The sequence below is a fragment of the Anoplopoma fimbria genome, chromosome 6 (genome assembly GCF_027596085.1).
Source record: "Anoplopoma fimbria isolate UVic2021 breed Golden Eagle Sablefish chromosome 6, Afim_UVic_2022, whole genome shotgun sequence".
In the NCBI taxonomy this organism is placed as follows: Eukaryota; Metazoa; Chordata; class Actinopteri; order Perciformes; family Anoplopomatidae; genus Anoplopoma; species Anoplopoma fimbria.
The window spans coordinates 21,565,321-21,637,409 of NC_072454.1; the positions used below are offsets into that span (position 1 = coordinate 21,565,321).

General features: G+C 40.7%; 1 protein-coding gene across 1 annotated transcript; it reads left to right on the forward strand.

Annotated features, from left to right (window-relative positions):
- The first annotated feature begins 3,934 nt into the window (after nucleotides 1–3,934).
- On the forward strand, nucleotides 3,935–33,837 carry slc2a15a (solute carrier family 2 member 15a). Its single transcript, XM_054600408.1, has 12 exons — nucleotides 3,935–3,979; nucleotides 6,631–6,729; nucleotides 14,546–14,706; nucleotides 18,157–18,281; nucleotides 19,522–19,667; nucleotides 19,990–20,122; nucleotides 20,959–21,146; nucleotides 26,123–26,233; nucleotides 27,233–27,334; nucleotides 28,556–28,631; nucleotides 31,951–32,078; nucleotides 33,536–33,837. Exons 1-12 carry the CDS (start codon nucleotides 3,935–3,937, stop codon nucleotides 33,788–33,790), a joined length of 1,569 nt encoding a protein of 522 aa, XP_054456383.1. The 3' UTR covers nucleotides 33,791–33,837.
- Nucleotides 33,838–72,089: the final 38,252 nt, after the last annotated feature.

Here is a 72,089-nt window from a genome sequence, read left to right on the forward strand (position 1 = left end):
TGATTTCCCTTCAGGCTAAAAAAAATTAAAACAAAGTCTCTTAAAACTTGTCTAAATTGTGTAATCCATCACAGTGAACATCAAGGCTGCTCTCACTTTATTCAAGGTGGCATTTAAGTGCAGGCGTTTAATCTTGAAATGAAAGCGCATCACCAGGTATTGATGATGTTACTTGACAAAAATGAATACCGACGTGATGTTTACTGTCAACTAAAGTATGATTAACAGTTTTCATAGTTCTGTATAGTTCTTTTGAGGCCCTCACAGCACATACAATCTCACACAATTGTTTCACTGACAACGCTTGCACAAAGTTATCGAGCAACCGACACAGGTTTGTGCATTTTAGCCTCAGATTCTGAGATCACAAACTCACGCTGCAAGTTACCAACACCTCGACTAGACAGTATCCAGGTCCATAGATCTTATATGATTGAGCATCGCACCGACAGTGGTGTTCAAAAACAGAGAGAGAGTGGGGGAGAGAGACCACCAGGAAGAGTTTTTTTTAGTTGCCTTACCAAAGATGCTTTTGAGTGATGGTAGTGAATGCCCTAAGGTTTTGTCAATGAAAGCTTAGTTTAGTTAAGTTTGAACAGCTCGCACTAGGCCTTGTCCAATGTGCTCCAGGCATTGTGGATTTTGGATGTGTTCCATGACTTTCTCTCCCCCCTGACCCGCCGGAATTCCCCCATCAAAAAACTATTATGCCTGCACACTTTTACTCTCACAAACACACTCAATTCAATTCAGTTTATTTTGTATAGCCCAGAATCACAAATTACAAATTTGCCTCAGAGGGCTTTACAATCTGTACACATGCGACATCCTCTGTCCCAGAGGATGTCAATAAAAATCAATTGAACTTAGAAATAAACCACACAAGACTTGGGGGTGCCAGGGGGTTACTATGGCTATCATAGGGACAGTGCCACAGTGGTGGTTAGGTTCAGACAACAAAAGCACAAAGCACCAAAAAAAATGTGGGTTTCACACAGGACACAAACACCGGTCCCCTGAGTAAGAGTCTTGTGTTTGTTTGTCCCATCCACCTCCACTCCCACCCATGAAGCTGCAAGTCTCTGAGGAGTAGCAGATATTTAGACCTTGTAGTAATCTGGCAAAATTCTGGAAAACAAGACACTGAATCATGGTCATGCTTCTCCACACTCAAGCATCTTTTTCTAGATTCTGCCCTCGTCTTTTAAAAAGAAAAAACCTGTTTGACAAATATTCCTAAAGTGTGGAGAGCAGACCGTGTACTGCCTCCTCAGAAAGGCGGTGAAACCAGCGACCGAAATAAATACTCCCCAATCTCCAAATTGCCACATTGAGCCAAAATATTATCAGCTCATCAATGTTCGAATGCTTCACTTTCGATCTGAGCAGTGCATTTTGAACTCCCATCAGCCTGGCTTCAGACCTGGACATAGCACTTTGACAGCAGCATGTAAGGTATTAAGTGATATCATTTCTGTATAAGAAGGAGTGTTGTATTGCCTTGTTCCTTGATTTGTCTAAGACATTTTACACAATAGATCTTACTTTTTTCTATACTTCTTTTGGATAGACTTAGATCAATTGGTTTAGACACAATGCATGCAACTGGTTTCACAGTTATCTTACTGACCAAACTCAAGCAATAGATGAAGTTGCAAAAGGGGTTCCTCAAGGCTCAATACTAGGTCCTATCCTGTTTACATAATACACAAATGACGTGGGATCATTGGTTAGTAATGGCTCTATTTATTATTATGCTGACGACACAGTTATTTACTCATCAGTGCCCTCTATTGACAAAGCTTTGTAGAATTTAAATTCAGATTTTGTGGCTCTGCAAAAAAAAACAAGAAACCTCAACTTAAGCTATAGCTAACTTACATAAGATTGATTACATGCTCTTCACCAGAGGTTTTACTATCAGTACAATAAATGCAGATCAATAGTAAAAGTCCGAAAATCTGATTTGATGAAAAGTTGTCTTTTAAATTAGATTGAAAAACTAACCAAGAAGTCTAAATTTAAATTAAGTGTCTTTTATAAAAATATACAGTGTCTTACTTCTAGCAGTAGGTTGCAGTTTGTATGGGCAGGAATTTTAACGAAGTTTGACTATGCAGATGTTATTCACATACATGCTACTGCCCATACCCTCAAGCCCCTTGATTGTGTATCGCAGTTCTCTTTTCTTTCCATTTGTAACAGGTGACCGTTTTAGAACCCATCATTGTATATTCTATGAGAAGGTAGGGCGGACATCACTTACCTCTTAAGGGAACAACAATGTCCTATTTTTATTTACAAAGCCATCCTAAATACGCTACGATTTTATTCATCCATGCTTTTTAAACTTAGAAATATAGGATACCAACTCGTTCACAGGAATGCTTTAACTTAGTTCCTCATGGTGGAATAAGCTTCAGGACTCCCTAAGGTAAGACACATTATTAACCCTAGAATATTAACCCTAAAAAAAAGTTAAAGCCTCTATTAAACAATGTTTTATTTAAGGTGTCTGTTTTGTCCCTGTGGAATGTAGTTGCTATACTGCTTTTTTGTCTTTGTTTGTATTGTTGATTGATCCATAGTGATTTCACATTTTTTGTTGTATAACTTCGCCAGGGCACCATTGTGAAAGAGAGTTTTGTTATATTTACAAATTCATAGTTCTGTAATAACTGAGCAAAGCGTGTAGAAGTTTAGGTAAATAGCGTGAATGTTAGAGCCAAAAGGCAGGATTTTAGGAACAAAACCAGCGTTTCATGCTGCAGCAGTGGAGGTTAAATCATAGGATTAAGAAATTTGTAATGCTGGGCAGGTGATTTGTTACCCGAGGATCAGAAAACACTGCCTTGCTTCAGCTGAAACCAGTAGTATCCTGATTCTTTGCATTGCTGAAAATAGGCCACGGCATGTTTTATCCTATGACACACAGAATATGCCATAAGTGGATGTATTTTTCCAAACATCAAGTAGTTTCTAATAATTTGTCTATTGCATAAGACTCTCACCTCCCCCCTCCCACTTCACCCTGCTCTAATCTTCTCCTACTTTTCTTTTCTTTTTATCCCCCCATTTCTTTCCTTCTTGCTCATTCGCCTCTCTACTCCTTGCTTGTAGTTTTCACCTCATCTCACCTCCTTTTTTGTTTGTTTTCCCTTTCCACACCTTACTTTTCTTCATCCTCTCCCCCCTCCCCTTTCTTCCACCATCCTACATCTCCTCTTTTTTAGCTCCGTTTTCCCTACTCTCATTACCTTTCACCCCTCCTTTCCTAGTTATTTTCCTCTCCTGTCCTCTGGTTCTCTCCTCTGGTTTCCTTTTACTCGTCTCCTCTGTTCCTCTCCTCCCCACCTTCCTCTTGTTGCTTCCTCTTCTGTCTTCTCCTCCTCTTGTTTCCTCTTCTCTCCTCAACTTGTTTCTTCCTCTTGTTTCCCCTCCCCTCCCATTCTCCCCTCCCCTACGCTTTCCTCTCCTTCTTCTCTCGTTTCCTCCTGTTGTTTTCTCATTTTAGTGGGTTTCTTCCTCTCCTCTCCTTTTCTTTTCCTCTCCTCTCCTCTCTTCTCCTTCTCTCCTCTTTTCTCCTTCTCTCTCCTCCCATCCCCTGCCCTCTCCTCTCCTCTCTCTCTCTCTCTCTCTCTTTGTAAATTCACTTAGAGTTAATTGCTTCCAGCAGGCTTTTCTCTCGCTCTGTCACGCTGCCCTCCGTCATGTGATGACACTGTGTGGTCTTGTTATCGGGGGCCTGTGGATTGCTGCCAGGCGGAGGAGAGGTCTGGCACACTGCACGTGAACTGGCATGACCACTTTGACGTGCACTCCGGTGGATCCGACGTGACCACGCTCTCCTTCTGCAGCCATGAGATCCTCTGCAGTGTAGAGAGAAACCCTTCTGCTGTTTCACCATTGGGGACTGGATGACAGATTTCCTAAAATGGCTGAGGAGGTTTTAGTTGCACCGTCTGGGAAAAGCACATCGGTAAGTTCAGACCGCCTGCATGAACGAGGTCAGATCCAGAGCCAGGGTCGTCAGCTGACTGATCCCCTATTGTTTTAGACACAGAGACCCAGCAGCTAATAGCATTTACTGCCTACTTACAAACTTTCAGTGCCTACTTGGAATGTAGACGATCAGTGGCTGCACTCAATAAGACCGTATGAGATATTCAAAGTAAACTGTTGAATTTTGTATCACACATAAAATTCTTCATAACTTTTTCAGTTGTTGGGTGAACACTTTTTTGATTGTGGGTCAGAAAAACAAAAGCAGTCAGGTTTCTAAATAAAAGTTATTGTGTAGTTTTCAACCAATGATATAGAAAATCTGTGTTTCTTGACCAGAAAACCTTAGAAATGTGCCATTACCTATATAATGTTAATGATTTAACTTTTTTACATTACATTCAAATATTGGTATGTCCACATATTAAAAAACTTATATATGCATCTGTAACTCTTAAATTAAAATTAATTTAATACTTATAAACTCTAATACAGTGCATTGCTTCTTTAAAACATTATGGTTTTATATATAAATCTGTAAACAACTAAAGTTAGAGGCAGAAATTGTCAAATATTGGTTTCTTTTCATGGCCTTAAAATATTACTGTAATAGTAAGATTAAGAAACAGAACAGGCAGCATGGTCAAATATTGGTTTCTGTGCCAAGAGGTTGAGAGACAGATAATTTCAGTAAATTTTGTAGAAATCTATTGTTTAAATAAGGACGTGCAATGTACAAAGAACGCAATTTTTAAAATATGCTCAAGCCATGTTCTGGTTTAATTAAAAAAAAAGTAGACCACTTTAAACTGATCAGCAGGACATAGTTTGTACTAACTGTAACGAACTCTACTTTTCTGTGTGTTGTGTCTTATCTACTGTGAATGATTAGTTAACATTAACACAATTTACTTTTAAACAAATAAGATGTAATGAAAAAAAACACAAGAGATTTTATGTCAAATAAACAAATACAGGGACTCATTCATGATCAAAGATGGACAGTATGCCTGTAAAAGAAGAAGATTGATGCTGGTTTTTTGTAGGAATACGCATGAAAAATTGAGGAGTAACTTTTTAGAAACATGTTGATAAACGCATAAATGTGTTTGTGTGTATGTAGTGACATAATGACAGAAGCAAGTGTGATTTTTCCAAAGATAATAAAGAACATGTAACCCATTTCCATTTTCTTCTTCAGATAAATCTCATCCTTCATATTGCTGTCCATATCACTATAGTCACTGTCATGTCATGTCCCACTTGGTTATTGCCAAGTGGGACATGACTAAATTTGTGCCAGTCTTTCTCTGCCTGACATCACATTTCCAGCCATTATTCACATATTTTTCCCAAATGCAGGCTTTTCACTCTTACTTTATACCTTGATATTTTAAAAGTTTAGCTGGATTTTTCTTTTCGTGACCAGATGCAGGTCACACTGTAAGCAAAAAAGGTTCTGGCTTTGCCTTTCAGCTCCCTCAGTATTGGCATTCAGCCATGCCCTTTGGTTTGGCTGCAGAGAGGAATGTGAACAATGCAAACAAGGGATTTTTAGACAAGCTTCTTTCCAAATTAAGACCTTCTCTGCTAAAGAACAACGGACATGTTCTCTTAAAGCACGTTTAGGAGAATGAACATGGTAGCTGAGAAGTTTCTCATCAGACAACTGGACATTACCTGACACACAGCTGTGAGTGAGCCAATCAATGTGAAACTCGTTGACAACAGCTAAAAGCTGAGCTAACTCTACGCTCAAGGATGCAGCGATATCAGTCACCATATCTGGGCTTTGGTTACCGGTCGATACATTATGAGCATGTCTCGTCATTGTTGCTCAGCCATTAGTAATGTAAACAAACATATAAATGAATGCCTTAATGTAGCATAATTCCCATAACTTGGAATTAATTACATTATTTAAAGAACTGTACAAGCAATTTAACTTTGAATTAATTCCTGCTGAAATTATTGTTATGCATATCACTGTTTCAGAGCACAGAAGGTACGTAGTTATCGTGACCTCACCCATTGGTTTATGGACAATTTTGTTTTTTTCGCAACCAATGAACAGAAGTTACCATATTTGGAATGTCGAGGGGTGACGTAGAGACGGCGTATACGGCTCTGGTAGCGGCAACGACCTGTCACTTAGTTTGCTGAACTACGTCTCTCTTCTCTGACTATGTACGTCACCAACCAATTGTTACCTTGGCTTTCTAGCTAGCTAGGTAACTATATCCATGCACAAAAGGAAAGTTTTCTTACCTGATGAAGTCACGCAACATTTGGGTGTGTGGTCTTTCGAATTACGTAACAGTTTTTACGACAAAATGCAACTTTATTGACGTGCAAAATGATCCTATAAATTGACAAACATCATATGTGTAATTCATTGCACAATTCAAACAATATCAAATTATTATTTGTGGTTGACAACAGTACATCATTTTTTCTTTTCAAATCCTGACTGGTTAGGACACATCTAGAGATCTAGATACGTGCCATTTCCTAATTTTGTAAAGTTGATTAAATGCTTTTACTCCTAGTCCTAAAAGTAGGACTCACTTCCCCTACATTCTTTGGATAAAGCTTCCCTAACACATCTCTGTCTCCTGCTATCTGCAGCAACTGACCGGCTCCTTGTTGGCGGTGGCATTCCTTACCTCCTTCGGGAGCTCCATGCTTTATGGCTACAACCTGGCAGTGGTCAACTCCCCTGCTGTGGTAAGACGCATGCATACACACCCACACATGCACACACACAAACACTATGACCTTAATTTATACGCAGATCTCCATTTAAAAAAAATATAAACAATAAGAAATTATTAGAAAAGAATGCTCTTATCGGTCATTATTACTATTTACTGGAAACAACCAATTCTGATTTCTGGCACTCTACATAAAAACACATTGTTCTGCCAAAGTTGCAACTGTTTTGAGTATTTCACATCTTTTCTGCACTGGTCGGAAGTGGGCGGACTCTGTTTGAAAAAAGGTTAAGTCTCATCAGATGTTAGGAACTACTGGGTCCAAATGAGATAAGCGTTGTTGGATTTAAGAGTAAATAAATAACATGTTATATACTGTTGCTTTTTTAGTCATGAATAGTCAACGTCACAGAGAAACAGATACGATTTGAAACTAGGGACTTAACAGGCAGAATAAAAGTAAATGGATTTACCCAAACCAGACAAACATAAGCAGATTCAATCCTGCTGCTGTGAAAATAAGGTAAAGATTTTTTACTCTAAAAGTGTGTTGTTGCGTTTTCAGTAAAGCCTCATACAACTGATTAAATTTATTTCAGTTTTTGAGCAGTATTTTTGATAAATTCTACAAATGCTATCTTTATTTGAGCATGTAGGCCCCTTTCACAGCAGTAATTTTGACATGTCATAGCATAGCAAATTGCTGCCCTTCAAAATATAAGCCCCAATGGAGTAAATGTTCAAAATAAAAGCCTCCAACTCTCACTGTTTGTGAACACGAATCTCAGGAAGACTCAAGACAAGGCTGGTTTTCTTTCAAAATAAAAGCCACAGATAGTTACTCTATCCTAACAGGAAGCTCGGGATATGGGATGCACACCAAGTACCAGGCACACTGTCAAAATTTCTTGACAAATGTTTTTAGCTTATATTGGGCCAAAAATGTTTTGGGAGACACCCATGAGTCAATGGAGAATGGAGAAAAAAACTCTTCTGCGTGCATGTGATTGCGGTGTGATAGTTGGGAGATTTGTATCAGTGTGTGCCAAGCCCCCAGGAAAAGCACCAGGCTTTAAAGCAAATTTTACATAGTGGCTGAAACCGTGAAATTACATCTCCCTGGTCCATCCCATGATGCCGTTTTCCCAAAAATACTTTATCCCATGGACTAAGATGGTAAAAGGGACGTCAAATTTCCAGTACAAACACATTTTTCTGTGGTTGTCTGTTACTGCCCAATGCTGGTGTGACAGTCTGAATGTCTTCAATTAATGCTTGTTGTCACGTTTACTTATTGTTCTGACTGTATGTAAGTAATTGGTGTGTTTGGATGTGTTTAACTTTTTGATTTGATTCATTAAGCCCCTTTATCCTGTTCCATCAAGAGGCTTTTGCCAGGCCTCCATTATAAATAAGACTTGCGCTAATGCACCAATAGCTGAATCCAGAGCTATTGTTCTGCCTCCCAACTTTTTTGCTTCATGCCCTACTGAGCATTTTTCATAGAAATGAATATGGACAGGCCTCCAACGCTGTATCCAGTTCTCTTTATACATCAATAGTCTATGCTTATTGTCTTTGTGTGTGTTTGTGTTTACTTTATGTTTGACAAAGTTTAGTTGTATATGTTTGCTAGACACCGTGTGCGTGTGGGATGGGATGCTTGTTGTGCTAAATGTGGACTGCATGACATACAGGACTTTAAGGAATGCGGTTCTTGGCCCGGTCAGTGAGGATAAGTGGTGGCTTCTCTATTCAAAACCATACTTACAGAGAAAACTGTTTTAATACTGACATTTTACCTAGGCTGACATTCAACTGTCTGTTCAAATCAACTCAAGCACCCATGAACTTTACTTTTAAAATATATTATAAGCTATTGAATTGATTTACAATATACAGATATTCCCTTTCCTGTTCAGAGAAAAAAAGACAGAATAGAATGATCAGTATTGCACACATTTACCTACACATAAAAGAGAACAGTGTTCCAGAGGGTTAACTTTCCTAAGACATATGAAATCTACTACACCACTTGCTTTTGGAATAGTTAATGATTAATTAATTACATCAAAGGAGGCAAGTGAATGAATTAAATAGAATTGTTATAACAGATAAGATGTGATTATTAAATCTTGACAAAAAATCATTGGCTCTCTGGTGGCTGATGTTTCTTCTGAGACTGGTAGGCTGATGAAGCTGATGAAGACTGGGCAGTGATGGGGAGGTAGAGGTGCGAGTATAACAGCTGCATGAATGTACTAAAGACAGAGAGAGAACCTTATTTAAAAAGAGGCAGCCGCAAGATATGTTGCTGTGGTGTTGGATGGATGTAAGCAGCTGATGAGAACAGCGGATAACTCGATTGACATGATCAGGAAATTATGGGTGAGCATGAGACGAGTGTATGGCTGGATGTATGAGAAATGCACTAAAAGTCTCAGCGTCTAAAAGTGAAGTATTCATGACTGAATTTACGCTGGAGCTTTAGTAGCATATGAACTAGAGCTACCATGAAGTTTTAGTAGTACACGTCATTGTAACCGCTGTTTTGCTTGCGTTTTGAGAATTATAACTACAAAACGCAAGCAAATTGTGAAAAAATGTTCACCCATTTGACATAGTTGCAAATACACTAAACACCTAATACAGAGATGCACTGCAAATAGCACCAGGGGTGATCCAGGGGACACTAAAAAGTGAACTCGGCTGAACTACCCTAAGCGTTCCAAATCTCATACTTTTTCTTTCTACTTAAAGTACATAGTGCAGGTCCCCTTACAAAGTAAGTACTGTTGCATGAATTATGCAACAGTAGGACATTGACCCTCTTGGTCAGGTATTTGTTGCGCAAAGGATTGTGGGTCAGAGTAGCCAGAAAAGCATGCAGGCTTACATAATGCAAGAAGCTTCCGGAACTTGACATACTATGTATTGGAAAATATTAAATATTTTTCTTTCATACTAAATAGAATGGTAGTAGTAATTTGCAGGGAAGGGAGCTGCGGGGGAGATAATAATATTAATGGACAAATGAAAAATACTAGAACCAATAAGGGATTTTAAGTTATTCTTTATTACATTTTAATCTAAAAAGGCCTTGCTAAAAACTGGAAAACTAGATCACAAGCTAATATTCTAAAATGTCCTATCCAAAAATAAAATAAAATAAATGGTGGGCGTTTAGTTGAGGCCACTGGTGGAGAGGCAGACTAAACTGATGCATGCCCAGGGGTGCTACCAGTAACTCACCTCAGGTGCAACACAGCAATACTCAACAGAATGGTGCAGTCTACACTCTTATTGTAACCACAAGGTTGGTGGTTCAAACCCCTCTACCGGCAACATGCCGAGGTGTCCTTGAGCAAGACACCCAACCCCAAGTTGCTCCCCGGGCGCTTCATTGCAGCCCACTGCTCCTCCGGGATGGTTAAATGCAGAGAAATAATTTCCCCATTGTGGGACTAATAAAGGCTTAATTATCCCAGTGTTTACACATGCATGCAGTGTAGGGACCTCACCCCGGGGGCCTAGACTCCCAACAATGGCACTCGACTTGACCTAAAGAAAAAGGGAACTAAGCAAAAAGAATCAAGACAAATAAACAAACAAACCCAATTGGTTGAACAATATAAATTAATCACAACACCCTGTTAAATAGGCAAAAGAAACCAATCAAAACCTAACCAAGCAAAACCAAACCATGCAAAACAGCAGCAGGTGAACCTACAAATGAAAAACAATGATTATGCTGCAAAATACTACAAATCAAGATGTTGACTACTTACCACCTCATATATGGGGTATTTACATGTGTAGAGCAGGACAAGGATTGCATTTTCTAAAACAAGTCAGCCAACAAGTCAGTCCAGTGTTAAAATAGGTGGCTGTATCTCAAACTTTGGCATGCTAACTGATCCCATGAAATACATACCTGTAACCTGAAAACCACTACGAGCCACAACTGATACAGGACAGGTGCCAAAAAGGACTGAGGCCATGCCAACAGGTGCGTTTTATTAGCTGGCCTTGTATAGGGAATTGGTTGGTGGAGGAGCAAGCCTGAGGGCTGCGTTCACAATGATACACTCCATGCTTCATAAGCTGGGGAGCATTCCCCACCACACAAGGATCTATCTCTTATTTTAGGTTATTTCTGGAAGGAGAATACCAATCTAATTCAGTTATGTAACTCTCAATGTCATCCTACTATTGGTGGTAGACCTTTTCTCTCACATCACTACAAATATCCAACAGTTTTCTTGAAAATAATATGTGCCTGGTAATTCTCTACCATGGAACAAAAGAAGCCTTCTGACCTCATCAAAATCAGGCTTTGAGCTGAGAGCAAGTCATATGCATAAGAACGTCTTGTTGAGTAACTGCAGTCTTCTTTCTGCAGTTGGGGAAATTGATGCTGGTCCACCAACTCGTGCCTTCACATGGTAAACTGATTAGAAAGCAAAGGTCAAAAAAAGACTTTGAGATTTGATTAGATCTGAAAATGTGCGTGAAAAAAAGAGAAAGAGAGTCTTGTGAAACAAGGATATGTTGGCCACATGATAAAACGTGGTTTCCTATCTTATCAGAAGGAATGCTCTCTGATTGGCTCCAGTAGGTTAAATTGACCAAATCCTCTCCAATAGAGCATCTATGAGGATTAAGTGCTTAGTTCCCTTTTCCAGTAGTAGGTGAGGAAATTAGCTAACCAATGAAACACACATTTTCCAATTGCATCTATGCAACCACCAGTCCATTAAGCTGTTTTCAACTATGTATCTGGTCAACGTATCCTCACACAACGGCTTGTATGATATCCTACGAAAAGTTACTCCTCATTTGTCGTACGTTCTGATCTGGTGATGTGTTTATGGAGACTGTTTCTATTCCATTCAAATGTTACGAGGGCACTAACAATGATGGGATGGATCTTTGAGTCTGAAATATTAGATATCATTTAGTTGCTGGTGAGGAATAAGTCAATGTGTGAATATGAGTGATGAACTGGTGAGAAGAATCAGTATCTTCCTGGGATGGGTGCTGCAATTTTTCAACTACTGCCTAAGACTTAAATCTCTCCCATACAGTTGTAATGTTTGTGTGGACTGCAAGCTATGCTTATGCTTGGGATGTTAGTTCTGTCTACTGATGGGTCCATAACTGTGTAAAAGTTGCCTCATATTATGACTGGGCAATTGGAAATGTATTAGATGGGGGGGGCATAGAGGGTAAGGTTTGGGCCATAAACATTACAGATTGTTACTGAGTTATTGTTGAATATGGTGTTTATGATGAAATTAGAGTTCATTCAAATACATAGGCCTGTTGGAGAGAGGAGAAAATCCACCTAGATTATTGCTTTTTTTCTTTGCAAAATGACGTTTTTGTAGTTCCTTCATTTCTGTCATTAGGGAAACTTGATTAGGTTGTATTGGGTTATTTTTGGACATAGGCCAAGCCATAAAAGTTGTTGTTTTGCAGTTTGGGAGGAATGGAGATGATAGGTTCGAGATCACCCTTTTGTGTGTCGTTAAGGGACTGAACATCGGAACCATCTGGATGAAAAAATAGGTGAATGATGAAAATGATTAATACACTTTTCCCAAGTTGTGCCTCTGTCTGACAAGCAGTGATAGCATTCCGCGGGCTAATAGATAGGATAGGAAACAAGAGTCGATCCTCTTGACTTGCTGGACTACCCAGTCAGTGTGTTACTGAAGAGCAGAGTAACATGGACACTGTTGTCCCTGCTGTATGTCAGGAGCACGTAGAGTAGAAGCATGACGTTGTCATATAGCCACAAAGAAGGGGGTGGGAGTCTACGTATGTCAACAAAACGTGCAACTTTGACACCAGAGACTGTTCATTACCAGACATTACGACACTTAGAATTACGACAACATTATGTACTGATGATTACATATGAGCATTTAGTACATTTAAGTTATTACAATATGGCTAAAACAACATGTGAGATTCTTTAGTATGTCCAAACCTTATTATTAAACCAATAGTTTATGAATTGCGTATTATTTCAAGTGAAATATTACAGTATGCAAACATTGGACATTACAACAGCATAAATATCCCACAATGCAACGCGGTAGTGAGGCCAACACCCATACTAGGAAATGCCAGACAGCTCTGTAACGTCAATAACGCTTCAATGTAAGTTTAAGTATAAAAATGTCATTTTGCTATGCTTAATAGGCACATGCTCTCTACTACTACCTGCTTTCTTTTAACCACGATCATTCACCATTTATTTTAGCCATAAGGAGTTTTTAACCCAAACAATGATCTTTCCCTCACCCCTGCAAAGTCATTTTTGTGCATAAACCTAACCAGAACTCAACCTTTGTAACAGTGATTCATAACATGTTCCGCTTCCGCAAAAAGACTTTGCCTCAGTTCATGCCAACCACAGTGAATTTGCATTCCCACAATTCCTTTATCTCTGTGAGAAGGGGCGAACCCCATGTCATTTATTTGCATTCAAAGCATCTAAAGAGGTTTTTGAATGAAGCTTTGAAATCTCCAAAAATAACCCTAAATAAAAGGGGGAATATAGATTGCAAGCTGCAAAAAAAGAAAGAAAAAAAGCTGCTCAGCTTTCAAATGTTTATTTAGGATTTCATTTTCAATGTCAACTTGACATAAATTAAGGATTCATTACAGCCTTCTTGCTGCCTTTTAGCTTTGCATTAAATCTGAACACACTCTGGCATAATTCACATTTGGGTTTGAGTTTTTTTTGTACATACAATATGTTTGACATACAATATCGTTCAAAAGTTTGAAATCCACTGTTATATTTGTAACTATATATCACAGAAATAAAAACAGTATTATTTACATTTGAAATAGTGTTGGAGTGTTGAAGAAGAAGATTTTAAATATTTAGACTTGCAAGGAATCAATGTCCCCACAGTGTTGCATGACAGGGGAGAATACTGTTGAACTTGGATGTTGAATTTTCCAGTTTAGAAAAGCATCAGTGACCACAACGATACAACTGGCTCTAAATATTATGTTAGTCGTTTTTTTTGTCTACTCAGAAGAGGTTTAAACTGTGCTGATATTCCAATGGTGCTAACCCTAGACTAACCTTCTTTTTCTATTGTGGAGTTTGAAGAAGAGTGTTTCTTTTATTCTTATTAAACTGTAGCTCAGAGTGATCATTATCTCTTTCAGTTATCAGTCTGGTTGAACAATTGTAAAGGAATAAAAGACCAAACGTATACAGTAGTCCTCTCTGACTGCACACAAATAAGCTTTTGTGGCAGAAGATTCCAAACTTTTAAACAGTACTGTATATCAGTCCCTGTCCCGATTATTAATCAAAAACGGTCATTATTTTCAATATGTACTGATTAATGATCAGTTTGTTGTAACAGGAGAGGAGATCAGATGTTTAGGGACGTTTTTTTGATTGCACTTTTAGTTTTACAGCTAATACAGAAACAATTTATTTAAAAAGCAACGAAGCGCTTTTATCTAAATAGGAAGTTGGACACATTCACTATAGGCAAGAACATTTTAGAGACTACAAACAGAAGTGTTGTTGAAAATGTTTTAACTTTTATTTAGTGTAAGAACCAAAATAGATATGTTCAGAATTACAATTATGCCCAGTAAAATGATTGGGAGAGAGCCAAAAACAAATGGGATGTATATATAAAACACAAGTAAGACAAAAAGTTTTGGTATATCTATAATTATTGAATAATCCTTTATTCATACATCATGAATGATCATAGTTTTTCATTATTTCTGCCACCTTTCACACCACCTCCTCTTCTTACCTCCCATACTATGTCACCTCTCAGTACATAAAGGAGTTCTACAACAAGACGGTGCTGAGTCGTAATGGAACGGGACTCAGTGGGGAGACCCTGACCCTCATGTACTCTCTCACCGTGTCCGTCTTCGCTATTGGCGGTCTGCTGGGCTCCGTCATTGTGGGCATGCTGGTCTCTCGCTTCGGCAGGTAAGGGGAGGATTACAGATTCTAGACCAGGTCTACAACAGTCAGGGGCCGGTTTCTTTTTACCATGACCATTACATTACATTACATTACATTACATTACATTACAGTCATTTAGCAGACGCTTTTATCCAAAGCGACTTACAGGAAGTGTATTCAACATAGGTATTCAAGAGAACTACTAGTCACCAGAAGTCATAAGTGCATCTCCTTTCTTAAACAAGCATCTTAAAGCATAAGCCAGAGCAAAAGTATAGTGCAGAGGCAGATTACTACGAAAACAATAATTGCAACAGACTAATACGAATATAATAAGTGCTACAAACTACTACGAATAGGATAAGTGCAGTAAACAAATACGAATTCAATAAGTGCAGCGAACTGATACGAATACAGTAAGTGCAACAACTAATACGAGTGCAATAAGTGCTACGAGGAAGGCTCAGGGTAGTACTTCTTGAAGAGGTGAGTTTTCAGCCTGCGCCTAAAGATGGGCAGCGACTCTGCTGTCCTGACGTCAGTGGGGAGTTCATTCCACCACTGAGGGGCCAGGACAGAAAAAAGCTGTGACCGGGTGGATCGGCCGCAGGGACCTCTGAGCGACGGGGCAACCAATCGCCCCGAGGCCGCAGAGCGAAGTGGTCGGGCGGGGGTGTAGGGCTTGACCAAGGCCTGGACACAATCTTTCCCTAAGATCCCTTTATACTGAGATACTGAACTGGGATAATGTAATAATTATAAAGTAATAAAAGCTCATAATGTAATATTCAGCACATTTCTACAAAATTATGACATTATAAACTAAGCAAAAAAGGTTGAATAATGTAAAAAAATTCAACGCATAGGTTAAAAATTATTTAAAAAGAGTACTCTCCTTATCTTACTTGAGCAATGGAACCCTTCTAGTTTTACATGACACAAGTGGAGTCCTTAATTCAAAGTAACTGGGCTTTGTCTATTTGCCCTGGAGCTATGGTTCGGAGTCCCGAGATCATTTCTGAGGGTAGCCAGATGGTTGTCAAGAAATATCTAAAATAACATATTTAAAACTTTACATGACATCGCCTGTACCAGTCATATGATTTGCCTCAGAGCAGATTTTATTAAGTAAGAGTTAGAGTCATCATGTGAATGCTCATGAGTTTCTGACGGCAGATTTCCGATCGGGTCAGTTGGAGAGAATAAGTCCTCTTAACCAAACTGTCATCACAAACAGAGCATTATTTATCTACAATTATTTATCAGAGCACTCACAATAATCACTCCCAATCAGCAGGGGGAGGCGCATGGAAAGAGCTGTGTACGCAGGTTAGCGGATCTCTTTCTCCCTTATTTCCCTGTTGTCTGTGGATTGCTGCAATGGCGGAGAAACTGCAGTTGGATCCAAAAGTTCTATTTACAACCACGAAAAAGCAAGCAGGGTAAGAAACTGTTACCGGTTCAGATTTTTGATCTCATCCGCTCCGTTTCAGCAGTATGGACAGCGCCTCACCTACACAAGCACCTCTTCAATTAAGCATCCTCATTTCACCAGTTCACAGCACAAACGCCCACTTGCTTAGCTGTCGAGCTTACAATGATCATATATATGCCCTTATATTTAGAAACCAAAAAGCAATACACCCCTTGCCAGCTATGTGGGGATTTTCATAAGACAAACTGATTAATCTTGTGAGGTTGGGACTTGATACAAATTGAGGGTCACTGGTCCAGAGAACATTTACATCAATCAATTCTGAGCAAATTTGAACAGATTAACGTCACTGTGACCAGATGTCCCGGTTTATCGGACACAGCCTCGGTATCGGGGTGTGTCCCGTTGTATTAAGCGTTGTCCGAATTATGAACCTATTCTTGGAGAACAGCAAAGTAGTAACGTTAATCTGCTCAAACTACAAAAATGTAGTTTCATGTTTTTGAACTCTCACCAGTCAGTCTGTTTAATAGCTTTGGCTTGAACTGCCAGTGTGAGTCACAGAGTTGGATTAAACCAAACAGCCAATCAAATGTCATGGTTCATATTCACAGTGACCGATCAAAAGAGAGACATCAGCCACCTCCACCTTCCATCCCCGCTCTTCCAAAGTCTCCAAAGTCAACTTGACAAGTGAATATTGAGCAGATTGGGTTTCCCCCCCTCGTGGTTAGTGCTCTGTGTCAATTAGGACTTCCACTTGTGTCATGTAAAACAACAAGAAAGCAACTAAAGTACTTGGTTCACATGGAACATTAACAACATTCACCTGGATGAAACGATTGTGGGTTTTTTTCCCTCTTCCATCACCCTGACCTACTCCCTGCGAAGACTTCCACATACTCATTTGCGATAGGTCAAAAGCAAACGTAATCCAGACCAAAACCATTTTTATGGAAACATAACTTTCAGGAGACAAAACTGAGCAAGTAGAGTACTACATCAACCAGGAGACATTTGTCCTCAGAATCCCTGAGAGCTGTATTTGGATCTCGGCTCTGCTCTTGTCCTGACACCTGAACCAATAACCCCCCTTGGAGCACCCAACCAGTGGGGGTGGATAGTGGCCAATTGGCAAAAGCCAGCCTGAGAGACACTCAGCAGCATCTGGTGCTGCCACCAACACCAACACCTGAACACTCACCGCTAATGCACGGTCACGGTGAGGAACATGCAAAACTCTTTTTGACATTTTGAAACTTACACTGACAAGCATGGTCCCCTAGTGAAGTATTGAAACAAATGAGATGACACAAATTTAGGAAGTAAGGCCCCCTGAGTCAAAGACACCAAAACGCTGGCACTAAAGGCACTGGATCAGGGCCTTCTATCGATCATGCCTCCGTCCTCTGTTTTCAGAGCTGTTGGTAACCCCTTCCCCCGGTGTCCCGTCGTCCTTCAGAGTGCACAGTGTCCCCTCATCCCCCTCTGCCCTTCTGAAGTGTCCTAGTCCTCAAAGGGCAGAGGAAAGTTCTCTTATATTTCAGAGCGGATAACCTGAAAGCTCCATCCGTCTCCACTGTTTCATGGAACTTCAGTGGACATTTACATGCAAATGAAAAGCAGGCAATTTATAATCCCATTTACAGCCCGATCAGTTTCCTTACCCAGCAGTGTTTTATGGTTAATCGCGGTTTATCTCCAACCTTGTGAGCTGTGTTAGCGTTTTATAGCTAATCGGGATTTATACGCATATGCATGTCTATCATTATGACTCTGTGTGGGTTTGTGTATATCAGGCTGGGGGGGGGGGGGGGGGGGGTTCTGCTATCGACCACCATATACTGCTGCTGTCCTCACTGTTTCATAAACCTCTGGGTCATATGCTTTTATGTATATTAATAATGTCTGGCTTCTGCTTGTGTGTGTGTGTGTGTGTGTGTGTGTGTGTGTGTGTGTGTGTGTGTGTGTGTGTGTGTGTGTGTGTGTGTGTGTGTGTGTGTGTGTGTGTGTGTGTGTGTGTGTGTGTGTACTCACAGGAAAGGCACAGTGGTAAAAACAACAGTGCTGGTGTTTATTGCCGGCACACTCATGGGCTTTAGCAGGATTTGTGGGTCACCTGAGATGGTCATCGTCGGCCGCTTCATCACAGGGATTCACTCAGGTACACATACACACACACACCTCTGTATCCACCGGGTCATGTACACTATATGGCTAAATTTATGCAGACAACCCAGGAGGCAATGTCAAAATCTCTCAATTTGCATTGTCCCTAATGGCCAACAGGGGGCGACTCCTCCGGTTGAAGAAAGAAGTCTGGTTGTATAGAAGTCTTTTAGAAAATGACTCTACTTCTCTCTTGATTTATTACCTCAGTAGACATTATAAACATGAGTTTATGGTCTCAATTGCTAGTTCAAAGTCTTCTTCAATACAGCATGATGTTCATTTAGAAAATCATGGTCCCATTTAGAGTAAAAGAGAGCGTGGCTACCTTGTGATTGACAGGTCACTACAAGGGATGTATACGGCGTCTCCTCGTCACTCCTCCGCCGTCCAAATATCGTCTTTTATGTTCAACTTCTTATATACAGTCCATGGGACACCCTTGTTCCAGTTTAGGGACATCCCTTTCCACAAAGCCAACTCCATAATGACAATGTGATGTCCCTCTGGACACATTTTCCGCTTGGGCAGGAGTCTGTTGTCATTATACTGTCACGCGTGGTCAACGTTGTGAAAAATTTGTGGTTAACGTTGTAACATGTCAGGTTAGGTTAGGTTTAAGCAACAAAAACACTTGGTAAGGGTTTGGAAAAACATAATGGTTTTTCTTCAAATAAGTACGTTATTTAGCAAAACTTAAGATACGGATGTAACATAGTGTGACTCAGTGGCGTAGCATAACTTCAGATCGTGAAGTAAAGTGATACTTGAGACTTCATTTTAAACTGCGACCTTCTAATAATGACAAATATGGGTTAACATTGGACTTAGGTGAAAGCCCAGTGCGTCCCATACAGACGCTAAAGGTTACCTTGTGTCGGTATCACGCCACAGAGGGCCACTGCCCAAGGGTCGGTATTTGAAACCTCAGGAGTGAGACCAGCATGAAAAATAAATCGTTTTTTTTAACATCACTGACTACGTTTACAGTCCCCATCTAACAATCCAATTTTGGAATTGTTCTTTGGTATCGGTCAGGCATCTACATGCTTTGTTGGAGTGCCCCATACTTTTGCCAATGTAGTGTCGGTATCTCTATTGGCTCTGTTTGCTCAGATACATGTTTGTTTACACTAAAGTTATACTAGAATTATACTATGAAGTCTTTATAGAACATTTGTTTTAAATCAGTGCATTGTTATGGTGATCTTCCATTTGCCTTTTTTTCCTTGCAGGTATCTCTCTAAGTGTTGTCCCAATGTACCTGGGTGAGATAGCGCCTAAGAACCTGCGAGGCTTCCTGGGTCTCGTGCCGAGTATCTTTATTGGCACCGGGGTCTTCGCTGCCCAAATCCTGGGCCTACATGAGCTTCTGGGAAAGGTAGTCAAACACGGTTTTACAACATTATTTTAACTGACAGAGCACGTTTTGGACGGTTTAAAGTTGACCTGAGATGTCCTGAAATGGAACCATTCAATAGAATGTATTCGGTGTTACTCATATACAACCAATGTGGTGTTTACCTATACAATAAATGCATAAAAAACACTATATAACTTTTGTATCCCTGACTAGCAGACATTGTTTAATAAAATATAAAAAATAGTTGTCATAACATTATCAGTGCCATCTTTTTACTGCTGAGACCAGATGAGAGTTTCAGCATGTGTATAAATATAACTGAGTTGTATAACTGTTACAGGAGGAACACTGGCCCCTCTTTCTTTCAGTGGTGGTGGTGCCCACCTTCATCCAGTTGATGCTGTTGCCATGGTTCCCGGAGAGCCCAAGGTACCTGCTGATCGAGAAGCACAACGTCCATGCCGCCATCACAGGTCAGTGTTGTGGCACCGCTGCACATTAACGACGGGGCGCCTTACAGAAAGAGAGAACGCTGAGTTTTGCCAACATTTTCGGCAACATTTTATTTGGCTTCTGTGCATAAGAAGCCAAATAAAATGTTCAGTAGAAATCCATTTTGAGACATTCATTCTTTTATTGCACTATGGCAGTTATGAATTGTGTCTACCTTCACATAGCTTTAATTATTAAAAAAAATACAACTGTGTTTGATCACTATAACAATTAGAAAAAGTGCACTCAGTAGAGAGCAGCTCTCCGCCAGCTGTGTCAGCAACCAACACTGCTCTATAGTGTGATTGAATGAATAAAACCCACAACTGGCCAACCAACTGTCTCGACACCAATGGGCTGTAAGGCGTCATTAAACACAAATCATTTAAACTCTAAAACAAGCTCCGATGTATGTAGGCAATCAGTTGGAAATTGACATTTAAAACACGTCATACAATCTTGCCAAAAAACAAAATCAAACTCGCCGAGCTGTCCACCCCCTTAGCAGCGGCCGAGTGGTGGCGATGTACTGAGCAATGTGTGTACTGGTAGTTACGTTAGCTCTTAGCTGTTAGCCATACACAATGTCATGTCCGTGGACAGACACAGAGGTGCACACCCACTCACGGACACACACACACACACGACCAGGAAAAAGTAAAGGTGCTGATGACCGGTGGACAGACTGTCCAACTGACACCAGCATACTGTAGCAACACTACACCACATCAGCTGATGTAGCTGCAAAGACTTATGTCTCATATGTATTCTGGTTTCTGTGCCGTGACCATGCTGCTTCCTGTCCCCTGTCTCTCAGCCCTGAAGTGGTACAGAGCCAAGGTAAACATCCAGGCTGAGATTGAGGAGATGCAGGAGGAGCAGCGCTCCTTGTCGTCAGTGGAGACCCTGTCGGTTTGGAAACTGCTCCTGGATGACACAGTCCGCTGGCAGGTGCTCAGCGTCATGGTCATCAACATCGGCATGCAGCTGTCTGGCATCGATGCTGTAAGGACTCTTTGAAAACTGAGTAATGTATACTTAGAAGAAGAGGGTTGATATTACTAAATAGCTAACTATCTTTAGTAAGTACACATTTTCACTACAGTTTAAGATGCTTGACCTCGGAGTAAATACTCTTTAGATGTTGCATACAAGTATAGGCATCTTTGGGTCATTGGTTTTTTGATTTTGTTATGCCAAGTTTAAAGTTTAAAATCAACAGAATTATGACTAAAGGCCTTTGCATACCGTGTCTGTTTTTTTTATTCAAAATTGGGCGCTATATATAGGACCGCAAGGTGTGCCAATCTCGTTTACACAACAACTCCAAAACTTTTGTTCGTCATTAAAGTTTTCCCAACAGGTTAGACTTTCTATGTAATTCTTTTTTACTATTTCTCAAAAGCTTAAGAGTTGTTTGACCACTCAGAGCCACTGTAACGTAATCACCCAATGCTAATTTCATTCATTCATTAAATCCTTTTGGGAATAGCTCAATCCATTTTTCACTCTTTTGCAAATTTTCTCAATGAATAGAATAATAAACCTCATCGGACTCATTGCGCAATAATTATTTGCTTAATGATTTTTATTTTCTGTGCAAAGACTTTAAGTCATGTGACTTAGTAGACAGTGATCACAGCTCTGCCAACACAACTATTAATGTTAAATATACATACATTGTGACCTTTTATTATACTGCGATTTGCCTAAAAAAAACGGGGCCCAAAAGTCTTTGATCGTATAACGTACGGTTACTGTCCGGAGGGTGTTCCAATGTTTAGCAGGTGTTTGCTGCAAAGCGGTATCAACAAACATGTTCTGTGTCTATATCCCCTCTATGAGCTCGTTTACCATCAACTGTTGGTTGCCAAATGGTGTCTGTTAAATTGAATCTTTAGGCTACAATGATGAGCAGCACAAACTCCTGCCGAAACAGCATCAGATGTTTTTTGTCAGTTCTGGCTCTTTTTTTTTTTTTTTTTACTTTGGACTTTATCTCCCTCACTTCCCAATGGTTCAGTTGGCTCTTTCCATCCCTTTGTCCACCTCGACCACTCCCCCATGTTTCCACTGCTCCCTCATCTGATTGATCTAGCTTATTAGACAAAGACACTGAGATGAAAGTAGGCCTAAACGATCCCTCATTGTTTTATAAGCCTCTCGTGGTCTGGTGAATGAAGCCAAAAGCTGGTGTCATCATTTTTCTGCCCATACGATTAGCCAAATTCCCCCTCTGAATTATGCCCCGGAGATTCATTAATTATTCAAATGATTACTGGGGCGCCCGGGCCAGAAAGTGCACACGGTAAGCACTGGAGCTGAACTCATTAGCACGCCCTTCTCCAGGCTGTATTTTTAGCTGCTAATTAGCTCTTGCCGAAACAAAGTGGAGCAGTGCTGAAGCACGCACATACTGAGAGTAGCGCTGAGGATGAGGAGGATTATGTTGGTGTTGGTGTTGGTGTTGCTGACGGAAACAGTAATACTAACATGGAAATTAATCAATCAATACAACCAATGAGGATGACAGTGATGCGGGTAAAGGTGACTTCGGTGACCATAGTAACGATGCTGACAGTACTGATGGAGATGATGAACTGAATAATGACGGCCGAGATGATTACAATCCATGACAACAATGATAGTAATTAGAATCGTGGTGACCATGATGATGATGATGATTATGAGGATGATGATGGTGATGATGATGAGGGTCAGAAAGTCCGCAAACCTGACGATACAACGTTGAGAATGAAATTGACTCTGGTGACCATGACGATCAAGATTGACAGTTATAACAGAGATGGTGATGGCGGTGATGAAGTTATCATCATCATCACACCAACCATCATCATCATCAAGTGTTCGCAGCTATACCTACAAAAAATGATTTGCTGTAGTTGTTAGATATCCCACGGAATTCAATTTGTATGTCATCCAGGTAATCAAGAAGCAGATAGCAAAAGCTTTCACAGGGTGGGGTTTGGTGGATGGGTCCAACAAAAAGTGTTGTTTCCCCCAGGAGACTTCTTTTTGCTCTTTGTGTGAAACATGAAATCAATGTTGATTTATTTATCACGTAACTTGTGTAATTCAGTTTTGGCACCGTGGTTATTTTAACTCATACAACCATCTTTCCTTAAACCTAACCTAAGTCTGTTTCATAAAAATAACTAGGTATCTCCCGACCTTTTCCTAAACCTAACTAAGTATCTCATGAACGTTTCCGAAGTATCTCACAATCTTTTCCTAAACCTAACAAAATATCTCAAGATCTTTTCTTAAACCTATCTAAGTACCTCACGATCTAACTAAGTCGTTTTTTTGCCTAAACCTTACTAAGTATCTCAAGGCACCTTTACAGAACCTAACCTAACTTAGTATTTTACAATCTTTTTCCTAAACCTAACTAAGTACTTTACAATCTTATCCTAAACCTACTAAGTATCTAATGACCGTTTCCGAAGTATCTCACAACCTTTTCCTAAACTTAACTTAGTATTTACGATCTTTTCTTAAACCTAACTAGTATTTTACGACTTTTTCCTAAACTTAACTAAGTCTTTACGACCTTTGCCTAAACCTAAGTATTTTACAATATTTTCGTTAACCTAAGTATCTCGCAACCATTTCCGAAGTATCTCACAATCTTTTCCTAAACCTAACAAAATATCTCAAGATCTTTTCTTAAACCTATCTAAGTACCTCACGATCTAACTAAGTCGTTTTTTTGCCTAAACCTTACTAAGTATCTCAAGGCACCTTTACAGAACCTAACCTAACTTAGTATCTCACAACCTTTTCCTAAACCTAACTAAGTATTTACGTTCTATTCCTAAACCTTACTAAGTATCCCAAGCCTGTTTCCTTAACTTAACTAAGTATCTCACAACTCTTTCCTAAACTTAACTTAGTATTTACGATCTTTTCTTAAACCTAACTAGTATTTTACGACCTTTGCCTAAACCTAAGTATTTTACAATATTTTCGTTAACCTAAGTATCTCGCAACCATTTCCTAAGTATCTCACAATCTTTTCCGAAACCTAATGAAATATCACCAGTCTTTTCTTAAACCTAACTAAGGAGTTTGTTGCCTAAACCTAACTAAGTTGCTTTCCATAAGATATCGTAAGAGCTGTTGTATGAGGATACGACGAAGTGATTGAGGTGTTGATGGTTATTTTTAATGATGATGCTGAAAAACGTGATCGCAAATCATTTCTGATGTTGAAAATTATAATGATTACGGTGAAGATGATAATAACGGTAACAGAGGTGACGATGACGAAGGCGATGAAGACAAACAATGATTGTGACTTTGATGATGATGATAGCAGTGGTGACTGGCAGATGCTCGCGGTGATCTTCAGTCCTAAGTGCATGTGACAGTTGGCAAGCCTTGGCACAGTTCCTGGCACACCACAAGATGTCTGTGTGTTAATGCCAGCCTTGTGTTTAGTGTACTTTCCTACCTGGTCCTCTTACCATCGCCGTCTGCTGTCTCCAGTTTATACCCCTCCGCATCCTGTCCTGCTGCCCCTGAAGCCTCAAATTGAGTTTAATTGAATGTGAGCAAATATCTGCCGTCTCTCTGTGGCAACACCGCGCCACCTGTGCAGCAGGTCCTAAAAGTCTGCCTCCTCGTTTGGATATTTACACTGTTGTTGTTTTTTCTTATCGAAGCATATGTCACATTTTGGAAAGAGATGTCTTTTACACCTTGCTTCTCAGCCAAACTGCTCACAGATGACTCGTAGCTTTCTAGCTACTTTGGGAAAATGTTCGCTCAAATCCAACTTGTCCAATACCGCCGCTTGGTCAATGGCCCTTCGCTTCAAACTATGAGGCTCTAGCTTCAGCTTTGGAACTGTCAGGGATGCTTTATTGTGAAACCCACTGCTCTTCTTGGCAAGACCCGCCCTGTGAAGCACTCAAGTGCTAGGATTGGCCAGGTGTCCGTGCCCGAAGTACTGGTAACCTGATTTGTTCCGGTCCTATGGCCTGACCAATGGGCCTGTCCTAGCCCTAACTACTTGAGGTCTAAGCCCGACCTTAACAAACAGTCTACACTTAAACCAGCTAAGCAGGGCGGGTCTTGCCAAGAGGATTAAAGTGGGATTTAGACTTACCGTCAGGGCGACAGTTTCCGCTCGTTGCGTGTATACCGTCTATTCAAAATAAAATTAACATGTTCGCAGGACCAGTACAGTTTATATTCATGTCCATATTCATTAATTATTTTATTTTGGACACATAGCAGCTGTAGAAGAAACTGTAAACACAGCAATGACGTATAATAACCGCAAGATGAGACAGGTCCGTGTTGCAGTAATCTCCATGTATATAGACTTTTCCCAGGCTGTCATTTAAACTTTGAACACGTACACGCCACCATTATACAGTCCTTTTTTTATGATGGATGGGTAAAAAAACGTAACTTTCACCCAGGAGAGCTGTGTTTGTGCCCCGTGTGAAAGTAAAAGTCAACATAGACCCATTTCAATTAACATACGTATATACACGAACATATTTTAAATTCAATCACACAGCATTATGTTATGTGGGTTGAAAAAAGTTACATATGTGAATTGACAAAGCCTAATTATGTTATATTTTAAGCCAAACCAACTTGTTTTTGTAAACCGAAGGAAGTTGTTTTATTGCCTAAACCTAACCAAGTTTCCTTGTGATTATGGAGTTGTTTTTTTTGAATGAACGAGTTGTAATTGACAAGTGCAAAACTGACACTGGAGGGGTACGCAGAGCGTCGTAGATTGAAGCTCAGGGCTGCTGACCAAACTGCCATATTTGGCTGAGAGTCTCACAAAAAATGTTATTGTACATTTCATTCTAAATTAAATTTTTTAACCAACAGACATGTGGTCACCGGGAAAATTATGCTTTTTTTTTCTGATTACAGCATAATTAAAATGGATTTCACCTAACTTATCTTTAAGTGCCATTTTTCCACCACAGATCTGGTTCTACACCAATGACATCTTTGAGAATGCGGGTATCCCAGAACCAGAGATCCCGTACACCACAGCAGGAACAGGAATTATAGAGATCATCGCTGGACTCATTGGGGTAATTTTACAAATTAATGAGGTGCAATTATTTTGATTTTGTGCTGTGAAATAATTTTTTTGAATATGATTTATTGATTTGAGATAAGATATGATAAGATAAGATAAATCAATATCAATTTCATGACTGTGTGGTACAGAGCTCTGTGATTAAAACAGACATGAGATTGGTGTCTATCTTAACATCTCACAAAGAAGTCGGTTTTCCAAATGTTGAATTATTCCTTCCAGCCCAGTATCATGGCAGTTCGTGAAATATAGTCACTAAAATAAATCTATTGGTTTCTGTACAGGGACACAAACTATCTGTTTCTTTTGTGTCGTTCAGGATGAAAATAATGCCAATTGAAAGTCAATTATGCATCCATATGACTAAGCAACAGTCAGAGCAAGTTAAGTACTTTATGATATAGGAAAAGACGACTTTTGGTTGGCGGGTCAAACAAACAAGACTTTTTAACTTTCAAGACCGATGTTCGAGACCGCCTTGTGGTTTTATGGTAGTGGTTGTGTTTCCTTAACCAAACTGTTTGTGACAGTTTTCCTGAACCTAATTACGTTGTTTTGTTCCCTAAACCTAACTGTTGGTTTTGTTCACTAAACCTTAATGTTGGATTTGTGCCCTGAAACCTAAATGTTTGTGGTTTTGTTCCCTAAACCTAACTGTTTGTGGTTTTGTTCCCTAAACTTAACTGTTGATTTGGTTTCCTAAACCTAACTGTTGGTTTTGTTCCCTAAACCTCAATGTTGGTTTTGTTGCCTAAACCTAACTGTTGTTTTCAACATATTGTCTTTAGGGGGAAAAAAACGTTCCTAGGGACACGCAAAAAAGGATAATTTGTTGTCCCGGTGCAAATAAACAATATATTGCATTTCTGGACTATTCCACAAACTGCCATGAGATTGTGTTGTTCCTTCAGATACATTTAAGCACACTGAGGTTCACTGTTTGTTCTTGCATCTATAGTGTGTATTCAATTACCAATGCCTCCTCCTGCAGTGTTTCTCCATCGAGAGGCTGGGCAGGAGGCCTCTGATGATCGGGGGTTTTACCATGATGGGCCTCTGCAGTGCTGGAATCACAGTGGCCCTCATATTACAGGTGTGTGTGTGTGTGTGTGTGTGTGTGTGTGTGTGTGTGTGTGTGTGTGTGTGTGTGTGTGTGTGTGTGTGTGTGTGTGTGTGTGTGTGTGTGTGTGTGTGTGTGTGTGTGTGTGTGTGTTTCCCTAAAAGACCCACACATTTCCACTACAGGGAGATGTGTGGGTGCAAGGCCAAAGAGACAGCAAGCAAACCCCCCATCTCAGCAGCTGCTAATGTGCCCTTTGAGCATCAGCTGAGCTGCTCAGTCAGCCACAGTAGGAGAGTAGCCTTTCTCCCTTTGTGTATTTAAAAGTCTGCATCTTATGACATATGGGTATTTCCAGCGATTACAATCCCAGTCGACCTGAGGTCCACAGATGCAAAAAATAACTCCAAGCAGTTATCTCTTCTCCTTCTTCACGCTAAATATCTTCCATCTGCTTGGTATATGTTTAAAGGAATACATCTCTGCCAAAATGACCATTTTTATATATTTACACACCCCGAGCTTGAATTCTTGAAGAAAACATTTCCTTGCATGTCTACACAGTGAAAAGAGAATCACAATTCTGAGAAAAGGCCACATTTATCAACAGCAGAACTATATCAAAAACATCCGTTAACAGACTCATGCAGTATAATCCAGTACAGTTTTATTTATCCAGTAGAATACCAACACCAATCTCCATTTTTCAGTCAGATGAAGCTTTGGGAGTTTACGGATACCCCATTTCTTTCCCTTCATTGTATTTTATCTTTCAGCGGGCTTAAATATAAAAACTCTCTGCATGGTGCCCCTTAATAGATCTATTTTATCCTCTCACTGCAGCGAAACACTCGCACCAACATGGACCTTTGAGTCTGTTTAACATAGTGCTGTTTTTGGTCTGAAAGACTAACTTTAGAGGGCCCAACGCTGGAAACCCCATGCTGACATGAAATCACAGAAAGGCCGCCAGCTGAATTAAAAAGTTATTATCACTCTTTTTTTCTGTCACCGTCCTTTCCTGCCTCACTTTCCCAAAGTTGCATCCTGATAGGAGACGAGTGGAAGTGAGGTCGGAGAGGAATCGAGCAGAAGGAGAGGACAAACACGTTCCAGGTGTTTAAGAGGGGGAATGAGTGTGGGGAGGGCTGTGCAGCAGCAGCGGGCGGAGGAGCTGTTGGGGGGAATGGGTGGAGTGGAGTTCCCCCATCAGAGAAAATAACTTAAATGTCCTGCTGCTCCTTCTCCCCGCAGGCTCACTTATCGTTCATGCGCTACGTCAGTGTCTGCTGCGTGGTCGGCATCATCGCCGGCTTCTGCATCGGCCCAGGCAAGTTGCTCTATAATGCATGTTAAAGGAACCAAACTCAAGCTGTGCACACACACACACACACACACACACACACACACACACACACACACACACACACACACACACACACACACACACACACACACGTGATAGTGGAACCTCCTGTATGGTTCTGCATTACTAATATCCTTCCATGCTGTGAATATGACACCATTAAACTGACCTGACCTGATGCAGCGTATAGTTCTGTTCTGGTTTTTCATTATATCATACAGGTGTCAGAGGAGCTATCAACAGATTCCAGACAAGTATGGTTGTGTACAAAAGTTTTGACATATTATGAAAAGCTATACCAACAGAAGAAAAGCCCAGAACACAGTTACTTACTATCTACTCCCTATATCATGACTGCAAATAATTTATTAATCTGAATTATTAGGTCCATAAAATGTTCAAACTATTAAAATGTTTTTTGACAGAAAGTGCAAAGTTTGCTACTTTGGCATGCTACAAAAAAGACCACACTTTTTTTTTTTAATTTGTTTCTTGAGAAAAGTTTCACAATAAGTATACATCGGATTTGTGATGTGTTCTTAAACCGCACAATTGTTACACACCTATGTTTTGATTATGAATCCTGTTGTCTTGGAGATTGAAGGCGTGTGCCAGTTGATCCTTATTAGTGTAAAAACACCTGGCCAATCCACATACAAAGGAAGCAGACTGCAGGGCCATGTGCTCAAACAGAAACTTAGAACGACCCAAACGAAAGTCTAAAGAGGCTGGAGCACAGGACGCTAAACGTTAAAAATAAAACTTATATGGAGGTTCTGGAGGAAGGTAACGTCAAATGGACGTTTTTATATAGTAACATCGGTAGTGGATATAAAAAAACACCAAAAACAATGCATGGGATGCTATAACTTGTAAAGTGTTGAAGTTATAAAATGTTTATTTAATTTAAAAAGACCATAATGATTTGTAAAATAATGAAAATAATTATATTTCAAAAATAATAAACAATAGAGATATTGTTGTAACTTAAATCCCATAATGTAGTACAACTTTAGAATTTAAGAAAATGCAATAACTAATAATTATTGCACAAACACATAAGCACTAAAATGTGCGTCAGTGTGCTCTTGAGTTAGGTAGATTATTTTCTTACCTAAGAACAAATCCCAAATAAGATATATGTGATATATCATTTAAATATTGTCGTGGGACAGGTCTTATCTTCTGAGTTTGGTAGTAACAGAGTACTTAAGTTGATTCACAAATCCAAAGATTTAAACAGAATTCCTTCACAGTTCTCCAACCATGTATTGGATGTGTATGTATAAAAACTAAACTAAACTAAAGTGAAACTGAAAAGTCAAAAGTCAAATAAAATGAAAACTAAATATGTTTTTAAAGCTATTACAACATGGATGCCACACAGCTGTGAATGAGCCAATAACCGTGAAGCATGTTGCCAACAGCTGATTCCAATTGGACATTACAAGCACAACTTCAGCGCTCTGCTTGAATAGCATGCTCCATTTGCTGGAGCGGGAACCTGTCACTTTTTTTTGCTTAAATCAATTGTCAAAATAGTTGAATTTTCTGACAATAAGTAATTGATTAATTGACGTTATCATTTTTAGCTCTAATGTAGACTGTCCTCAACATGTGTCTGTTGAAGATCCACAGTTAGCGCAGATTGTTTTAGATGTAAATTATCCCTACTATTTCCTCCATTGTATTGGTGTAGAGACGGACAACATGTACGGAGATATGCCACTAGAGGAAAGTGCAGAAATATCTATATATTTGTAATTTCCAGTTTGGATTAAAGCTGAGAAGGGATGACTGTATTTCTTTAGCACAACATCACTTAAACTCGTGCACTTCCTGTATGACTTCAGCCCTCTCCAGGTGATGAACAGCACCTCTGACATGGTTAGTCTGCAGAGGTCCAGGTTGCTTTGTGTTATTAAATGTCTCCCTCTGGAGGTTGTACCCCAATTTTCTTTTGTAGGGTTTTCTTATTCTAAGAAAGATAGGAGTCTGAGAGTCTCAAGCTATTAAACTTCATATTTACATGTTTTTTTTTTACAAATCTGTAATGATAACATTTATGAAAAGTGTTACTTTATGTATCTTACCTTCAGTGATAAATATGCATATTTATTCCCCCCAAGCAGTTTTTCATGATGACTAATCCATGGCCTCCTGTTAGAAAGACAAATAATGCCGTGTTAATGGTAGAATATGATAACAAAATATTAGCAATATGCATTTGTTTGCTATATGACTCTCCTGTACACACAGTGGCCCTCGCCTCATCAGCTGGTTCTGTTCTCTTATTAACCTTTCATAAACCTTATTGTGTAAGAGATGGTAAATGAACATGAATTATATTTTCTATACACAGCCACTCATCAGTATAAATGTTTGCTGACATACTCTATAAGGAGATTCATCTGCACTTCTTTATATATATATATATATATATTTATATATATATATATATATATATATATATATATATATATATATATAAAAGAAAAACAGGGTACTTGATTTGTAAAGAGAAATTGTGGCTTGAAGGCGAGACACTGCAGGCAAACTATTGTTTTGTTACACTGGTCCATTTAGAGATTTTAAACTATTTTGTTTCTTTCAGACTAGTGGATCAAAAACACATTTAGGGATTTTTTTGTGACTACTTTGTCTATTTGCACCTGTAGATTTCTACTAAATTCACCAAAAGTTTATGTTAGATAATTTTCATATTTAACATGACATTTACAAAAAACAAACAAAGAAATTAGCCTTAATTTAACTAATTAACTGGGATAATTTCATGGTGATATCTATTAGTTTTTGTTTTTTTTAACCCTAAAATGAAAACAATAATTCTGAACCTGGCTTTGTCCAATCTCCAGATTTCTGTTCTTGGAATGTATTCAAACTAGCACATATTTAATAATATAATGCCTTGTTGGCACATTTAATCATAACATCTCAGAAAACTTATTTTACATATTATATAGAAATAAATGAAAAAGAATTCTGGGATTGGAGATTACAAATGTATTCAGATTATTAAAGGAAGCCTGCACAATGTGTGTGTGGGCGTAATGAAAGACACAATCACGATGCATTGTGGGAAATGTAGGATCAAGAGTGTTTGGAGCTTCACCCATACAAAGGACTAAAAGTCCCTCTGCTGAACAGATTTTAACAGTTTGTTTTTTATTTAAATTTTATGAGCAGATCAACCCCTTTCAGTAAACTCAAGTGTGTGATTTTTATTTATTTTTTTATGTGTTTTGCTTTGATCCTGTTCCAGCGGGAGTTCCCTTCCTGATGACAGCAGAGCTGTTCAAACAGTCCCACCGGCCGGCGGCCTACATCGTAGGAGGATCACTGAACTGGCTGTCTAACTTCACCGTGGGCTTCGTCTTCCCCTTCTTACAGGTGAAAGCTATACAATGTGATTCCCTGCGGGAGCTTTGCTCTTTCCTAAATCTTAATTCCAATGCCTGGGCGTTTAATAAACACAAATTTAATGTGATCCGAACCAGTAAATCTTTACATTACAAACAGCGAGTTTGAATTCTCTCTCATGCTTCCCATTTGTTGACTTAAGCAAGGAATCTCGCGAAAGATTGTACTGCAGGAATCTGATTCTGATAAAATATTAGCTTACAAAGACAGTCAAAACTGGGAGACATTCAAATATGTTGAAAAGTTCTATTAGCTGCATTTGTTCCATTTGCTCCAATGAAAAAGGAAAGATGAACTTGAATTATATAATTGCAGTTATGACTGTGTGGTTTTCCCACTTTTTAAATCACAATTTGTTTTTCCCATCTTCCGCTGTGACATCCACCATTGGTTCCTGGCCATGAGCCAACCATGGACATTACATTTATAAAGTTATATAGCATGCGTCTTAATCACCAGGCCAACAGATGCCCCTCTTCCTTTTTCCCCCTAAATAACTGGTTGTCTTGTTTGATACAGCTACAGTAGTGATGAGTGGTTACTGATTTTATTGTCTCTGTAGTGATGTGGGGATCAGCAAATTAAGCTCCAGGAAGTTATTGGTAGATCACATACATTCTCAGTCCCAACTCGTCAAATACTGAAGCTCGGGCATTGGGCCTACGCTTCACACTACGACACTCTAGGTACCTAGCTAGTTTTTGGACACCTCAGGGAGGGTGTGTCAGTTTATACTCGTTACATGGGTGGCGTCTCACGTGAGTCATGTTACCAATGACACTAACGACAACGTGAATAAATGCCAACATTTACTTTAAGTTTTGAATTGGACACGAACAGCAGTATCCTGGATGACAAGTCCTGTGGTCGTTCGACCCCTCTTGTTTGCTGCCCTCAGTGGACTTTCTCTCTCTGACCATTTTTAAAATGACGCAGGTGGGAGTTGGGAGTGTGACTGGGTTGGTAGATCAGAACGCCATGATGGATCGGGCAGTATCCATAGTTCCAATGTGATCATGCGGCGTTCACTTCATATGGAAAGGAAGGTAGACAATACAAAACTATACTGTAGCTATTGACTGGGAGTTTAATCACCTTGAACAAAGGAGTACGGTGAATGTGATGAGGGGTATGTGCTGGATTCTTCTGGCCCTTCTATATACTGACTCTTCAAGCCAGATATATGGAGCTTTCAGAAATGCATCCCAGTCATAATTACAACTTAGACATTGATTGTTTCCAACCTTGAGCTGCATCATGCCTCTATTAACCGGAAAAAAAACGTTGCTCTCTTTGAGTCCCCTCTGCTTTTATCCGAAATAACTATTTTCCATTTGGCTCACTCACTTGTTTTGTCAAATTTTTCCATCCTCATCTCTCAATCCTTCCAACGATCCTCCATCCATCTGCCACATCTACCCAATCAGATGTCAGCGGGGTCTTACTGCTACTTAGTGTTTGGCAGCATTTGTCTGGCCGTGGCCTTCTACGTCTACATTGTGATCCCAGAGACTAAGAACAAGACCTTCATGGAGATCAGCCAGATGTTCTCTAAGAAGGAGGCAGTCCTAGAGACCCAGGGCCTAATCCACGTGGACCAGCTAAAACTGAAGAAGATGAACGGCTACGGTGGGTTGGAACATGCTTCACTGGAGTATGACAGCTCTTCGTCCGTACCTTAACCGAGCTTCAGGTTATCACTGTGACTACTGTACAAAACCATTTACAATTTTTCTTCACCATTGTACTGTTGTGATATGTAGACATGAACAAAACACCACCTCAAGTGGACACAGTGGGCTCTGGTCGGGTGTGCTGTATATTCAACAATTAATAGTATGAAGTTCTGGTATTTGCAACTTCTTCAATCAATTTATTGTTTCAGTCTGTTTGGGCCATTGGGTCTTATATTCATGTGTTTGGCCGTTCATCGTAAGCGAATGGCTGAGATTTGTGACCAAGGTAGTATAGAAAGTAGTCTGACAGGGAAAGAAACGCAAGCAGTCAGACCATCAGACATGCTGGAAACCAACCTCAAAATCTATTTTTTCCCTGTTCAATAAGGGACTCTTGGCAATGTGTCAGGTGCTGGAGACTGGGTTACAATGTCACCATGTTCCCATATCTCAGCAATTACTTTGACAAGTACAGTTTGATCACAACTGTTGGAATGATGGACAAACTGCAAAAATAAGAGCGAAGTTGAAAAACTAGAATTGTGCGTTCTAAACTATGTATCCTTTTAACTTGGCTCTTTTTTTGTAGTTCTGACCATCGGTTCAATCAGTTCCCACCAAAGCGAGAGGGTGCGGAGTGATGAGATCTCGGAACAGTAAGGCATCAATAAAAATAGATAAAACATAAAGAAACCGTTAAACCATTCAGAGCTTTTTAGGTGGGATTAAGAATGGGGACACCGGCCTTACTACATAGCTAGCTAGCTAGCTAGCAAGATCCGTGAAAAATAGATATAGAAAATTAAAGTGTGGATGAGATTGGCCCAGCTGTAAATATGGCTGAAAGCTGATTTACAGAAAAAATAATAACTAAAAACTGCTTCCATCTATCTGTAAACTGTAATTGATGTCTACAACAAATGGCTTTCCAGATGGTCAGATAACAATGGGTAATTGGGGGAGGGAATGTCTACTATGGCACTTTCATGAAAAATTTCATGTTAGTTTTAGTAGTGTTTATAATAAAATTGGCACCGCTAGCTTATAGCCACTATGTGCCTTTACCCATTGTTTAAATCCTAGCAGTGCTTAAGTTGTGCATCAGTGTTCCGCATGTCAACATGGTAATATAAAAACATACGACCAAATAAGTAAATGTCAGGATGTAAACTAAGGTTAAGCTTAACAAAGTTATCAGAGCTTGTGAATCTTTTAAAAACATTTTTTTATCTTATGTATATTGTGGTAAAAAATGTATTTGACGTGAAATCCCGAAATGTTTGCATGCTTTGACTACTAAAGTTCTATCGCTTGTTACTATTTTTTCCCTTGTCATTTTACGGACTGTATCGGAGTACTCTGTACTGTCTGTGCTGTACAGTAAAATGTGCTTAAATACTTTTGTACAAAAGGCAATTTCCTGTGGTTTTGAATATATGGAAATATATATAAGACTTTTTGAATTGTTAAAAGATAAAAACATAAATTGAATAATATTGTATTACTGTGTCTTTGTGTGTTTTAACAACTGGTGGTTTACCATCTCTCCAGTAGCAATCTACATCGGTGTTATATCTAACTCTGGGTTACGTGTACAGTTATGAGAAAACTATGAACTGCAAAGCTCCCATCCTGGTGTGGCTGGGTGTGAAATGTAAAATAATTCCAACGATGGACTTCATCATTGAATTGGTTTTACTCTTGCTCAATTCATAGTCAGAGCTACAAAAGCCTGATTGTCTACAAAGTTTAGGAGTGAAGAGTTTAAAGTTACTTCCTAAAGGGTATTTTATTAACACTGAAAAGATTGCACATCACCTCCAACAAGGACTTTGCCTGACCCTGTGACCCAATGTGCCGTAGTTCGTAGGTATCCCACAGAATTTTAATGGACGTTATCCACTTAATCTTGAGAGAGGAAGTATAAAGACTGTTAAATCACACACCAGGCTAACGTGAGTTGAGGTGGCTGGGTCCACAAACATCTATCAGCCAGGAGGCCGCAGTTTGTTCCTCATGTGAAACGTGAAGTCAATGTTGATGTCTATGTCACGCATCTTGCGTACTTCAGTAACGGCATTCCTTGGTGACTTTAACCCATCCAAGATATGTTTCCTTAATCTAACTAAGTGGTTTTGTCTTAATGGCATGCAGCTGTTTGTTAATATCATCAATTACACCCATGTAACACCTCGTCAAGTTCATTAAGTTATGTTTTCCTTGTCTTCAAATGAATGTCATTTTTGGGTTTCTGGTCTTATTTTGTCACTCATCTCTCCCTCTGGTTTCAGATAACTTCACTTCCTGCCCTTGTGTGTTTCCTGCCAGTGTGATTACTTTTCCCTGCCCTGATCAACTTCACCTGCTCCCAATTACTCCTCCTCCCTGGAGTATTTAGTCTGTGTGCTGCCCTTTGTCTGTGCCAGTTCTTCTTACTGCCTCCGTGTCCAGCATTGAACTGTTCTTTGAGTCCTTGCCTCAGTGCAGGCTTCGGCCTTCACAACGTGTGCTTTTCTTGCTATGACAAGGCAAAATGTTGGCTGTAAGAAAAGGTGTATTGCATGTTCATCTTGCTGTTTACCTGTGCACTTCCAAAACTGCAGTACCTGCTTTTTTTCTTTGTCATCTGCCAAAGACAGTGACGAACAATATTTTGTGTGAGGTCATGTCAGCCTTTGGAGAGGAGTGTTTTCAGTGCTTTGCACAGTTAGACACTGCGTATTAAAAGCAGCTAACCTGAGGCTTTATCTAACTCAGACAATTACACTTTCCCTTACACACACATACCGGTACATGTATACACACACACACACACGCACACACACAACCCATGTTGATCCTTGTTGCCCAACACCAAACCTAACCCACTCCTGCCCCTTAGTGGTCAGAAATGGAATTACCCTACTAGTCCAGTCTAACAAAGAGACACTTGTACAGCTTGTAGAAGAATAATGTTAGATAGCCACAGGGGAATTATGTCTACGGGATATCACAACTAGAGGCCTACTGACGGAGGAGTTGACTCCCTCTCCTCGACTCTCCGAACTGGACTTTCCCCAACTCCCAAAACCAGCTGATCCATCCTTTCAAACAGGTAACCCCCTCAATCTTCCTACCCTCCTCTTCTTCCCCTTTCCTCTCGCCCTCCCTCTACTTCCTTATCTCCTCCCTTTCCCCTCCTACTCCAACCACACAACCTACTCACCGAGACCTCTGTACTCCCAGGGAGGACGCGGGGTTGTCTGTCGTGGTGACTCTGCCCACAATGCAGCTACCAAAAAGGAACCCCAGACGCAGAGTTAAAGTAGAAATACATCCAATACCTCGCAAAGAACTGGACCATCTACTTGCTGCACGGGCGGAGTCCCCCGCCATCCGCCCTGCGTCCCACCCCCACCGCCTCCCCTACCTCCCTCTCTCCTCACAGATAAATGCAACACATATAGAACACCCACATTCACAATTTCAACATCTCCATCTCCAGATACACCACACCAACAGCGGGGGGAGCCAGAGCTGTTTGCCGTTGAGCCCTGTGACACAAAAGCAACCACAGAGGTGGACAATAAAACCATGATGATGAAGGGAAAATGAAAAGCGGCAAGCTGACTTCACCCCTAACATCTGAGTTGTCCACCTCACACCCAATCAGGGACTCGACAACACCACCTGGCTCCCCAGGGCGCCCTGAACCACATAGACACCCACGCACATTCAGGAAATTGCAGGACTGGTCGCTGGAGGTGCGGAAGACGACCCTCATCATTGGGGACTCGAACCTTTCCCAAATCCCAACATTTAGACACCCGCACATACAGATAGACAGCTACCCTGGTGCCACCTTTCATCACATCAATACAATTCTTAAGAAACTCCACCCCTGTCAAAACGCAAAACCCGGAGATTAACCAACTTCTATTTCAGGTCGACCCAAAGGATTTAATACACTGGATGCTTCCACAGGATCTGCACCTTCCCGGAGCACGGGGGGAAGCCTCCAGCACCCTCTTTGGTGCGTTGATGCTCAGGGTAATTCAAGGTTACTCGAAGCGCTTCCTTAGAAACATCAAGGCAGAGGTCGGCGGCACCTTCAATAGCACCAACGCTGTCACGCGTCCGTCCGGCCAGTCCCTTGTCCCCATTATAGTGACTTACGCAAATTGCTTAGAACCACTTTTAAGATCTGTTAAGACTAACTTTCTGGGGGCAGGGGAGGGCTGCGGGGGTGCCGCATGATCTTCACTTACCGGAATAATAAAAATCTTAAGGATCTTCTGGTCCACACAAATCTAAACAAAGAAAAAAATTACAAGGAAGCGCTTCGAAGTTCCGAGATTGGGTTTATTCTTCCCCCCCACGTTTTGAATCCTTATACAACCTGAACACTCATCTTAAACTCACAACAATGCTTTTATAAATAAAGTTTTAACCTCCTTGAATCGCCATGGTCCCACTGGAGTCTCCTCTATAGTGCAGTTAACCTTCTTTTTCTCCCTTTTAATTACATTTATTGTAACTTACTTTTATGCACCTCTCAACCGTCAGATCCGAAGAAATTGCCTTTATATTTTTGTTCTTAAACTTCCATTTTAGAAAAGTAGGTTTGGTCATGGACAGGACAGAAAAAAAACATAGAAATACACCCCTTTTATGAATTCTACTAACCCTTTTGTGCCCTATGTGTGGTTTTCCAGGTGGTTTAGCGGCTTCATTTTTTTTATATAGATATATTATATATTCTATGTGTGGAAGAAAAGCACTTATATATGTTTTGATAACCACCAGTGTATTGATATGTTGTTGTTTTTGTTCTGTCTACCATCAAATCCTATCAACCAAGACAATAACCACCATATTTATCCATTACAACATCCCCACAACAACTTTCTTTGGCTTGTTTTAGACAGTTTTTTTAAAACAAATATTGAAGTTTATAAAACTTCACCCAAGAGACGGACCATGGAGATCTTGAGGGATTTTTTATACACAATTGACACTCCCGCTGCCCTGTCTGCGGCTGATCCTATTTATGTTTTATTTATTTTTATTAACCAATTCTGAACTGAACCTTAAAACCCGGTTTGAACTCTCAAACAGGCCTTTGAAGAAGTGTGTCCTCACTTTCCCAAACAATGTCCTCTGAAACACTAAAACTCAAACTGGTCCCCACAATGATAGATGTACAGGTATGCGCTCACACACACACACACACACACACACACACACACACACACACACACACACACACACACACACACACACACACACACACACACACACACACACACACACACACACACACACACACACACACAAACACTGACACAACCCATGTTGATCCTTGTTGCCCAGAACCAAACCAAACCCACTCCTGACCCTTAGTGGTCAGAAAGGGAATTACCCTACTAGTCCAGTCTAACAAAGAGACACTAATGTTAGATAGACAGTAGGGAATTCTGGGATACCATGAGGGTTAAATGTACAACAATGTCTGTTTTAATGCTTTTGTATGCTGGACACGTCTGCCACCTGGTCACATGTGAACCCAGTATGCTTTTGATGTTTTCCTGGAACTATTTTGCCTAATGAATTTAAATTTGTGTGTAATTCCGAACAATGTGTTTCATCAATCTATTCTACCATGTCGCCGTGTCTGTCTCTCTCTCACACACACACACACACACACACTCGCCACCCCACACATCCCAGCATTGTAATTAATGGCAGTGCCTTTGTCACTAATAAGCATTCTGGTGATCCTTAATGTAGTGTGTTCCCCTCTGGTCATACAAGCCTCTCCCTGTGTGTGTGTGTGTGTGTGTGTGTGTGTGTGTGTGTGTGTGTGTGTGTGTGTGTGTGTGTGTGTGTGTGTGTGTGTGTGTGTGTGTGTGTGTGTGTGTGTGTGTGTGTGTGTGTGTGTGTGTCCCAGTGTCCCTTGCCAAGTGGCTGTCAGTGGTGCTGATGGCATCGCCGCAGGGAGGCACATGACATTGATAAATGTCTGTTATCAAGGAACAAGACCGGTGACAGAGTGGCGACAACGTCACTGAGTAATAAAGCTAGATGGATGATCCAGCAGCAACAGCTCCACCCCAGCCGCTCACAGCTGTTCTAATTAAAACCAGAGAGGAAGATAGGGCTATATTAATGTAAAGAGGACATAGCAACCAAATGAACCCACAAAAGATATAGAAAAAATATATATCACAGCTGACAATTGTACACTATAGAACTTGTTTAAGCATAAAGCTTTGTCTCAAAAGGTTGAAAGAGACTAACACACATGAGGGATATGGTGTCAGTGCTGCAGTAATGTTGCTTCATCCCGTGGAGTAATTGTTTTTGTGATTTGTTGCATCACAGGTCATGTCAGAGAAAGTTCCCGTCAGACACAGTCTTTAAATCTTTACAGATCAGTTTCCACAACAATGTGAGCTGGTTGTCCACTCTGAGGGCCATGGTGAAAAAGTTCTATGTTCATTAAGCCTCAGACGTACATTCTGCAAATACAGGCCTTTCAACCAGGAGACCAGAGTTCAAGTCACAAAGAGTTGACTTATTTTGAAGCCCACCTGTTTTCTAAACTTATGTTACAAGGTTTACCTACTTATTTTGATCACCTACTACGATGTTTTTCCTAGACCTTACTAAGTCGTTTTGAATCCTAAACCTTAGCTAGTATTTAGTTTGAATTCACAATGTAGCAACATGTTCGCTGCAACCTTAGTGTATCGCCACAGTTTTACTCCGTCGGCTACCCAGTGTGTTAGAAAGTGACGCCAAAAGTCCTGACCAAGCTACATTGACTACAGTTGAAGGGTTTGCTTTGGTCTGGTGTTCACAAGTGCCCACATTTCCCAATCAACACTTTATTCCAGTTGGAAGCGGTAATGCACCATAGCGGTTTTTTTGCCAGGAGTTAAACACCATTTGGCTGTTTTTGCATTCCTTTGAAGAAGAATTCAATTAATGTGGTGGATCTCCTCACACAACCTTTCTTCAAAACAAGCATCCACTTTGTCATCTTCTTTTTTGGCAAATCAGCTAAAGGTAAAGGTGCCACCAAATGGAATAGAGTGTGGAACGAAGTCTGGAGCTCTAAAAAATAAGGAAATCTCTTCTCCGTATTCCAGCCTCACTCTCTCATAAAACACTCCTCAAACTACAAAAAAAAAGTTTTATTGCAGTTCCCCGTCACCTGTCTCTTCTCCTCTGCCGTCCGTCTCGCTCTCTCCTCCCCTCTTACCTCTCTGTCCCTCAGAAGCTGTTGGTGGCGGTCGTGTAAATGCTCTGGCAGATAGCCGATGAATGTGGCACTTCTCTGCTACGGCTGGAAGTGTTTTGTCACAGAGCGCGTTACGACTGGGCCGGCCCATTCTTTATGCTTTAGCACCGCGCTGCCACACAGACAGCTCTGTGGGCTGAGCTGTCTCACCCCCCCCCCACCCCCCCGCACTCACGTAAAAAGAGCCAACGTACAGACTGATAGGGACTCATCACCATTCAGATCACTTTCACTTGATTGTTTCATGGCCCCAATTTTTTTTCCCAATGTTAATAAAAACCTTGTGTCATTGAATATGTGGATCCATTGAATGCTGCTGCCTTACTTTAGCACTTCCTTTTGCAGGTTTTGCTTTATATGACTGGACCTGCTTATAAAATACTCCAGTGATTAAAGTTAATATCATATTGGACCCACCAATGGGCCCCCAAAGGAGACATAAGATAAACCTGTAAACTGGTTTATCTTACGTCGCAAGAGAATTACAAAGATTGGAAATGCTTTTCCCAGACTTTTCTCAAAATTGTGTTGTTTATTTTTTTCTTAACTAGCCAAAACAGGATCCTTTGACTGAATGTACGACCATATTAGATCAACTATAAGGAGGTTTTAACTGGTTATGAACCAGTCTCAATGGAAACTGATGCCTCTAGACCTACTTAAGTTAGCGATACTCTCAGCAAGAAGACTGGCTATTTCTATATAGTCATTGACGGAAGAACAAGAAAAAGTTAAAAGGCCGCTCAAAAACAAATGATTTTGCTGCTTTATGTTGTTCAGGTGTTTTAATGTGGACAGAGGTCACTACAAAAAATATTTGGAAACACTACAGTGGGTGCAAAAAAAGTCAAACACACATGAAGAATATTATGTGAATGCTGCAGTAATGTTGCTTATCCTGTGGACAGATTGTTTCGTCTGGCAGCCGCAGACTCGTGTAGAGCAGCAGTCAATTCGAGTCAATTTTTATTGACATAGCCCAATATCACCAATCACAACTTTCCGAGGACACCGTCGCTTTCAGATGAGATAAAACTCCACCAAAAAACCTTTAACAGGGAAAACACCGGGACCCAAAACTCCATCAGGTGGTTTAGCGGCTTCATCAATAGTAAACGTCTACGACCTCTACGTCTACAGATTTTTAACAAAAATATTAAACACAGAATGAACAAAACTATCCCATTTCTATGTGTTTCATTAATCAACAAAAAGAGAAACAGTTACAGGATCACAGTTATAGTCTTTAATGATATTATATGACATAAACGGACATATTCAAACCCTTGACGACACCATTTAACAGTATAGTTGCGTTTCCCCAAAAATCCCACTGCCCTGTTTAGTGTCTTTTGAAAGCTTCTGGATGCCTACGGGAAGAAGTAGTTTTACAAATTTTGGCCTCTGTTTGGCTGCAAAACACTAGTTTGGGTATTGATGGAGTCGCCGGTGAGTGACAAAGAATTTAAATGTACTAAATCACAAAGAAGCTAATAAACGTCTACCCAAATGTCACTGGTCAGGTAAGAGCTGGACTGGCTGTGATCCCAGTATCAGTCTCCCAGAGCTGGGGTGGATGGTGGGGGTATTCTGGATGGGGGGGGCCTGTTTTAAATGTTAATCACCATTGCTTTGCCCCGGGGGCCACAGACACGGCCACAAATGCTGGTATGCTAACGCGGCCCGGCCAATAAGCATCCGAGGCTGCTCCCAGAGCTGAGGCTGGTTTCTGCCGACCGCTCCGCTACTCACATGTTTATTCTCCCACATCATTAAAGCCAGTCACATGTTGATTGCAGCCTTTCAGCCCTCAATGTGGATGTGTTAGGGCGTTTTTTCCACTTGTTGGCTTTGATGTGGATGAGCAGTTTGCGTGTGGTGTAAAGTGGAAATGTAAGGCCATTGGCCCAGGGTCAAAGGTAAATGATTAACCATTTAATAGTATCCTAACTAAACTGATGAGCATTCAAGGGCATTTTGAAAAAATAATTTTGCTGTAGCCTGAAGGATTTGTTATAGCAGCAAATGTTATTAATAATCCCGAATTGAAATGGACAATGAAGGGATTTTATAAATATGAACTTTGACAAGTTTTGTCGCCGCAAATGTTGTTTAATTAAATGACAGACAAGAGGATAAATATGTCATGCATGGTACATTCATTTGTCATTTACCAGATGTTTCTTTGCGTTACACAAAAAGATGGAATGATTCGAAGACACAGCCTTGATGTCTGCTGATGTTTTAAGTTTTAGTTTCTTGTCACCAAATCCCATGTGAGGATCCAAAGCAACAGTGGCTGTATCTACTAACAAGTACAGTGTGTGTGTGTGTGTGTGTGTGTGTGTGTGTGTGTGTGTGTGTGTGTGTGTGTGTGTGTGTGTGTGTGTGTGTGTGTGTGTGTGTGTGTGTGTGTGTGTCACAGCCTGGTGTATCTTCTTCCAGCTCCATTAGAAACATATCAATGAGCCACACTGCAGCACCAAATGTGGATTAATCCGCCGCTGAACAATTTCCTCTTGTTTCAGTAGCAGAAGCTACAAAATACAGTTAACAGCTGTTAAGAAAATAATTAGCTCTTTTTTTTTTTTTTTTTTAATGAAACTATGTATATTTGTGAGCCGTTTTTTTTTTTTTTTCTTTTTTGATTTGTATCGTCAGCATGAACCGATGGGCTTGGAGCTGAAAGCCACATAAATTGTAAAAAAAAGTCAGACCGAAACATGGTTGGTTTGGATCTTCTCATTAAAACTTTTCACCAAAAAAAAAGCCTTCTACGCTTGATTTGTCTATTTTAAAAAAACCTGTATTACATATGGGAAGAGCAACAACAAACAATACTCCGATTCAGTATTGTTTGTAGGCCATGAAATAGGCCCACCTTGAGTTGTGAGCTCTCCAGTGGGGATGTCACATTATGCCTTATATTGAATCTTTACTTTTATTAATTATTGGGCTTGTTTCTGGTCCTGTACTCTTATTTCCTTTGCCCATTGCTTACTTGTTGGTTCTCTTTTGTGGATCGCTTTAATTAGCTTCTGTTTGTTGCTGCACGTTATTTAAATGATTACTTAAAAAGTATACAGTACAATATTAAGTTGAGTAAGTTTACTGGACTGCACTTAACAGAAAGCGCCACTAGAGGACACTACTGGTGTATTGAAACCTTTCTCATGACACAGAAGAAAACAGCAGGTGGAAGTAGGACATAATGTGGGAACAGTTCACTGAGACTGTGGGCCCTGTCCAGACCCTCAGACCAGCCTGGGGGCTCCCGTGCAGCCTCCCTCTATTTGATTTGACAACACTGCTCCGCGGGGTCACAAAAACATCACCCCGGCCCTCCTCCAATTCACTGCCCTTTCACTGGCAAACGTGGCACAGACATGTCATTGCTCCGTTCCTTTACGACTCCATCAAAAACCCCGGAAAACAACAAATCACCAATACGCGGCTCAATACGCAAGGTGGCCCTCAGTGTCTGTGACCCTGATGGGCCCGGGCCCTTCCATTGTGCCGAGGGAGTTTACCTCGAAACTCTTATTTGAAGTCTTTGTAACTTGCAGCAGGTCATTGTTTAATAGGCCCTCATCTCGACAAGTAGCGACAGTTCGCAACTACCTGTAATGGCGGATCCCCCACAACAGTCCTCAAAAGGGAAAGACCTGAGTGTCTGCCTCTACGAATAACAATACAACTGTTTCCCGGTTGTGGGACCTCTGTGCTCGGGCCCTGGGATCCCACAGTGGGTCTATTGGGCCCTGTGAAGCCTCTTTACGGTCACTAATACACAAAACACAACAATAGCAGCCCCTTCCAGATGCCACCATGATTGGCTGAGCTGTGACTTGAGCCCGGCTGTAAAAATACCATCAGCTCTTTGGGGTTTTTGGAGAGCTGAATGGCAGTTTGATTGGGTGTTAATAGCGGTTAGGTTACTAGAAGTGCATGTTTGCAGCTAATTGTCCAGAATGGACTAAGCTGTGCTTTGTTGATTAGATGGCTTTGGGTTTTCTGAGTGGTCGGGATTAACATGTGTGTTTAATGTCGCACCACTAAACACCTTTGAAATCAGAGTTCACAGTTGTTGTTCTTTAATTTCTTTGGAAAACTGTCTGCATGGTGACGAGTGATAACAATCACAGTGCAGCTAAATCAGTGTTGGACAGTGCCAACTTTTTCAAGTCCAGCTCTCCCAATCAAAGAGCTTATTCCTATAGTGAGTCAAAGGGAAGCGGAAACTTCTGTTCTGTTCCAAATATTTTGACTTGTGAAGAGTTGGACCCTCCTCATACATGGCATCCAGATACAACCCTGTCTCTTGAAAAAATCCCATTCCCATATAATGAAATTGCCTTGAGAATTTTACTCAAAATAATGTAATCTCTAAAGAAGGCCTTTAGTGTTTCCCACAGTGATGTGGGTGCAGTTTCAGGAATGAGCGTTTGTCTCAAGAAATATATTAATATGTGTTTTCATATATCCACAAAACGCAGTCAGTAAGCCTCTTTGATTTAAACTTCCAACTTCTATGTTGCAGAGGTTTGTTGCACAAGTGGTGTTTGGTGCCATTTATGTTTGGAGTGTAGGTGTCAGCACAGACTTCAGTTGGTTACAATCTGCAACCTCACCACTAGATGTCATTTAATCTTACAAACTGCTCTTTCAAAGCTTGAAAGTTGGGAAGAGAACAGTTGGGTTATTTTGATACCAATTAATCATTTGTCGGGTTCAAATTCTATGAAGCGCTGCTGTTGATACTCAAGAATCCGCCTCTATACCCCTGAAGACACAGAGAAAAGATGTATCAATTTTCTCCACTTACAGCTGACTCAGCAAACAAGAATGTATCACAGACGTAAAGACATGTGGTGTTTTGACACAGGATGCAGGTCTTACTGAAAACTTGGAAACCACCTGGGGTGGAAGAAGTATTCAGATCCCTTACTGCAGTGAAAGTACCAATACCACACTGTAAAAAAAATACTCAGAGTAAAAGTCCTGCATTCAAATCCTTACTAGTAAAAGTATACAAGTATTACTAAAGTATGCTAAAGTGGAATTATTCATCTCTGTAGTAAATGTGTTACAAGAATTAAAGTTGGTACTCACATGTACTTCCTTACTGGAAACCATTATTGAAATAGATGTGGTCCAGTCAAGTTGAGGGGAAGTGGCTGCACCAACTTAATTTATCATGACAGCAATATGTTTACAAGGAAGATTTCATGTTTACAGGAGTCAAATATGAACTCTTGTGCATAAACAATGTTTTTACAGTAACATTTGTTCTGTACAGGAGCTCAGCCAAGGTGATAATGCGTAGGTGGGACACTGCTTGGTCACTGGGAGCTGTGGTCAGAGGTGTGTCCATCCTTGCTGGGTGGAGCTCGGTCCACGCGGAGAGCCCAGCACAAGCTGACCATCTGTAACCTGTGATTTAAGCAGCGGCCACATTCCGGACCTGGCCCCTGAAGACGCGTCTCTGATTCGTGAGGTTGACCTACGTGAACTTTTCACTCAACATTTGTGTTGCACTTCCATCCAACTACATTATGTAGCCTGCGAAGAAATGTGGAACTTCAGATATGGAACACAAACTCCAGGCCAAGCTTTAAGAGTACAGATAAGAGGCACATTTGAGACATGCTTTAGACAAGGATATAATATTCTTTGAAGGCTACAATATAGGAAGGACATTTTTATCAATCCATGAACTTATTTTGACATTGCTCTAAGGAGCGGTATGAGAGAGCACAAATCATTCTGACCAGATGTTAACCTGCAAATGATAACAGCATTGGAAAGTTCTCAATGAAGACACCAAAGAAAGTCCATTTAATTAAAGGCAAAGGGTATAGCCAAAAGACAAAACACACAAAGAGAGGCAATTTATTTTCCAAACTGATTTAACTAGCACACAATCTATCTTCAGTGGGATTGCTGAGTCAGCATGCACCTGCAGACATCTTGTGTATTCACAACTGATATGAAGTCTCAGTCAAAGACTTGCAAGTCTAGGTAGCAATTAACAAAACCATAGAGGTGTTGAGAGCAGACATGCAGGTCTTTCATCAATACACCTACGTTGGGCTTTTTTTTTCATGCTAATGCAGGAAGAAACTACACTCCTTCAAATCAATCTTAATCAATCTTCGGTTTCGTTGTAAGCTACCGGAGCGAATTGGATGGTAGGCCAACATATTTCTCAACAGCAGAGCTTTTTTTTGTGAATCCTAAATAATCAAAGATAATGAGATTATCTTAAATTAGATAGAGGAGAGTGAAAAAGGGCAAGTTGGGCGGGCAAATTCTATGAAAACTTCAAGTGACGAAAGCACCTTTTTTTTAACTACATCAACTGTTCTATTGCTGATATTGGATTTTATTTAGCTGTAACAACCATTTGACCATTTTTATTTGAAGAACAGGTGAAGCTGTGAAGCTGTGCTCACATACTTGCTACTAACGTTGGTCTGTATGGGAAAGACAGAAACTTGGACTAACATGGAATTAGCACAATTTAGTGACACTAGTTGTCAAGGTAATCTGACTAGCCTACTGAACGTCAAGAACCAATAATTAAAGGCCTTAATCATTTTTGACCAGACTACAATTTACAGTTCAGGGTTACAGCTATATAAATGTTGTGTTAAATTTGTGATTGTTTGGCAGAGGTTTAGCGTGTGGACCATGGAACGCATTCGCAGTGGGCGGGGTGCATATGCATTGCAACAGACAAAAGGCTTATATATCACAGAACACTTTTTTCCGACACAAAGGTCACACACCAGGATTAAGAGTGGGCGATTACAAAAATAATTTCATCAAATAAAATAAATTCATTTAACTATGCAATAGCCTCAGAGAGGCTAAATAACAGCATAAAGATCACATGAATATTTTAAAAATTATGAATGATTACATGTCATATCAGCATGGGGTTGCACATTCATGTAAAGTTGCATAGCAGCAGTCATTGGGAGCGGTTGATGGTGATCGACATGGTTTGGACAGACATGATTGACCCTTTGCTAAGCCACGCCCCCTCTAAAACAGACCAATCATAGCATAGCATCGGCCAGGGTCTGACAACTATAAGGCTCAGCTGCATAGACATATCATACAAAGATTTCAGATTTTCTTCATTTCCAGTGCAGTTAGTGACAGTGGGGGCTCCATTAGCAGCTCTGACTGCTTGCAGGAGTAGCAACAGAGGGCAGGGCTTAGAGAAGGGTCAATTCAGGTTATTATTCATAAAAATATCAGACTCCAAAAAGTAATCCCCCCCCCCTGCGGTTATTGACAGTACACGCAGATGCACATTTAAAAACATGTTTTAGCTCACATGAAATGGTGAATGCTTCTAAAAGTGCAGCGTTCTGTCAAACTCACCACATTTGCATGACTTAAAGCCTCCTCTACAACAACCACAGGAGCTTATGCTTAAAAAGACATCACATTCTCCATCTTTCACTGACAAAAGAGAATATTTCCTTTCCCCACTTTTCTTGTCCACGTTCTTTTTTCCTCATCCAGCTCCATGTGTCCCAACCAGTGTTTTTCACCGTCGAAGAGGCGAGGACATCTCATCACAATTTGTCCAAATCACAGCATAGCCCTCACGTAATGATCGGGCCACCACAGCAATGATGATTACAGCGTGGACTGTGGCTAGCAGGCCACAATAATAAGTGGTGGGAGCTGGCAGGGCGGGTAGGAAGAGAATGGGAGTAAGAGAGAGTATGAATGGAAGACACAGGATGGAGAAATGTTGCTGTGGGAGGGGATCTGCTTTTTAATGTATTTCTTTCTCATTTCTATTATACAAGTTTTAAAGTCCAACATGATCTGTGATTTTTTTTTTCTTTTTACCCTCAGAATTATCATGAAGATTATTGCTGAAAATGCAAGTAGTGTGAATACATACTGTGTAAATATATATCAGTAACCTTTATTTCTTTGTGAAACCAGCAACAGCTGATGCTAATTACAGCTGTGAAACTCTTGAGCAGGCAAAACAATCTCCTGTGAGCTTATCCATATTAATGATTTAAAGTCTACTGCAACGTTCAGTGCCAATGTAGTCAGGTATGATGGTCATACAGAGCAGTTTAATGTTAATGTGTGGAGGCAAACTAAGTGTTTGCAATTTGTCCTGTGTACATGTTAATTCTCATACCCGTCATCAGTGTTGATGTCTTTATTGCTCAATATATATATTCTGATACATGATACATTCAGGAAAAATGTGAATAAGACAGCATTAAATGTTTCTCCAAATACATGTTTGATACTAGTTGCAATTCAAAATACATAGAACCAAGGTTGATGTGGAGTTGTGAAAAAAAGAGCTTTGAAGCGCTCAGAAGACACTGGGGAGAATGAGGAAGAGGAGGTGAGAGGCAGGGAACAAGATGAGATAGAGTCAACACGGACACAGAGGAAGGAGAACTGACGGAGGCTGGTGCGGCTCCACAAACTGAGGACAAACAGCTGAGTGACTGTACCTCAACACAAACACATGACACACACACACACACACACACACACGCTACGAGTGTGTTTCTGGCTCTACACAAACAAGTCAACATCAGCTATTTTAGATATGTATGCTATGCTCAGTGTCTCTCCTCCCTCTCATTCACACTCTCTCTCTCTCTCTCTCTCTCTCTCTCTCTCTGTCTCTGGCTTCAGCTCCCACAGACATCCATTCACAACTCCACTGTGCTGACACACGGTATGCTCTGCAATTACAAAAGTAACACAGGAGGAGGAATGTTGTTCAAAGTCGGATAAGTGACGACTTACGGTCGGTTCTTCCTCCTCACTGAGAAGTTCAAATATTACTTTCTGTTCAGAAATTTCATCTGCGTGTCAAATTTTTTGGAATGAAACATTTGAAAAAAACTCAAGATCCAGTCACTTGATTTCTCATGGAGCTTTCAGCCACATCTCATGATCTTCCTCAGCAGATGGGAGTTTTATCAGTTGTAATAGAGATGATTCAGTTGCAGGAAACCAACACATTCTCACTCTCAACATGTCGCTTGGACGCTCACCAAGGTATCCAAGGGATCACTCTAGGTATCCCTCTAGCGTCAGCTTTGGACGTGTCAAGGACGGCCTGTCATTAATTGTCTTGTGTTTTCAAAATAAACTTCCGTGTTCGTTGTACAGATTACGCATATTACACGCCTAAAATCTCGCTCCTAAAATAAACTTCCATAGTTGGTTTACTTGGGTTTTAGATTTACCTACATGTTCAGGTTCAGGAAATAATCTGACAAACTATGTTTGTTAGTGAAATAAGTATTTCACTAGCCATGTAACAAAACTAATCCAAAATTGTCCTGGTTTACACAGGACACAAACAGCTGTTTCCTGGATAAAAGTCTCGGTACTTGTTTGACCCGTCCAGCCACACTTCCCTACCCATCTCGCTTGTAACACTCTTTCTCACACCATCAAACTTTCAATAACAGCCTCTCCATATACTAAGACACTTGCTCTGTGCTTTGCTCATTGTCATACGTCACTTGCTCTGACCAAATCCAAAAATGTCCACATTCACAAACAAAACAAAAAGAAAATCCACATTCGTGGTTTGCAGAATCGTACAATGCCAACATTATTCTCCTGGCAAGTAGGCTGAATAAGTTTCAGTATATTCGAGAGCTGTAACGGTAATGATGTGGTGATTACGATATCAAGTCGGCAGCAAGCTTGTCTTGGTAACATCATTTTTATGTTAATTTCTTTTTATGGTATGGTTTCTCAAAATTCTCTTAAATCAGCCATTCCTTCCACTTGAGATCAAATCTGTTCCGTGAAGCAAAAAGAAGATAACTGTATCAAATATAAAAATTATTCTGAAATCAAGACACGCGTTCATTGGCTCATTCGTCGATCAATCCAAAAAACCCACTTTTCTCACAGCAGCGGCTGAAGTGTGTGTGTTGGCAGTGATGCAGTGACTCCTCCTCATTAGCATACAGCTTCAGCGATGGATGGATTGTCCCTTCTGTTGGTCTCATCCTACAGGTGATTGATCTGTTAACAACTATTTCCCTTACAGACCTTTGATTGAGTGCTACTTGTCTTTTGCCTGAAAGGACCGGTGTGTGTGTGTGTCTGTGTGTGTGTGTGTGTGTGTGTGTGTGTGTGTGTGTGTGTGTGTGTGTGTGTGTGTGTGTGTGTGTGTGTGTGTGTGTGTGTGTGTGTTCGTGTGTGTGTGTCGGGCTGGAGGCTGGACCCAGAGCGGCCTCAGCTGGGTGTCTTTCAGCTCTCTATTTATGAGCTCTTCTTTACATATTCATTCCGCTACTGTTAAACAAAGGCCACACATTGCCTTTCTCCCTCTGTGACTGTAGTGCAGTGTGTGAGTGTTGGGCGACAGAGAAGAATGAGAAGGAAAGAGGGAAGACAAACTGACTTTTTGTTACTGCCCTTCCATCATTCATTTGTCAGTCAACAGTTACGGTCAGGGGTTCTGATCCAGGAGTCATGTTGTAGATGTTATTTGGACCATATATCAGTGCATTCTCACAAGCATCTGAACCAGCATGAAGTCAACAATAAGACTTTTTAAGTTGGGTTGTTAGCTTGTTAGGTGGGATTCACTGCAGGTGAATGAAGGGTTTTCTTTGACTAGGCCAATAAATACATATTGGTAAACCTTACTCATGAACGCATTGACGTTCCCCACATCCTCCATGGATGTAAAACACCTCGAGGGGACATTGCAGTCAGATTGGGCTGCCAGTGAAGATGCCAGTCAGAGTTGAAAAGAAGATAATTCAAAACCACACCAGTCAAGTTTCCATCCAAAAGTACGGTGCAAATTTTGAACCAAACTTCCAGAAAATCTGCAAAATAAAAACATGAATGAATGTTGTTTGAATGTGAGCTCAGTGCAGCTAATTCTCCAGACGGGTGCCATTAAACCACCACAGAAGAAGAAGAGGACTCAACAAGATAAGGCGAACACTTTTTCTACATTTTTATATTAGTCATAAATTGCATGCACAGTACTTTTCGTTGTGTGCGCTAATGAAAACTCAATAAACATTCAAATAAAAATAAATGAATCAATACAAAAGCTTCAGTCAAAACTCAAAAGTTGGAAACCATGTGGAAAACATGATGGAGATAAGACATTTCTGTTTTTCTCATGTATTAATGTCAGGAAGGTTGCTCATTTTGAATATCTATAGATTATATATAGAGTAGAGCTATAGCATGCTTATTGGACATCATCAGTGTAAATATGCTTTTTTTATATTTCTATTTTTTTTTCCATTTAGTTTTTTCCATAAACTGCAGCTCATGCTAACAAGTTTCAAGGTAACACTTTTTTGTACGCAACATTTGAAAACCATAACTGAAGGTCTACTTTATAGATTTTTTTTTTGCTTTCAGCCATCTCTCATGGTCTTTGTCAGTGAATGGAGTTTTTTCCATTATAAAGCCATTTCTTTTTTAAAAATGTTTTGAATCAATACCATCAGCTATGGTACAGTCTGTGTCTTTCCCCCTCTGATATGATGATGTTTTATAATGTACCTAATTTGGAATAAAAGCGGAACAATATATTGTTGGGATTCTCAAATAGAACATAGCAAACCCTGAGGGACTATGGGTCAATCAGCTTTGGTGATTAATTTCCTCATTGGTCATTCTTAATGCTTGGCATCTTGGGAGTCTCTTGTCTGATCTGAAGTGGTGAAATGGTAACACAGTTTCTCTCCACTTCACATTTAGCCGTCCCATCATGTTCTGCATTTTGTTTCTGAAGCTTTTCATCCCATATTACTGAATCATATTTGTTATTTGTATCGTTCTCCATGTTGATTGTGCCATTCCATCCAGGTCCAAACTCCTGGAGGGAGAGAGGGAGAGAGAGAGCTGACAGCTGTGAAGATAACAGGGCCCTGGTTGCCATGGTGAGGGGATTTGATTGGCGGCTGGAGGGGGGGTTGATGGATAAGGACCCCCCTGCTATTCCAGTGACAGCTCCTGTCAGAGGGCCAGCTCGTCTCACATCAGATGTATCAACTGGTACGGCCCGCTCCCACCCCCAACAATCACACACACACACACACACACACACACACACACACACACACACACACACACACACACACACACACACACACACACACACACACACACACACTGTGAGAGCAGCCAAAACATTTAGCTTACCCACCCCTGACCAACCCATTTACATCTGCCACTTAATATAATTGATTGAGAAGAATTGTTACTTTACTGCCTTTAACATGTGTTTCACTTTAAAGTACACTTTTATACAAGTAATGTGTGTACACTGGACATTCACTGAACTCTTGATCTTTAAAATGTGTTTAAAGTATTCAGTGTTTTTCCCCCACTAATCAGAGTACAAAGACAGCATTTAGAGCGTCATGGGAAACTAAAACTTTCCATTAAAACAAAGACGTATGGTGACTGCATTAGAGCTGTCTGCTACTTAAGAGCAGGTGACCCATCATACTGAGGAGAACTCTGTTACACATTTATGCATTTTTAATCGATTTAACAATTCAGTGTTGAACAATGAATTTGCGATGTCAAAAGTTTGCCATATTTCCAAGATGACTTAAGGTCAGGCTTGGGTTAGCTCAGTCATCGGAGGCTGATGGCACTCAATGAAAGAGAGAAAAAAAAAAGAGATCCAATTTTCTCAAAACATCCAGCGCACAGTGGACTATAGCTTTGAGGATCAGATAGGCCAGGTGTCAGACTGAGCTCGCTGGTGTCTATTTCAGTCTGCTGATAGGCACAAACGCAGGCGGAGGGTCCGACAATGTGTTCTGGAGAGGTGAAGAAAGTTCACTGTCCAAATTAGAACAAAAAGACCGGTGTGAAAACAGACTCAGTCCCACTTGAGCTTAGGTTATACTCGCCGTAGAGAAGACGTGCGAGGCGTACGTGCCAGAAAATTACGTAAACGCAGCCGGAGCGTGGTGCACGTCGGTAAGTGGTCACTGTGCATGGTCGTGCTCCTCTGAAGTTTTGTAACTTGGCACGCAAACATGTGACTGTCACAAATAGTTCACTGATAAAAGCACTATTTACATGTCAAGGGATTATACAAAGAAGGCCAAATTATTTTTAGATGCTTTAGAAACAGGTGGTCTTAAAAATCTTAATTTGAGTAAATATTTTCCATCAAAATCAAATTGTTTACTGGATATTCAATCTAGGTTTCTTCATAATGCATTTAATACTTTACTTTTTTCTTTACAGGGCTTGGTCAAAGGCAATAAAGTAGTCCATGAATAATTGACATGAGTTTACATATAATTACAATCCCTCCTCTGCATTGTGGAGTTTAGTTTATGGCGTTTTGCTGGTTACACCTACAAACTATGGGCATATCTATGGGTTACACTCGTTGTCATTTTTACAGCGCAGAGAGTATAAATGCCTCCGTTTATGCTCGGAGCTACATCAACTATCATTTAACTCACATCCCAAATTTCTGTTGGCCCATTATTGAATCATGATGATCATGATCAGTTGTGTATGACCAGTACACCGATTGGACCAGGGTTTTAGCTAGCTAAGCTTGGTATAGTCTGCAGCAACGTATCCTCATACAACGGTATGATACCTTACAAAAAAGTTATCTTATTATTTTTCGTGCATTCCCCTATGAATGTCCAGCAACACAAGCTTTTTTGCGCATGCCCCTGCAGGGCAGAGCCTGTTTAGGCAACAAGATTGCTTGATTGAGGTTTAGAAAAAATATGCTGGAAATAACTAGGGGAAGCAGCTTTACTTGGGTACGGAAGTTACTTGACAAAAAAGACATTGACAGCTATGAATAGGTTCCAAAAAGATCAGTGCTTTTAGGCCTATGAGGCTGAACTTGCGCACAGTGGTGCTTTAAGCCAAATGGCTAACATCACCATGCTAACATTCTTGTGGTGATACTGCTAACATGATGTTAAGTTGGAGTAAATTCATTTTGAATTGATTTTTATTAAAGTGTCATGCCTTTCCGTGGCTCATTGAATTATAAGAAACCTTTACATCAAGCGTTCACAATAGTTTCAAGCAGGGTGGTCACATATTCATTCAAATACTTTACTAAAATTGATTATCATCTGAAGACATGTCCTCTTTTTGAGCCCAGAAGCATTCCTTAAATAAGATGCCAATTAAAATGTATTTAGTTCAACCGTTCTGGCCAAACTGACACCTGCTATTTTTATCCACCCATTAGCTACACCTGCTTATCCTTTCGGAGGGTCCCGGGGGGGCTGGATCCCTGCTGACATTGGGCGTGAGGTGGGGTACACCCTGGTCAGGTTGCCAGTCAATCACAGTGCTGACACATTCACACCTACGGGCAACACTTAACCTAAGCAGCCTACAGTAACCTGCACACAAACGCTTTGCTCCACATGCTCTTTCTTCTTCCAAAGCGTATCTATGCCCCCCCTTCAATAAAAAACTCTTTTTTCTTTAATGAACCAAAAAAATCAAATCTGATTCACAATAAGAATTCAACTTTGCTTTACTCCAAACTCATTTGCTCGGTCATACATAAAGCTTCTAAACAATACTTTTTTGATACAACCTGAATTTTCTGTGACTCAAAGAACTTTTCTTCAAACCCATTTTTATAACATATATTGCACATATTCATCATCCAAGGCCAATTTTGTATGGCAATACAAAACTTCCACTGTAGGGTTCTCAGCCCTTATCTCCAAACAGTGCTGTCTGCTAGAATTAGCAACAAATCTATGAAGGCCCAGAAAATACCTATTGGTGCATATATGACTTTTTGTGCAGTGGAAACGAGGCATTAGGATAGGGTGTGGATATGCTCATTTTGCCAATAAGCACGAAAACCCAAAGTACAACTGAAGCTGATGGGATGGTCATTAGTTTTTCAGGTCTGTGGTCAGAAACAAAAGTATTGAACCAATTAAAAAGTTGACCTGATGATAGTGCTAGATAAAAAGTCAGAGGATCATCAAACTTAATAAAATTATGGAAACATAAATGTGTAAACAATATTGTTAACAAGATATCGACTTATGAATCCATCCTCTTGTTCACAGAAGATTTATGCTAATGCTCAAAATTGCTAATCTCACTGTAAGGACAGGACTTTAGAGATGGTCCAGAGGTCAACAATGCCATATAATTGTGTTAAATTGTCTCAATAGGTTCTGGTTAAGACAGCAATAAAAATCCGTCCTCAATACGCACATTCTCTGTGTCACAGTAAAGCCGACATTCAGACCGACATTAGCACTGCCCTTTGTTTTTTCGAGATGACTAAGTGAGGTGTAGAAGTTGAGTGGTGGGTGGGGGTGCTGCATGTTCAACTTGTATTGTTTTAGTTGCCGAAATCTAACTGTACCTTAACAATTGTTTAATTTCCATAAACTTTCCCAAACAGTTGCCATGCACTGGAGATAGAAATTGTAGAATTTTATTTTTTTTCCTTGCATTGAAGGAATTGAATACACTTGGTTCCAGCATGAGAGTCGTCACATCTTCAAAATATGAACTATCAGTTTTAATCTTTTAAAACCACACAACTTGGTATAGACTTCCGTTCAGTTTCGAGCACTCTCACATTGAAGAGAAGAGAAAGACGAGAAGGTGTGTGCAGAAGGAGTGAATGTGCTGTCAGTCCGTCTGGCTGGACAGCGAAGGTCTCCGCTCGGTGGGTCCTCGGGGTTATCAGCCTTTCTCAGATATGAGCGACCTTCTCTGTCGCCACCCAGGGGTGATAGGCCCGCTGACAGGGCGGAGCGGAGATAATGGATCCGATTGACAGCCTACGTCTTCCCCCGCTTGACTGTGAGCCCTGCTGCTGCGTAAACACCTCCCACACCCTTCAGGCGTCCCAGTCCCACCACAGAACATTCCACCGTGGCTCCAATGCTGCCAAAAAAACAGACTGGTGACCAAAGTGGGCATCGGAAGGCGAAAACATTTTTTCAATACACATGTAGTGTATATTCTGATGGATATGGCACCTCAGTTTCCCGTGGGTCACACCACCATCTGGGGGTCATAGGTCAAGGTTGTGCAGGACACTGATAGGGCATGTCATTTGCACCATAATCATTTATTTTTTACTGATAAGAATCATTAAGCATTTAGCAAAAATCACAGTATTTCAACGACAAAGAGTGCCTCTGCAAATTTACATGTAAAAGAACTCAACTCTGTGTATTAAAATTATTTCATTATAATATTCAACTACATTTAAAGCATTTACATGACATTAAAGCAAGACTATGTACGTTTTGAAAGAAGAAAAAACCTCTCACGTGCCTCAAACGAATGAAAGGTTCAATTCATAAGCAATAAAACACACCCTTGTACAATTCAATACTGTCAGGGATTTAGCCGGTAGGGTTGACTAGTAGTTTATGGTGTCTAATGTTCAAAGACTTCAGATAGAACCTGCTTTATAACATACAGAACTGAATTGTTTTTTGTTTGCTACACTAATAAAACGTTTCAGCCTTTAACTGATAAACAGCACATCATCAGCATATATGTTTGTTTTTTTCTTGCGTTTGGTCCCATCCCACCATCACCTAGTAATAATATCTTCAGAGCAACTCACCAAGGGGGATACTGGGATATGAAGGGGAGTTTAATGTTCCATTATCCTCTAAGTGTCACTTGAGGCATCCGTGGTCGCTGTTCAGCTGAAATCACATAGTCTACAGGCCAAACAAGACACAGAGAATAGACCCTTTAACAGTTTGTAAAAAAGGGTGAAAAGTTACGTTACGTTTCAGTTTGGTCACGGAATAACAGCAGAGTGCAACAGCTTATCAAACTATGCAAAGACATTAACAACCAAAGATCGTGAAACAAATTGGCTTTCCAGATCTATGTACTTTTAGTGAGTGAGTAGAATACATTAGCATGTGGCCCAATCTTTAGCGTCCAGACTTACGCATGTATTTGTCGGAGAAACTACGAGCTACAAGTCAGCAAATGCTGACTCTTTTATCAGTGGTCAAGTACAAAAGTCAAATACCATGACATACACTCTGTGTGACTTTTTAAATGGGTGCTACAAACACAAGCATTTGTGTCCTTTGGTAGTCAATAAATTAAAAGTTAAACAAGTTAAAGCTATCAATCAATTTTTAAATACATACTCATCTGTGTTTATTAACGACACCAACCATTTAAGCAAGTTTGTACGAGCAACCACGTACGCATATGGCTGGAAGTTACCAGTTAACACGGTCACCCGTTAAACTGAAACACCTGTTGCTCTGAAACTGTTGCGATTCTGTCGGAATAAAAATGTAAGCCCAATTCAATTCTGACAATTGAACGCGCAACAACCAGACCTTTTGAGCTGTTAACAGTTTTTAGTCAATGTTCAAAGTTTGCGAACTCGTGTTGATGACACATATCTGTTGTGCACACATATTTTTTGATGAAGCCGGCTGTGCAAAGGGTCTATTAAAATGGCACCTAAACCAAAAACACAAGGAAGCTCCAGCAAATCTACTGTTCTCAGCCAGTCTATCAGTCTAGATTTCTAGATTCTAAATGTATGCCCTTCTGGATCGACCGAGGAACAACATTATGGCCACAAACTGAGATCTTTCTCCCTAAACTTCTGACTTAACACGTTCCAACATCTCGTATCAATGTTCGTAGAATAAGCAGTATGACGCTTGGTTGTCACTTAACTGTTGCTGTTGGAGACACCCTCTCAAAAGGCTCCTAGCTGTTAAAAAACAAGTTTTAGCTTTGATGAAAATGGAGACTTTTGCACGTTGGACATATATCATCATTGCTCATATTTCCATACACAAAAGTGAGGAGAATTACATTTTTAGTTGAACTAAGTGAACTTAAGTTTGGAATTATATTTAAGATTTTGCTGCATGTGCACATAGGTCCTGTGATGTACAATAACTTCTAAGAAATACCTCTCAAAACACTGTGAACTGTGCAGAGCGGGGGTTTTAGCTCCATCCAATTCCACCAGGGACAATTAATCCAGGCTGAGCTGCGTCCTCACATCGGCTGCAGATTGCCAAAACCTGTTGTGTCGCACCTTGTCAGCTCTTCACTCCAGTCATTTTTTTGAACACACACTGGATTCCATTGGTCTTTAAGACTCTCTGTCATCAGCAGGTTCACCTGGAGTGCTATGCTGAAGCTGGTCTGCTAAGCCCAGATCCGGGGCCGTCCCCCCCAGCCCCTGCTCTCCCTGCAACCTCACTCCTGCAGGTACTGTGTAGTGCTGCGCTCAAGCACTAACCGTATGGTAAAGCCATCAGGGCCCGGCGTCCCCTTTGAAGAGGGGGACCGAAAGAAACACAACAGCTCTGAACACGATGCCGCGTCTCCCCTTTCCACCAGTTCTTTTTCTCTTTTTTTCTACTTTTCCTCTTCACCAAAAAAATTCCAGCAAGACCCTGTATTACTTTCTGCTTTTTCAATTTATTTCCCCTCTTGCTCCCTGACTGATCTCTCCCTCCCTCTCGGGCTCTCACTAAATTCCACTTAACCCTAACCTGCCTCTTGATTCTGCTCTCACTTTCAGTCTCGGTACCTTTCTATATCAACACTGACACCAAAAGTTTTCCCTGTTTTCTGGTCATGTGTGTAAGCAGCAAAAATTGGTGGAATTAGTCACATATTTGCTAGAAAATCAGCTTACAGGGAAACTATAAAACACCATAAATACATTTGTATCGACAGATGTACTGGAACAGAAACTGGAACTGGAACCGAAGCGGCCGATAGTCGCTGCCAAAGTCAAAACCCTTAATCGGAGCTACGTTTATTCCCAAATGCAAACAAAATTCGAGTGATTATAGTCCCGTCATGAAACATTTAGGCCAGTATTTCCAGTGTGTGTGTGTGGTGCGTCTGTCAGAGGTGTCACACATGTTGCTCCACTCAGCATCGGGGCCCATTTGGTGGTCGTCCTCTCAGGAATGTGAAGACTGCAGTCAACCTGATGTGGCCCTCTGTGCTCACTAATGTCATTGTCATGGCACGCCGCTGCATTGATAAGGATAAGTCTGAATCAGTGCTAAATATGCTTGTTTTCAGTGTTGATTGATTCCCTTGATTGGAATTTGCTATTTTTTTAATGCCAAGAAACATCTTTCCATCATTTATTGTCTTAGAAATAAAACTATTAACACTGATTTTTTTCTTTAAAAGTTCTTTGTAAATGCTGTGAGCACCACAAACTAAATACACTTACTTTTTTCTGGGGTAGAGGCAGAAATCTCCAAGCATTACATTACATTGCATTACAGTCATTTAGCAGACGCTTTTATCCAAAGAGACTTACAATAAGTGGACAAGCCTGGACAAATACCCCAAAACCATCAGCATGTACTGTATCTGCCTTTCTGTATGTATTCAGGTTGTGCTTCAGGCGATGACTGATATGACGCAAAAAAAATTATATCATCAAAAAATTCGGATATGAAAATACACAGCTCTTCAGGCGATCTTTAGCATCCATTGACCAATACAGCAAGCTCACTAACATTTCCTTTAATCTCGCCATCCATTCTCATTCACATGAATGGAGGAAGAAAAATAACTTGGGTTTTGGCTATAAGTGCATTTTACAACTTTTAGGGCGTAATGATTTTTAAAAGGGCTATTGAAGTGTTTGTGTTCCAGTCTCTTTCGCAAACTAAGTCTATGGGGAAAAAAGCCTTTTTGGGGCCCAGTGTTATCACCTGATGGACACGGAAGTTGTAATTATACGGTTTGACCACTATGAACATTTGCTTCAAAGCCTGGAGTTCTTCCTGGGGGCTATGTGTAAACTTTTAATGCAATCCCTGACAAAACCGACTGTAGAAGGTAACCTACGCTTCAAACTTAATTTATTGTACATCATTTTCAACTTTCATAAAGTAGTCAAATACAGTCCTAACTAAAAGTGGGATAAACTTGGGGGAATTATAATGGAAGTTTGTTTTGTATAAAACAACCACTGGTTCAACGTATCCCAATAAAATGCTTTTCACGATATCTTACGAAAAAAGTTACTCAAAATAAACTCCCGACTTCACAGGAAACAACTTTTTTAGGTTTAGGCAACAGAACTACTTAGTAAGTTTAAGAAAAAAGAAGATGGTTTGTGTTAAAATAACTACGGAAGTGGCATCACTTAAGAACGGAGGTGACGTGACAAATAAATCAACGTTGACCTCTTGTTTCTCGTGGGGCATGAACAGCGGTCTCCTGGGTGTAAGACCTTTTTGTTTGAGCCCTCCCGTCCCCTCCCCTCCCACCCTTTTGGCAGCGTGGACAGATGTAGGTGTCTTGAGGTTTTCTGAGAACACTGGGAAACTCAACACCATTTGCTTTGCAAGAGAGACCATCACAGTGTAGCCTGTAACCGTTGGGACTTTCCTCTCCATCCTCCTCTGCTTTTATGTTGTTAGGACGGGATGTCATACACACACACACGCAGGTGTGATGATGTCATATGAGGTGTCCTCTCTCCTGGACACGCTGCAATCTGATTTCAGACACAGAGGTGTTTGGTTGCAGCTGACAAAAATTCATCTGTAACCCAATTATCAGAGTCCCGCTCACACAAAGACTGACTGAATCCATTTGACTCACCGAATAATGCGTTGATCAGAAACATCTTTCTCTCTCTGCAACCCACCACACACACACACACAACCCACACACACACACACACACACACACACACACACACACACACACACACACACACACACACACACACACACACACACACACACACACACACACACACACACACACAGGTAGAGCTATGGGAAATTTAGGACCAGTTGGGATTCAAATCAATTGAATAAACCCCAATAAACACCCACACACACACACACACACACACACACACACACACACACACACTTCTCACAGAATGTGTTCATCGGTGTGAACCAAGCAGCTTCCGCCTCAAACCCACGCTGCTGAACTCACCGACTGTTGGAACAGTTTCCCACGCTGGTTTAGACTTGTCTACCTCACCGCCTCGCCCACGCCTGCAAGTGTGTGTATGTGTGGATTGGTGTGCTTAGTGGTATATGTGTTTTTTTTTTTGTGTGTGTGTGTGTTTTGATTGAATATCGAATATCAGTGTGCACATGCAACGGTTTTTATTATTACGGATTTGTGTCGTTATGTACAACTTGTGTAAAGAGTGTCTTATTGCATCCCAATTATTTTTTTAAGTGTAGTATGTCATTATATATATACATATATATATATGTATATATGTAATGGTTTACAAGTGTCTTTGTGTGACTGTGCACCTTTATGTTTTTGAGTGTCTTTTGTTATGCACGTTCATTTGTTTCCACACATGTGCTAGTATATATGGCATTCGTGAATGTAAGTAAGTGTGTGTGTATGTGTCTGTGTGTGTGTGTGTGTGTGTGTGTGTGTGTGTGTGTGTGTGTGTGTGTGTGTGTGTGTGTGTGTGTGTGTGTGTGTGTGTGTGTGTGTGTGTGTGTGTGTGTGTGTGTGTGTGTGCAGTCTGCAGTCTGGTCACTGCAGCGCTCTCAGAAGTTCACTCAGCTCGAGTAATTCACAGCAGCGGCAGGTTGCCAGGTATTTTTACTGCTTCACCTCCGTGTGTGTGTGTGTGTGTGTGTGTGTGTGTGTGTGTGTGTGTGTGTGTGTGTGTGTGTGTGTGTGTGTGTGTGTGTGTGTGTGTGTGTGTGTGTGTGTGTGTGTGTGTGTGTGTGTGTGTGTGTGTGTGTGTGTGTGGAGGATGTGAAAAGCAATCGAGCGACGTCCAGAGGACCGAAGTGAAGGCAGAGAACATGGCAAAGCCCGGAGCAGATCCAGAGGCAGCACTCTCACCCAGAGCCATTCCCAAACGTGATCCCACAGGAAAGAAACGTCTCGTTATCCCTTCCAGGGGCATCAAATACAGACGCTTTGCCATGCCCCCTCGGCTTCTGATACCAAACACACAAGCCCCCCCGTAAGTCTGTATGAGAAGCACAGGTCTTTCAAGCAAATACAATGTAAACCCATCCGCATCATTATTGGGCACTCAGAATATGCTACCAAATACTTGGTTAGGTCTGAGAAAGAAAAGATCACTGTCATATTTATGCTAAACACGTTGTTTGTTGCAATATTCTCCAAAAGTGCCATGGGGCATAACAAATTAAATAATCTGTGTTGAAGCAAAAAGAGTGTTTCCGAAAGAACCCAATAAACAAAACTCCTCAATGCCGGAGAGGAATTGAAATTAACTATAAAAATCATATTTCATATTCATGAACATACTTTACCGCCTCTATACAATCCCTGTTAGGAAAAGGAGTCAAGTACTAAATGCAATATATTGAAAAAAAAAGGTTGAAAGGTGCGATATATCGTATGCATTTTGATTCGGCATGACAAATACTTCTCAATGCTCAAATGTAGGTTTCTTAAATCTTGTGCTTTTCCTGCATCTTAAAAATTCATTATTCTTTTCAATTTTATGAATAAGTTATTCGTTCTCATTTTATTGTGACAGTTATTTCTGAAAAGGCATGTGCAAGCATCTTAGTGCTTTACGCACAATAGGTGATGAGGTCATTTTTGGGGTTGCACTTCCTTGCGCCAGGGATGCCCACGCTTTAATGCCTACTGGCCAGTAGCTCCAGCCTCCATGGTGATTAGGTGCTTAGAGAGGCTTGTCAAACACTTCATCACCTCCTCAGTAACCTCAAACCTGGCCAAGCTGTATTTTCAGTGGCGCTAGAACAGACCCACAGGCATAAATCGACTCATCCATACTGCCCTGGCCCACCTGGGCATTGGGCAAGGGGGAATAAAGTTGTTGAAATAGTGTTCAACCCAATCTTACCCTTCAGACTCATTCCCAAGCTCTAAGACCGTGGACTCTGGTGCCAAGGATGGCAGCCCGCCTCATCCCTCCTCGCCATCAACAAAGGAGTCCCCCAAGGATGCGTCCCAAGCCCCCTGCTGTGTCCCCTGTACACACTAGGGGTTTAACGATTCTGATTCAGTGAACAAACATTAAATTGCTTCTGTTCCACCATACATTACATTACATTACAGTCATTTAGCAGACGCTTTTATCCAAAGCGACTTACAGGAAGTTCCTCAGGGAACCTTACTGGATCATCCACAGCTTCAGTTTGAAGAAGTACTGCATGTACTGTTTGAGCTAAAATAAATAATGTTCCTTTGTGTCACTTTATTCAGATGAAATATATTAATATAGGTGAACCATAAAACCATAAAAGGTTCATGGTGATTTCACGTATTTCTTTGAGATCTCGTTGACTCCTGCAGTAACAAAAAGGTCAACTAACATTGATTCTCAATGTCATTTTTAACAGGAAGGTTAATGTTTCTTTTAGCAAGCTTTCTTCCATGTTTCAAGGTTACCAGTAGGAATGAGGACACTATGAATGCCATCAACCTACTAAAACTTACCTGAAATATATGTTAATATTATTGTATTAATGATAAGCTGTTCGTCAAGCCAAACCAAGACATTGTCTTAATGAACAAAGTAAAGTTCCAGCTGGATTGGCTGCTTTGCAGTCGAGAGCACTGGTTGCTATTCAGTAGTAACAATAAGGTAGCAGACAAGTGGCTCTTCTCAAACTGCCAGGTGTCAGTCCACGGCGTTTAAACAGGTAAAGGTAAGCCGTGTGTGTGTGTTTGTGTGTTCTTGTCATGGACGGCAGACACACTGGTCATCTGCTTCTCAGATCAAGTCATGAAACACATGTGAGGAGACTCTTGACCTCTGCATCAACATGATCCTGTGCCACCAGGTCAGAGTCACAGTCCAGCTTTGGCTCTGTTAAAACTCTGTGAGTGCGTGTGTGTGTGTGTGTGTGTGTGTGTGTCAAAGGACAGCTTCCATTTGAGGCCAGTGTGCAGGTCTGGGTGTGTAATTAGATGAGTGTGTGTGTGTGTGTTGGAGTCACCGTGGTGGTCCTCTACCACTTCTGCCAGGAACTAGATGACACCCACAGACTGGAAGAGCTTCACAAACGCTTCAACATGCATTTATTCCATTAACAAGTTGCCAACACTGACTACGTTTTACATGCTCCAAATATTCTGGTTTTAGCCATTATTCATAAAAAGATATAATATTCCCACTGAGCTGTTTACATGGCTAATGAAAATGAATATTCAACATATATTCTAATATTCCCAATTAGTGTTACACCCATTTATCTAACCAAACCAGCTGGATACTTATTTGTCTCTTTCCCTGTTATTACCAGCATCATCTGGTCTATTTGAGTAGCTCGCTGCAGCATTGTCACCAGAGGCCGGTAAAATCCAGCAATGACGCCATTCTCGGCTGTGTTATACAGGAGTCGGAGCCCTAAAATGTCGTTTAACCGATCAAACTATGGAAAAGTGGAACGGCAGGAGCCGCTTGAAGCCATCGGCTTCTCTGCGTCAAAATACCTTTATTTCCATGGTTTCCACTGATGGCAGACTTCGCCCTCGCAATCTTGGATTACAGCTGTTGGTATTTTTTTTTTTGCAGCCAATGAATATTAGTTACCATATTTTAAAAGCGAAGGAATGACATAGAGACGCCGTGTACGTCTCTGTCAGCGGTAGCAACCTGTCAATCAAAGTAAGCCTGCCCTAAAGCATACTCCGCTTTATTTGATTCTAAATGGGACTGTAATTTCCAAAATGAACATCATGCTGTATTGAAGAAGACTTGAAACTAGAGATTGAGACCATAAACTCATGTTTACAATGTTTACTGAGGGAATAAATCAAGAGAGAAGTAGAGTCATTTTCTCATAGACTTCGATACAATACTATATTTTGCAACTGGATGAGTCGCCCCCTGCTGGTCATTAGAGACAATGCAAGTTTTAAGACACTTCTACATTGGCTCCACATGGCAGAACCGGAGGTTGTCGCCTAACTACATACAAACCACAGACGACATCTTGCATCCTTACTACAAGTCAGCAACTTGACAGAAAACAGCGCCAGGTAGCTGAACACATTGGATGGAGATGCTCTGCGGGGTCGTCTCCTGCAAACATGGCTCGCTTCACTGTCGGGGCTGAGGGTTGAACAGATCCAAGTGTCAAAGCAGAGGCAAAACGGGTTGCTGCTGAAGCCTCTGCGCTGTCTTTCAACGGTCATATGGAGTGGGTATTACTAGCATGTGCGCCTTGAAGGAGGGTATTTGGTCCAACCCAGCAGGGCAATCAAAGACGCACTGGATTTCAGAACTGGAAATGTCTGCAAGTCCATAAATGCCAGTCTCTCCCTCTCTCTCTCTCTCTCTCTCTCTCGCTCTCTCCATCCAGATGGATAAACAGTTGAAGGCGCACACACCTAACGCCCGGGGCCTGAGAAAGTGACTGGAGGACCACAGAGTTACTGGAGACTCCTGGCTCGGCTCCGTCTATTACTTGGATGGTTGTAGTTGTTTTTGAGGCAAAGCAGAGCAACAGGAGTGAGCTGACAGCAGCTGGGTACAGTATTACTGATGGTCAGCCCCAGAAAGAACACAAAGTTTGATTGTTGGTTTGGCACTGATGCTGCTAACACGTCTTTGAATTGGATCCTCACTACACTACACTGGTACATACTCCATATTCATTACATTTATTTTTATAGGTGTAAGAGTGTTTAATGTCAATATTAATGTGTGAATACTCTACTGTCTCTGGTTTGTTATTAAGGAAGCTCATTGTGAATTCGCCAGTTAACACGTAGCTTAATGTCATACTCATGACATCTGTAAAAAAGTAACACCTTGCAAGAGGCTGCATAAAAAGAAAGAGTAACTAATGATTAATTAATGAGTCGTTACTATTTATGTGGAGGATTTATAGTCAATCAGGAGAGGAAGAAAGCGGTCAGCATGTTGATTCACTTATGAACTTATGAATGTAGTAATCTTCCAGTTCAGTATCTACTATCTATCTATCTATCTATCTATCTATCTATCTATCTATCTATCTATCTATCTATCTATCTATCTATCTATCTATCTATCTATCTATCTATATATATATATATATATATATATACATGGTGCCTGATCTGAGTTATTCAGGAACTTCTTATTAAATATGATTTGTTTGACACCACTCTTTTATAACTTGCTCTTTTCATTGTGTGCACCTTGTTATAATGATAATAATAAACTGATTTATATTGCACCTTTAAAAACAGAGTTTACAAAGTGCTTTGACCGACAAGGGTTAGGAGCAAAATCAGGGCAATAAAACAACGGAAAGCTCAACAGTGAGGCCCAACAAAGCAAGACAAACAAAGGTAGAGTTAAACCCTGATAAAATAGTACAACAGATGCAAACCGATTTGATTAAAAGAAACTAAGAACAAACAAAACAAAATGAATAATATCAATGATAAAATAAAGCAGTTAAGGTAGAACATTGCATAAAAGCCAGTCTGTAAAAAAAAAGGTTTTGAAAGGTGATAACTGATTATAAAGTGTTAACATCTTTAATTCCAAGAGCATTGTCTTTTGCTGTCTTTTCTTTAACACTGTAGAACATAATACTGGCGTTCAGTGGCACCAACTTATCTTTAGTCATTAACTTAATGTACATATTATTTAAATCATTTCAAGTTAAATGAACTTAAAAAAGTATTTTTGGTTGCTGTCATTTGAGATATTGCTTTTTAACTAAGCAACAGTGACGTAACATGGCCTGGTAAGACCCCACTGATCAGCCTCAACACAAAGAAATGTTCAGCCCTAATTAAACTCTTTTTTATTGCAAGCAATTTGCAAATCCAAGGCATTTTACGATAAATGTCAAAACACAATTTTTTTTGTGACGTACAATCCTAATGGTGTCTGCCCAACAGCAAAGCAACAATTTGATCATATTTGCTTCCTGGGTCACCAACTCGCCCGACAGCTTGGCCTTTTCTCTCCATTTATTTGCAGGCAGACAGAGATGTACAAAGTGATGCAGCCATGAGGAGGATGTGACAGCACACACCAGACCAGTGTGAACATTCAGTACAGGTAGGGACACTTCAGACATGGCTGTATGAAATACTTCATTTGAAGCCCACCTCGGCTTAACGAGGCGGGAGAGAGAGCGAGAAATGATCGGAGGGAGGAGGAAGACCAGAGGGAGGAGGGGAGATGGCAGATGGCCGCATGTTGGAGAGAGGTGACCAAGGTAGTGAAGAAAAGAAGAAAGGGGGGCTTAGAGGGGAAAGGTAGAATGATATCTAACAGCAGAGCAATGTGAAACATCATTGGAGCAATTTCTGCAGTATAAATTAGTTCACATTGAAAAGTGTTTTTTTGCGTGTGCCCTGTGGGTTAACCAAAGTAAGACAGATGGAGATGTTGTTGTTGATTTTTTCTAAAAAATCATTTTTCCAACCTAGTTGCCAAATAGAAATGTCGCCATGGTAAATTTCTGCAAACCACAAGATAGATGTTGAAATTTCTGTACCAAAAATCTGTTTGATATCAGCCTCCTATTATGCATGCAGAAACACACGATGCCACATGGTTAACGTGGGCGTCAACTTGTAAGGTTTAAAAAAACATAGCTACTTGGTTATGATTTAAAAAAAAGATCGTGGTTCTTTGTTTACTAACAACTTACAACTTAACAATGTAAGTTAAGAACGTAACAAAGTAAAAATGTAACAAAGTAACAATGTAACAAAGTAACAATGTAAAAATGAAACAATGTAAAAATGTTAAATGTTATGTCGCGTTACTAGCATAAACAAATAACCTCACTTTATGGACTTTCATAAGTTACGTAATGTCACAAACGTAAAGTCAATGCTAAGTTTTAGTTTCAAGCATGACGCAATAAAGTGCAACAACGTGACGCAACAACGTGACGCAATAACGTGACGCAACAACGTGACGCAACAACGTGATGCAACAACGTAACTTTTATTGCACTGTTTTGCTGGCTTGTCTGTCGAAGCACTTTGTAAACCTTGTTTTTAAAAGGTGCTATATAAATAAAGTTATTATAACGTAACAATGCAATCTAACAATGCAATCTAACAATGTAACGTTAACAAAAAATGTAACAAAGAAACATAACATCATAAATTAACATAACAATGTAACCTCACAACTTAACCTAACTATGTGACCTAACTATATAACAGGACTACATAACAGGAGTACATAACAACACAATGTTACAACGCAATGTAACAACGTAGAGTGACAGTCATAGATCAAGGGATGCTGCACTGTATGGATCTTTGAAAGTGCTTTTCCACTTTCCATCATTTCAGTACAGTGTAAAAAGGTCCTTTTGAGTGATGTATGCTAATCCATCACAGTCAGTGACATTAATGTTGTTAGGTTACGTAAAGCACAGATAGATGGTAGTAACTGGCCAAAAACGTGCAAATCACTGGTCTCTCCTTAAAGGTATTTTTAGTGGCGGATGCTTTTTTAATGTAATGTAATTCAGGAGAAAGCACAACATTACTGAATGTTGTTTAACGTAAAAATGATCAAATATGATTTTTATTTTATTTTCAGTGTGATCATATGTTTTCCATAACCCCACGGTGGTCATGAGTGGAGGAGGAGAGAAGAGGGAGAGGTAGAGTATATAGGAGCAGAGGGGGAAGGGTGTTTGGCCCCCCCGCAGGGCTGCTGATGGATGCAGGGCTCCTGGGGTTAAGGGGAGGGCAGCAAGGCCCTGAGCCAGGGTACAGAGTGGCAGCTACCTGCAGCTCATCACACACACACACACACACACACACACACACACACACACACACACACACACACACACACACACACACACACACACACACACATATTTCTAATAGCAGTTTTTAGTAAGAAAAATATACCGTTATGCACCTCACCTTACATGCACTGACCCACTTTACATGTCACATGGAGGGGGTTACATGTTAAACTTTTATTCTTGCACGCATGCAGTCACACACACACACACACACACACACACACACACACACACACACACACACACACAGAGAGAGAGAGAGAGAGAGAGAGAGAGAGAGAGAGAGAAAAGAAGATGCTATTGGGAGGGAGGGGAGGAAACAATCTATGAGACACAGCTCCACCACTGTGTTTAATAATACTGTCACATTACACCATCAAGGACACCCCCCAACCCCACCCCACCCCACCCCACCCCCTCTGGAGCGCCCACTGGTGGCTGAGCCCTGCATGACATCCTAACCATCTTCACTTGACAGGCTTTTTCAGACCGGAATAGTCGCCTTTAATATGTGGTATATAGCTGCATCAAGGTCAATAGGGAAATGATTTATTCATAATTCCTAAAGGAACTGGCTCCTGATCGTCCTGGACCTTGAGTTCTCTCAACTATACATACTGTCCCTTTTTTTTCTTTCTTTTTTACACTTCAAACAGCTCATTTAACGACAGCCTAAATGCCGTTTTATTAATCAGACCGTGCCTAGTTTCTGTGCCCTTGATGTGGCCCCCCGATACCGAGCCGGTCTAATTAATGGCCAAACAATCAATAAAGTCTTAACTGATGATGATGATGATGATGATGATGATCGCGCCCGCTCTGTAAGAATAGAAATAAAGGGCGTGGTTTTGCGGGTAATTAATGTGGCGCATCTCTTGTATCCAAACCGGGCCAATCGTCATCTCATCTAACCCGGGTTGGCTGCGAATAGGTGCGAACGTCCACGTCGCTCCAGCGTTTCACCCCTTGTCAAGCTTTTTGGATGAAGTCGTGAATAAGTCTTTTTTTTTTTATTAAAGCCTTCCCAGTACAAGTTAAAAACCTTTCTCTTTTTAACTTGGGGGGGGGGGTTAAAGAAAAAAACGCTAATCGTCTGTAATCCTTTTAATATGTCTCACACTTTTGCTCTGTCAATACACAAAGCTGAGCAGCTCCAGCTACACCCCCCCCCCCCCATCCCCACCCCCCCCCCCCCCCACCAGCCTCCCAAACGTCACGGGCACTGGAGGAGGAGACAGGAGGTCTTATATGTGTATATCGTCATTATGAGAGGATATATATATATATATATATATATATATATATATATCAATAATATATAGTTTTAATATACACAGACTTGTGGTGGTGGTGGTGGTCTCAACCCCCCCCACCCTCCCTCCCTTACCAAGCCTATAGGGCCGCTCCTCAGGTAGAGAGATGTTTTAAATCAGGGGGAGGGGGGGGGGGGGGGGGAGTTAGGGGTTAAGGAGGGGAGAGAGTGCTTTTGTTCCGCAAAGGGGAAAAAAAGAAAAAAAAAAAAAAAAAAAAAAAAAGGGGGCTTGTTCTCAGCAAGATCGCCCTGCCGGGGTGGGTGGGGGGGGGGGGGGCATATAGAGCGCGACCGACCGACAGGCTTTGACACGGCAGCGGTGTGTGGGATGGGAGCAGAGAGAGAGAGAGAGAGAGAGAGAGAGAGAGAGAGAGAGAGAGAGAGAGAGAGAGAGAGGAGACAGAACCAACGTCCAGCCCCTGCAGTCCTGCCTCAAGCGAGCGGAGAAGCAGCAGCACCAGCACAGACCGAGTCCTCCTCCACACGCACCTGAGAGCCGCAGAGGATTACAAACCACCAGGAATACACATAGTCTGACAGCCAGGAACCAACCTTGTTTGCTAATAATTATATATAAATATATATATGGGGTGGTGGGGAGGGGGGACGGACAAAATCCTGCAGCGCTTATCCAAAAAGAACTCCAACGCACAGCTCCGCTTCTGCAAAGTGCACTTAGACCTGGCACAGCCTCTCTGACAGACACCGGCCTCCATCCGACACGCACTGCTTTTTGACGCGGAGGAGTCAGTTATGGACATTTATTATTTGCCGAGGACTGTGCCCGCGGCGCATGCATGAGCCTTCTTCTCTCTGTCAGAACTTTCTTTTTTTTTTTTTTTTAATTTTTTTAGTTGTGTGGATTTCGGTGAAATCTTTGTACTTGAGTGTCGGACACGGCAGCCCCTGGTGAGAATTTACTGGAAGACGCTT

Coding starts and splice junctions, on each gene's coding strand:
- slc2a15a (XM_054600408.1), top strand. CDS start 3,935: ATGGCTGAGGAGGTTTTAGTTGCACCGTCTGGGAAAAGCACATCG. Junction 18,282..19,521: donor CATCACAGGGATTCACTCAG/GTACACATACAC, acceptor TTTTCCTTGCAG/GTATCTCTCTAAGTGTTGTC. Junction 26,234..27,232: donor TCATCGCTGGACTCATTGGG/GTAATTTTACAA, acceptor CTCCTCCTGCAG/TGTTTCTCCATCGAGAGGCT.